This window comes from Mobula hypostoma, chromosome 4 (genome assembly GCF_963921235.1).
Source record: "Mobula hypostoma chromosome 4, sMobHyp1.1, whole genome shotgun sequence".
Taxonomy (NCBI): domain Eukaryota; kingdom Metazoa; phylum Chordata; class Chondrichthyes; order Myliobatiformes; family Myliobatidae; genus Mobula; species Mobula hypostoma.
The window spans coordinates 185,932,734-186,004,822 of NC_086100.1; the positions used below are offsets into that span (position 1 = coordinate 185,932,734).

Below are 72,089 nucleotides of genomic sequence, written 5' to 3' on the forward strand. Positions count from 1 at the left end.
AGCCCTCAAAGCATCTGCCAGAAGTGCATGCGGCTCGGCGATCTGGAAGACCGTGTAAGGAATCTGGAGCAGCAGTTGGATGACCTTCGACTCATAAGGGAGAATGAGGCAGTCATAGATGAGAGCTACAGGGGGGTAGTCACACCTAGGCTGTCGGAAGCAGGTCGTTGGGTGACAGTCAGAGGGGGGAAAGTGAAGGTGAACAGACAGGTAGTGCAGAGCACATCTGTAGCCATTCCCCTGAATAATAAGTTTACCATCCTGGATACTGTTGGCGGGGACGACCAACCAGGTGTGAGCCATGGCGGCAGGGCCTCCGGCGCTGAGTCTGACCCGGTGGTGCAGAAGGGTGGGACGAAGAAGAGGAGAGCTGTCGTAATTGGAGACTCTATAGTCAGGGGAGCAGACAGGAGGTTTTGTGGATGTGAGAAGGACACCCGCATGGTTTGTTGCCTCCCGGGTGCCAGGGTCCGGGATGTCTCTGACCGGGTGCACGACATCCTGGTACGAGAGGGAAAGCAACCAGAAGTCGTGATACATGTTGGCAACAACGACATAGGCAGGAAGAGGGATGAAGTCCTGAAGTGTGAGTTTTGGGAACTAGGCAGAAGGCTGAAGAACAGGACCTCAAGGGTGGCGTTCTCAGGATTGCTGCCAGTGCTACGTGACAGTGATGTTAAGAATTGGAGGAGATGGCAGTTGAATGCGTGGCTGAGGAGTTGGTGCAGGGAGCAGGGTTTTAGATTTTTGGATCATTGGGATCTCTTCTGGGGAAGGTGGGACCTGTACAGATTGGATGGGTTGCACCTGAACTCAAGGGGGAGCAATATCCTTGCAGGTAGGTTTGCTGGCATGGTTCCGGAGGGTTTAAACCAATTTGCAAGAGGGATGGGACCCAGAGCGATAGAGCAGTGAAAGAAGTGCATGAAGTAAAGCCAGATCTAACATATAAAGAGGCTTTGAGGAAAGAGAAGCAAAATAAACGGTGTAAAGACAGTAAGGTAGAAGGGCTGAAATGTGTGTACCTCAATGCAAGAAGCATCAGGAACAAAGGTGATGAACTGAGAGCTTGGATACATACATGGAATTATGATGTAGTGGCCATTACAGAGACTTGGCTGGCAGCAGGGCAGGAATGGATTCTCAATATTCCTGGATTTCAGTGCTTTAAAAGGGATAGAGAGGGGGGAAAAGGGGAGGAGGGGTGGCATTACTGGTCAGGGATACTATTACAGCTACAGAAAGGGTGGGTAATGTAGCAGGATCCTCTTTTGAGTCAGTATGGGTGGAAGTCAGGAACAGGAAGGGAGCAGTTACTCTACTGGGGGTATTCTATAGGCCCCTTGGTAGCAGCAGAGATACAGAAGAGCAGATTGAGAGGCAGATTTTGGAAAGGTGCAAAAATAACAGGGTTGTTATCACGGGTAACTTTAACTTCCCTAATATTGATTGGCACCTGATTAGTTCCAAGGGTTTAGATGGGGCAGAGATTGTTAAGTGTGTCCAGGATGGATTTCTGTCACAGTATGTTGACAGGCCGACTAGCGGGAATGCCATACTAGATCTAGTACTAAGTAATGAACCAGGTCAGGTCACAGATCTCTCAGTGGGTGAGCATCTGGGGGACAGTGACCACCGCTCCCTGGCCTTTAGCATTATCATGGAAAAGGATAGAATCAGAGAGGACAGGAAAATTTTTAATTGGGGAAGGGCAAATTATGAGGCTATAAGGCTAGAACTTGCGGGTGTGAATTGGGATGATGTTTTTGCAGGGAAATGTACTATGGATATGTGGTCAATGTTTAGAGATCTCTTGCAGGATGTTAGGGATAAATTTGTCCCGGTGAGGAAGATAAAGACTGGTAGGGTGAAGGAACCATGGGTGACAAGTGAGGTGGAGAATCTAGTCAGGTGGAAGAAGGCAGCATACGTGAGGTTTAGGAAGCAAGGATCAGATGGGTCTATTGAGGAATATAGGGAAGCAAGAAAGGAGCTTAAGAAAGGTCTGAGAAGAGCAAGAAGGGGGCATGAGAAGTCCTTGGCGAGTTGGGTAAAGGAAAACCCCAAGGCATTCTTCAATTATGTGAAGAAAAAAAGGATGACAGGAGTGAAGGTAGGACCGATTAGAGATAAAGGTGGGAAGATGTGCCTGGAGGCTGTGGAAGTGAGCGAGGTCCTCAATGAATACTTCTCTTCGGTATTCACCAATGAGAGGGAACTTTATGATGGTGAGGACAATATGAGTGAGGTTGATGTTCTGGAGCATGTTGATATTAAGGGAGAGGAGGTGTTGGAGTTGTTAAAATACATTAGGACGGATAAGTCCCCAGGGCCTGACGGAATATTCCCCAGGCTGCTCCACAAGGTGAGGGAAGAAATTGCTGAGCCTCTAGCTAGGACCTTCATGTCCTCGTTGTCCACGGGAATGGTACTGGAGGATTGGAGGGGGGTGAATGTTGTCCCCTTGTTCAAAACAGGTAGTAGGAATAGTCCGGGTAATTATAGACCAGTGAGCCTTACGTCTGTGGTGGGACAGCTGTTGGAAAAGGTTCTTAGAGATAGGATCTATAGGCATTTAGAGAATCATGGTCTGATCAGGGACAGTCAGCATGGCTTTGTGAAGGGCAGATCATGTCTAACAAGCCTGATAGAGTTCTTTGAGGAGGTGACCAGGCATATAGATGAGGGTAGTGCAGTGGATGTGATCTATATGGATTTTAGTAAGGCATTTGACAAGGTTCCACACGGTAGGCTTATTCAGAAGGTCAGATGGCATGGGATCCAGGGAAGTTTGGCCAGGTGGATTCAGAATTGGCTTGCCTGCAGAAGGCAGAGGGTCGTGGTGGAGGGAGTACATTCAAATTGGTGGATTGTGACTAGTGGTGTCCCACAAGGATCTGTTCTGGGACCTCTACTTTTCATGATTTTTATTAACAACCTGGATGTGGGGGTAGAAGGGTGGGTTGGCAAGTTTGCAGACGACACAAAGGTTGGTGGTGTTGTAGATAGTGTAGAGGATTGCGGAAGATTGCAGAGAGACATTGATAGGATGCAGAAGTGGGCCGAGAAGTGGCAGATGGAGTTCAACCCGGAGAAGTGTGAGGTGGTACACTTTGGAAGGACAAACTCCAAGGCAGAGTGCAAAGTAAATGGCAGGATTCTTGGTAGTGTGGAGGAGCAGAGGGAGATCGGGGTACATGTCCACAGATCCCTGAAACTTGCCTCACAGGTGGATAGGGTAGTTAAGAAAGCTTATGGGGTGTTAGCTTTCATAAGTCGAGGGATAGAGTTTAAGAGTCGCGATGTAATAATGCAGCTCTATAAAACTCTGGTTAGGCCACACTTGGAGGACTGTGTCCAGTTTTGGTCGCCTTACTACAGGAAGGATATGGAAGCATTGGAAAGAGTACAGAGGAGATTTACCAGGATGCTGCCTGGTTTGGAGAGTATGCATTATAATCAGAGATTAAGGGAGCGAGGGCTTTACTCTTTGGAGAGAAGGAGGATGAGAGGAGATATGATAGAGGTGTACAAGATAATAAGAGGAATAGATAGAGTGGATAGCCAGCGCCTCTTCCCCAGGGCACCACTGCTCAATACAAGAGGACATGGCTTTAAGGTAAGGGGTGGGAAGTTGAAGGGGGATATTAGAGGAAGGTTTTTTACTCAGTACTCTGCTGTACTTTTCTATGTTCTATGTTCTATTAAAGCGGTGCCAACACTTTAACCTACTCCAAGGCTGACCTAAACCTTCTGTTTCTCCTACACCATCTTCCCTGTATTGTCTACCTTCATCTGTCATGTCCTCCAACTCTACATCTCCCTGTCCACCCACTCCCCCAGCATCCATTCTCTCTCCCACCCACTCTCCCTCTCCCTGTCACACTCTCCAACCTCTCATTCTCCCCACCTCTCTCTGTCTCCTGCATATTCCCACTGTCTCTTTCTCATTCCATTTCCTACACTAATTCCTTTCAAACTATCTCGTTGTATGAAGAAGATATGGAACATTACAGCACAGTACAGGCCCTTCAGTCCACGATATCGTGTCGATCCTTTAACATAATCGAAGGTCTATCTAACCATTCAGTCCCACAAAGTCCTGTATCTTTCTATCGTCCATGTGCCTATCTATGTGTTTGTTAATTGTCCCTAATGTATCTGCCTCTACCACCACTCCTGGCAACGGCTTCTGGATGTTAACTTTCAGTGATCCATGTACAAGGATACTCAGATTCCCGGGTGATTGGAAAGGGAAATTGTAGGAGCGCCAGTTCCCCCCGTCCCACTGCACTGCAGGTTGAATAGATACTGTTGAAGAGTCTCAGTGAGGTATTGCAGTGTATTTCGCAGATGGTCTACCTCAGTTTCAGTGAGCCAGGACAGAGGAATTCTATCTCTTGCTACCCTCACTGATCCACAATGGATCCTGGTCCTGCAACAGCTCAATGTTAAATGTCTCCTTCTTGATGTCAGATCCCGTCCTCTCTCCATAAACTACTTTCCTACAGCATCTGGAGATCACTGTAGTTCTCTGGATGTAAACTCTTACCCTGATCGGTACAGGTTTTTATAGATGCACCAAAGAAAAAGCATCCTCTCCAGGTGCTTCACAGTTTGGTATTGGCAACTGCTCTGCACGTGACCTCAATAAACGACAGAGGGAGGGGGACACAGCTCAGCAGGTCACAGAAAGTTGTACTTCCAGCTGCCTCAGTAAAGCGGTCAACATAATCAAAGACTCCCACCCACTATGGACATTCTCCTTTCTCACCCCCCCTCACCGCCCATGGGACAGAAGATACAAAAACTTGAAATTATGTACCACTAGGCTGAAGAACAGCTTATTTTAACATCCCTCATTGTGCTAGTCTGAAGGCAAGAGAAGAAAACCTCATTTTCTGCCTGGGCAGTCTGCAACACAATTTTCCAATTTTAGGTAGCACTCTCTTCCTTTTCCCCTTCCTGACCCCTCATCACTCTCTCTCCCATCCCCCTACATTTCCACACATCCATCCACCATTACCTATTTCTGTCCCCGACCCGCTCCCCCTCCCAGTTCTTTCCACAGGAGTCACCCACCGGGGCTCCCTAACCTCACCTCACTCCCCTCCCCCATTCTGTCCTGGTCCATCTGCCATTCACCTCTCCTCTAATGATTTCCATTATCAGCTCCTTTATCTATCACATTCCAGCACTGGTAGCCCTCAATGTTCCCACTTATCACCTTCCAGCATATCTCCAACTGTCACCTACACCATCTTCCTGTACTGTCTGCCTTCATCTGTTGTGTTGTCCAACTCTACCTATCACTGTCTCCCACCTCCCCCACCCCATCATTTTCTCTCCCACCATCCCTCTCCTCCTCTATCACTCTCTCCAATCTCTCATTCTCCCCCTGCTCTCTTTCTTATTCCCACTCTCTCTTTCTCATTCTCCCACTTACACTAATTACTTTCCCACCACCTCATTGTATCAAGAACAGATAGAACCTTACAGCACAGTACAGGCCCTTCAGCCCACAATGCGATTCCGACCCTTTAACCTACCCCTAGTTTTTTCTAACCCTTCTGTCCTACAAAGCCCTGTATTATTCTATCGTCCATGTGCCTATCTATGTGTCTGTTAATTGTCCCTAATGTATCTGTCTCTCCCTCCACTCTTGGCAGGGGCTTCTGGATGTTAATTTTCAGTGATCCATGTACAAGGATACTCAGATTCCCGGGTGATTGGAAAGGGAAATTGTAGGAGTTCCAGTTCCCCTGTCCCACTGCACTGCAGGTCAAATAGATACTGTTGAAGAGTCTCAGTGAGGTATTGCAGTGTATTTCGCAGATGGTCTATCCCAGTTTCAGTGAGCCAGGACAGAGGAATTCTATCTCCTGCTACCCTCACTGATCCACAATGGATCCTGGTCCTGCAACAGCTCAATGTTAAATGTCTCCTTCTTGATGTCAGATCCCGTCCTCTCTCCATAAACTACTTTCCTACAACATCTGGAGATCACTGTAGTTCTATGGATGTAAACTCTTACCCTGATCGGAACAGGTTTTTATAGATGCACCAAAGAAAAAGCATCCTCTCCAGGTGCTTCACAGTTTGGTATTGGCAACTGCTCTGCACGTGACCTCAATAAACAACAGAGGGTGAAGGACACAGCTCAGCACGTCACAGAAAGTTGTACTTCCAGCTGCCTCAGTAAAGCGGTCAGCATAATCAAAGACCCCCACCCACTATGGACATTCTCCCTTCTCCTTCTCACCCCCCCCCCATGGGACAAAAAATACAAAAGCTTGAAAGTATGTACCAGCAGGCTGAAGAACAGCCTATTTTAACATCCCTCATTGTCCCAGTCATAAGGCAAGACAAGAAAACCTCATATTCTGCCAGAGCAGTCTACAACACAATTTTCCAATCTTAGGTAGTACTCAATTCTTTTTCTCCTCCCTCATCCTCAGCACTCTCCCTACCTGTCAAACAATCCATCCACCATTACCCATTTCTGTCCCCCACCTGTCTCCCCTCTCCGTTCTTTCCACTGTAGCTTTCCCCCACCTCACTCCCCTCCCCCATTGGACCACCAAACATTTTCCTCTCCTCTAATGTTTCCCATTATCACTTCTTTTATCCATCAGATACCAGCATTGGTAGCCCTGAGTGATCCCACTTATCTCCCTCCAGCATGTCTCCACCTTCAACCTTGCTACATCTCCTCTGCACCATTTTCTTGTATTGTCTGCCTTCATTTGTCATGTCATCCAATCTGTATTCCAGCTACCTCCTTCTCTCGCTCTCTCCTATCTCTCATTCTCTAACTTTCTCATTCATTCTCTTACACTAATTATTTTCCAGGTACCTCATTGTACTGTATAAAGAACAGAAATGGTACAGGTCCTTTGGCCCATGATGCTCTGCCTCATTATTCTTTGTTTACCCTAGTAATTTTTATGTCTTACAGTGTCGTGCTGCTGCAAAGCAATACAGTTTGTGGCGTCTAAATCAGTGATAATATACCTGGTTCTTATTTTGGGTGAAGGGTTAAACTGGACAGCTTTTTACGAGGACCACTAAAATGTTTAGCACCACATGGAGTTTGTTTTCAATGCACCATTTTGCTTTTCTTTTGCTCCATGTTTTTATTTGAGTCATTCCTAGAAATCTTAGAAAAAAATTCTTAGAAATAGGGTTTGAAGGATAAAGATAAGATAAGCCTTCTTTGAAAAATTGCCATTTTTTCAAAGAATATTTACTGCTGTGTTTTAATATATAATCCCATAGGCAGCATTTCAAACGCAGAAGTGTCAACCTTGAACTTGGAATGTTTTCTGATGTTCAACTTGAACCCAAAGCCCTTGGATTCTGAACTAACAGGCTGAACAATAGTTAATTCTTCAAGCATAGTATTGTAATTTGTAAGGATTCTTTAGTATCACTCCAAAAATATATTTTATAAATTTAGAAAACATTGCTGCAATTTTGTAATAATATTTTAAAGTTAAAGCTAATGTTAGGTTCCCATTTAAAAGAGAAAGAAAATCCTTACCAAATTGGTATTTTACTAGCATATAAAATTTTATATTGTATATAAAAGTGCAACCTAATTAGAGAAGAAATTCTTCAATTAATTAGAATGATAAGAGAAAGAAATTTTTTTTGTAACATTGTCTCATTGGCTGTGTTTTGAATGCAGCTAGGTACATTGATATTTTCAGGAGCTGGGGTGAGGGAATGAGAATTTGCCTTGTGAGTGATTTGGGACTCAGTGTTGTTATCAGAAGGTTGTCAGTTTTCTACTGCATAACGACCTTCAGTTCTGGTGGTACTACCAAAGAATTTATGGTTATCATAATGAATGATATCATAGTTATCATAGTGTGGAAGCTCCCCCCTCCCTTTGTCTGTGCTCTCTCCACGAAATAAAAAAAGTATATCAAAACCGGATGTGAATAGGATGTATAGGAAATCTTAACTGCAAGACTTTTGCAAAAGAATCCAAGTTTATAAAACTAATCTCAAGTGACATTTCAAAGTCGGGAACCTTGGTTTAAAATCCCCGCTCAGCTGTTTCCCGCGGGAAAAAAGATACAAAACCGAACCCCGCATTCACAGAGCAGGGAAGTCACTAATATTTTTCACACTAATATGGGAAATTATCGAATAATAAATGCTAAAGTAACTTAAAACTCTGTAAATTAAGAGAAATGTATTATATAAAAGTTGTTATAGTAAAATCTCAGGTGGGTTGGAGGACTTATAATAACTAGAAAGATTCTAAACACCACTCTTCCCTAATGGAATAATCCAGCAGGCTTTCACGTAAGAGTCATAGCGATTGGCTAAGAGACGTGAGCGAAGAAGTCCGCGGAAAGGGCCGCCCCCATTGGGAGATTCTCGGCCAGCGGAATTGGAACAGCTTTCTGATTGGTGAAAATTCGTACACGATGCCGATTGGGGCGGGGCGTGGCGCGGTGTTGATTTTCGAAATAAAGGCGGCGGCTTGGAGCCGGGGCCTGGCTTCATGAAGCAGCAGTGTCCCGGCTGGGCAGTGAGCGCTGGGCTCAGTGTGGCCAGGCCCTTCCCCTTCCTTCCTATCTACGCCTTTGCTTTTAGTTTGGTATCCTGAGTCGATTATAATTTTGGGTCTTGAAGACGATGAGCGGAGCCGGCTCCTCTCGGCCCTTCCTGGACACGGCCAGGCCCCCCGGGCCCCGTGGCGGTGACCTCGTTCCCCGGCGACCCTGCATCTCTCTGCAGAAGGCCAGGTCGTGCAAGGCTCTGTTCACAGGCACAGGCGCCGGGATCGATTACCCCCGCGACCCATCAGTGCTCAGCCCGGTCACCACTTTAGCTCTCAATATGGACAACCTCAGAGGCCTGGGCAGGTAAATTGACCGGGAGAAAGGGAGACGTGTTGGGTGCGGGTGCGGGTGCGGGTGCGGGTGCGGGTGGGGGTGGGGGGGCAAGAAAGAGGAGAATGGGAGAGGGGGTTTGATTGCTGATGTATTGGGGTTGTGTTGAAATGTTAGTGCTTTGGAAGTATTGTGACCTTGGCTGGAGCAAAGCGTATAGGAGCTTCTCTTTAAGAAAATGTGTTCTGGTGATGGAGACGGTCCAGAGGAGGTTCACGAGAACGATTCGGGAATTAAATGATTAACCTATGAAGAGCATTTGCTGACTCTGGGCCTTCACTGTTTAGAAGAAGGAAGGGGATCTCACTGTTATCCCTCGTTTATTGAAAGGTCTAAGAGTCGACGTGGAGTGGATGTTTCCAATAATGGAGGAAGTCTAGGACCGGGGGCACAGCCTCGGGATTCAGAGTTAATTGCCACGGGCGGCTTTGTAGGTCAAGTCGCTGAGTATACTTAAAACGGAGGTTCTTGATTAGTCATCGTGTCAAAGGTTATGGGAAGAACGCAGGAAAATGGATTTGAGAGGGCTAATAAATCAACCATGATGAAATGGCAGAAGCAGCTCGCTGGGCTGAATGGCCTAATTCCGATCTTTTGTCCTATGTACAGTCGTGGTGCGGGATGGGAGAGCAATGCAGCCGGAGACCGCTGCCGGGTCCAGAGGAACTAAGTTGCGCGCATCTTTTAGGGGGCAAGTTTTTAGACTTAATCATCCTGGTACATGTACGTGTAAATTTTAATGCATAGGCGTGTGGATTAAAATCTGGGCGTGAGAATTGGGTTATTTTTGCAGTGTATCAGGAAATATGCTGTTTGTGAACCCTGCGATGTAGGTTAAAATATTTAAATAGTGAATTAAAACTATTGTGTCTTCAAATTGTAGTTGAGTATTACTTGAATGTAGCTTCTCAATTTTAATTCCTTTCAGATTCGTAATTTATTTTTTTTCATTTTTTTGTAGCAACAATGATACACCGAAGCGCCGACCAAACGGATCCCCTTTAATTAAGACTCTCTCATCTGATTCTGATGCTGGTAGGTGTACGATGTTTAGATTAATTGTTTGCTGTAGTTGCATCTGTTGTGTTAGTTTAGTAATAGCTATTTTTATCCGGAATATCGCAAGTTTTTTTTAAGGATCAAGGCAGAAGAGTGAGAAAATTGTTTCTCTTGTATTCTGATTGGTTAAGCGTCTTCCATTGAAGTGGTTTTCTTTCAAGGGCACTTCAGTTACATTTGTAGAAGGTGCTAACTGTCTGATCGGAATTCTTTTGGAGAGGGAGGGGCTTTGTTGGGGGAGGAATCCCCTTATTGAAGCACCCAAGAGGCCCCCCCCCCGGGTGGCAACAGTACTATTACTTTAAGGAACAGTACGGAAAGCATTGAGTGTGAACCTAAGAATGAAAGCGGATTGCATGGTTTATTGATTTTTTTTTGTCATGAAATTTATTTTGGTACAAAGCGCCATTTATCAAAGAAACCCAAAAATTAAAACAAGAAGTCTGATTTAATGACTGGTAGTGTTGATAAACCACATTCTGAGTGGCACTCTGTGGTTTCCTGTTCATTTGAGTTTTAACAGAAAATGAATAGTGCAGGTACTGTCCAAACCAGACCAAGGCTGAGTCATGCCATCCACCCCTCCCGGGGTGGCATCAACTGCAATCATTTTGTTTTATTTTCCCAGCGTGACACTGGAGGTAATGGAGCCTCATTCCATTAGACAGCCCCGCAGCTGTGTGTGTGATGTGCTGCTGTGAAATGCAGCCCGCCTCTGCAGATTGGAATATCGCACGCAAGTGGTTTGTTGGTGTCAGCACTGAGCCGCTCTCCACCGCATGAAATGTAGGAGACTTGCAGGACATTTCAGGGCATCAACTGATTGCATGGTGATCTTAGAGTGCATTTAAAATTTGCAGCCTGCTTTATACCCAAACTGCAGCTGGGCATTAATCTGGAAAATCATGATGTCTTAATTATCAATCTATGAAGGTTCCAGTTCGACCATAATACAAACAATATTGCATATTGGGCCAGTATGGAAGCATAGCACAATTACAGCTTGGGGCATTGGAGTTCAGTGATCAATTCCGGTACTGTCTATAAGCAGTGAGTATGACTGTGTGTTTCCTCCCAGTTTTCTGGTTTTCTCCTACATTCCAAAGGTTAGTGGCTCAATTGGTCATTGTGAATTGTCCTGCGATTTGGCTAAGATTAAACGTATGGGTTCTGCCATGTGGCTTGTTGGACCTGAAGGGCCTGTTCTTCACTATCTCTAAATAAAATGTATCACAAGCAAGAGGAAATCTGAGCAACACACAAAAAAAAAATGCTGGAGGCACTCAGCAGGCCAGGCGGCATCTAGGAAGAGTACTGTCAATGTTTCGGGATGAATAAAAATAAATGTCACCACTCAGTCCAAATCTGTTCAAGCGAAGGGAACCTGCTACCTCAAGGATCGAAAGGATAGAGGCAGAAAGAGAAGGAATCCATGTTTAAGTAGGGTCTTGAATAGAACACAAGCATCTTGTTGGCAGTTGCTTTGTGCTGTAAGCTTTACATTTGAAAGCAGCTGGATTTTTTTGAAAGAGGTGACGTGCACTGAGCTGCTGGGTGACTGATATTGTGGCTTATTCTGGAGCAGGTGGGCTTCATGCTGGCAGTTTTCTGCATGTGTGCTGTAGCTCTTGATTGTAACTGCCATTGTGCCTGATTCTGAGAAATTTCCCCAAGGGTGAGATGGCAGCTGTAGTCACAGGTGGATGTACTAGGAGCTTACGCACTGCATTTTCAGCTGTTAACTTGCTCTGGGAATATGGAGCATGAGCTGCAGTCAGTGATGCACATTGTCATGAATACTTTCTCTATTGCTGTAACTTGGCGTCTTTGTCACCCTTATTTTGACTGATTGTTAATTGTATTATATGAAGGAAGTGTTTTAAAGGAGATTAATTTAAGATGTGAATTTGTTCTTCGTTGAGTGCCCTCTCCCTCCTTTGAAAATAGGGTTGCTGCATTCCTCAGATTTCAGGTGTTCATTGTAGTTTGTCCTAATAGGGTGTATGTTGAGAGTTCTGATTCAGATATCACCTCCTAGCATTTTTCCTTATCTCATCCAAATAACATAGATTTATGCTATTTGGATTTGAGATGAGGAAAAATAGCTTTGGTGCCAGTCTTCTGGCATTCTAGAGATTAGTGGAGAAGTCTTTGTGTATTCAAGGAATTTAAGACGAAGGTGAAATTTATTAGTTCTGTGTACAGTAAAATGCCTCATTTGTGTTGGTGACCAGCAGAGTCCAAGTGTGCTGTGTTCAGCCGGCAAGAGTCTTTTATTTATTAGGATAGTGTGCGGAATCGACACTTCCAGCACTTTGACCCGTGTGGCCCAATTTAACCTATCCTAATCACAAGAGACAATTTACATTGACCAATTAACCTACTAACCAGCAGGTCTTTGTCACCACACTTCTGGCTCCAGCACGTCACGCCCATGATGCACTAACCCTTAATCAGTTCATCTATGGAATGTGGCAAGAAACCAGAATATCTGGAGGAAACTCATGCTGTGATATGAAGAACATATTAACTCCTTACAGACAGTGACGGGAATTGAATACTGATTACTGTCAACATGGCTAATAGGAATCCACTGAGTACAAAAAAGTTGGAAGGTGAATTACTGTTACTAGTGTGGGTCAGGGTCTTTTCGTAACAGTATGGAATGTACCTGGGGGTACTTGTCTAACAAACAGAAGCCAGGTCCGTGTTCTCTAAAGCTATTTCAAAACCCACCAATGAAGCTGGACTGTTTTAAGTTTTAGTTGATAAATCTGGACTACAATGGCATTGCCAGTAATGGTCATCATGAAACAATGGACTGTGAAAAGAAAGCGATAGTTCACTGTTTTCCTTTCCGGAGATCTTAACTTAGTTGCAATTCTGAATGCCTCGTGATTGATGCTTGGCTTCTGAAATGGCTGAGCAGGGTGGCCAGTGGGTTATTTTCTGTGCTTGTTTTTACATGATGGCCCTTGTTCATGTAATTAAGTGAAATTTCAGTGATTACAGTGCAAATGCTTATGTAGTTTTCTAAAACTTTAGTCTTTAGTAGCAAATGTCATTAATCAGGCTATTTTATAGGTTAGTTGTTACCAGTAGAATTTTGGTTTTCTCTATTGAGTCTGAGGCAATTGATTGCTTTTCCCTTGTTCTCTGTTCTTTTTCCTATTCTCTTAATAATTAATAAAACTTTTGAAAGCAATAATCTTTGTCTCATAAACAAGAGAAAGTCTGCAGATGCTGGAAATCCAAACAACACAAACAAAATGCTGGAGAAACTTGGCAGGGCAGCATCTGGGGCGGGGGTGGGGGGGGGGTGGTCAGAGAACAGTTGACGTTTCGGGCCGAAACCTTTCAGCAGTCCTGCCGAAGGGTTTCGGTTCAAGCCGTCGACTGTACTTTTTTTCCATAGGCGTGGTCTTGCCTGGCCTTCTGAATTCCTCCAGCATTTTGTGAGCTTCGTCTCATTCTTGATTTTGGAGGAGACTTTGCGTCGTAAAACAACCAGAATCCAGAACAAAAATAATGTGTTCTTTGTTTGTCTTGTACAGGGCTTTGTATGGATTCGCCAAGTCCAATGGATGAAAAGGAAATTGATGAAACGTGAGTCACTCATTTAAAGTTGACTGTTTTTGGTTCTTGATGTCAATGCAGTGGTTGCTTTTCGACTTGTCGTTGCTGATGTATTCCGTTTGTACACTTTGAAACTTGTATTGCACCTTGTTCGTTCGTTATGTGCCGTCATATGATGTGGGCATTCATGGTCTTCACATTGGTAAATTTTTCTACGGAAGTGGTTTGTCATTGCTGCCTTCTGGGCAGTGTACCATGGGCCCAATACGTTCAGAATGAAAATCAGAATCAAGTTTATTATCACTGACATGTCATGAAATTTATTGTTTTGGGGCAGCAGTACAGAGCAAGATGTAAAAAGAAACTGTAAATTACAATAACAAATCATCATGTGCCTTGTGGTGTGATGTTGGTGATCATGGTTTATCCATGACCATGATTGTTCTTGGTATATTTTTCTACAAAAGTTGTTTGCTATTGCTGCCTTCTGGGCAGTGTCTTTACAAGATGGTGACCCCAGCCGTTATCAGTACTGTTCAGAGGTTGTCTGCCTGTCATCAGCGGTCGCGTGACTTGGACTTGATATGCACCAGCTGCTCATACAAACATCCACCACCCGCTTCCATGACTTAAGTGACTGGGGGCTAAGCAGGTGATACAACTTGCCCAAGGGTGATCTGCAGGCTAGCAGAAGGAAGGAGCACCTTGTGCCTCCTTTGGTAGAGATCTATCTCCACCTTTTATTGCACCTAGCTACTTTATTCATGACTAGGTGCTATTGTCCACTTGCACCATTTGTAGACCACCTCTGTTCAGTCAGGGAGTAATCCTGAACTAGTTACTTGCCATTTCACCTTCTCGCTCCCATCCTGGCCTTTGTGGCCTCTTGTACAGTTACAATGAGGCCCAATGAAAGCTTGAGGTATAATACTCTTCCATCTAGATCTCCAGTAGTGGCAGCAGGTTCTGATCTGTAGAAGGGACAGGAATGATTATTCTTCCATAAGATGAGAGCCAGAGGTCACGTGTTAGATGCGGAAGGGGAAGATGAGGGGGATTTTCAGTCTGAGGTGTGGAGTGTGCTGCAACATTTAACAAGTTTGGATAAGTACATGGGTTGGAGGGGTATGGACAGCTGTGGTGCAGGTCAATGGGACTAAGGGCAACAGTTTGAGACTGGATGGGCTGAAAGTTTTATAGACAATAGCCAATAGGTGCAGGAGTAGGCCATTCGGCCCTTCGAGCCAGCACCGCCATTCACTGTGATCATGGCTGATCATCCACAATCGATATTCTGTTCCTGCCTTAGCCCCATAACTTTTGATTCCGCTATCTTTAAGAGCTCTATCCATCTCTTTCTCGAAAGCATCCAGAGACTTGGCCTCCACTGCCTTCTGGGGCAGAGCATTCCACATATCCACCTCTCTCTGGGTGAAAAAGTTTTTCCTCAACTCCGTTCTAAATGGCCTACCGCTTATTCTTAAACTGTGGCCTCTGGTTCTGGACTCACCCATCAGCAGGAACATGCTTTCTACCTCCAGCGTGTCCAATCCCTTAATAATCTTATATGTTTCAATCAGATCCCCTCTCATCCTTCTAAATTCCAGTCTATACCAGCCCAGTCGCTCCCATCTTTCAACATATGACAGTCCCGCCATCCTGGGAATTAACCTTGTGAACCTACGCTGCACTCCCTCAATAGCAAGAATGTCCTTCCTCAAATTTGGAGACCAAAACTGCACACAATACTCCAGGTGTGGTCTCACCAGGGCCCTGTACAACTGCAGAAGGACTTCTTTGCTCTTAGACTCAATTCCCCTTGTTATGAAGGCCAGCATGCCATTAGCTTTCTTCACTGCCTGCTGTACTTGCATGCTTGCTTTCAGTGACTGATGTACAAGAACACCTAGATCTCATTGTACTTCCCCTTTTGCCAACTTGACTCCATTTTAGATAATCTGCCTTCCTGTTCATACCACTAAAGTGGATAACCTCACATTTATCCACATTATCCTCATCTGCCATGCATCTGCCCACTCACCCAGCCTGTCCAAAGTCACCCTGCATTCTCATAACATCCCCTTCACATTTCACACTGCCACCCAGCTTTGTGTCATCTGCAAATTTGCTAATGTTACTTTTAATCCCTTCATCTAAATCATTAATGTATATTGTAAACAGCTGCGGTTCCAGCACTGAACCCTGTGGTACCCCACAGGTCACCGCCCGCCATTCCGAAAGGGACCTGTTAATCGCTACTCTTTGTTTCCTGTCAGCCAGCCAATTTTCAATCCATGTTATTACTCTGCCCCCAATACCATGTGCCCTAATTTTGCCCACTAATCTCCTATGTGGGACTTTATCAAAGGCTTTCTGAAAGTCCAGGTACACTACATCCACTGGCTCTCTCTTGTCCATTTTCATAGTTACATCCTCAAAAAAATTCCAGAAGATTAGTTGAGCATGATTTCCCCTTCATAAATCCATGTTGACTCGGACCTATCCTGTTACTGCTATCCAAATGTGTCGTAATTTTATCTTTTATAATTGACTCCAGCATCTTTCCCACCACTGACATCAGGCTAACAGGTCTATAATTCACTGTTTTCTCTTTCCCTCCTTTCTTGAAAAGTGGGACAACATTACCACCCTCCAATCTACAGGAACTGATCCTGAATCTATAGAACATTGGAAAATGATTACCAATGCATCCACGATTTCTAAAGCCACCTCCTTAAGTACCCTGGGATGCAGATCATCAGGTCCTGGGGACTTATCAGCCTTCAGACCCAACAGTCTATCCAACACTATTTCCTGCCTAATGTAAATTTCCTTCAGTTCATCCATTACCCTAGGTCCTTTGGCCAGTATTATATCTGGGAACAAGAGGAATTCTGCAGATGCTGGAAATTCAAGCAGCACACATCAAATTTGCTGGTGAACGCAGCAGGCCAGGCAGCATCTCTAGGAAGAGGTACAGTCGACGTTTCAGGACTGACGAAGGGTCTCGGCCTGAAACGTCGACTGTACTTCTTCCTAGAGATGCTGCCTGGCCTGCTGCGTCTACCAGCAACTTTAGTTATATCTGCGAGATTGTTTGTCTTCCCTAGTGAAGACATCCAAAGTATCTGTTCAACTTGTCTGCCGTTTCCTTGTTCCCCATAAGGAATATGCCCATTTCTGTCTTCAAAGGCCCAGTTTTGGTCTTAACTATTTTTTTCCTTTTCACATACCTGAAGAAGCTTTTACTATCCTCCTTTATATTCTTGGCTAGTTTACCTTCGTACCTCATTTTTTCTCTGCGTATTGCCTTTCTAGTTATCTTCAGTTGCTCTTTAAAAATTTCCCAGTCCTCTGGCTTCCCACTCATCTTTGCTATGTTATACTTTTTTAATTTTTATGCTGTCCTTTACTTCCCTTGTCAGCCGCGGCCTCCCTTTACTCCCCTTAGGATCTTTCTTCCTCTTTGGAATGAACTGATCCTGCACCTTCTGCATTATTCCCAGAAATACCTGCCATTGTTGTTCCACTGTCATCCGTGCTAGAGTGTTTTGTTTGTCGCAGTGCGATGGCACTCTGACTCTATTGTCAATCTAACAGTGCAAGTGTATTTGTCTTGGGAATGATGCTCAATAGCTGCTGTTCAATAAGCTGCCTAACCTTAATGTTTACTGTCAAACTGCAAATGGTGAAAATCTCAATCCATTAGTATTTGGCTCGAGACTATCAAATACCTTGAATGAAAGGCAATGTTCCAGCTCCCTGATCTCTGGCATTTTTGGAAAAACAAGAATTGTTGCTGTTTCAGTATTTAATACAATTGTAGAAGCTGTCGATAACATCCAGTATACAAGTTAATGGAATGACTACTGAGTTATTCAATTTTAGGAGTTCCCCAGCTCCTCCTTTGGTCTTATTTTTATTGCTTCACAACACACCCCCAACAGCTTTCTTTCTGTTCTCTTCTTTTCCCCCCTCCACCTACTCGCGTCACACAAGGTTCACCCCATCCATCCACAGGATGGAATTGATTTATAGTGAGGTATAGTGAATAGCTTGACTGCATCCTGCTCGTACAGATAAAATCGTTACGTAGTACACTGAGGTTGAACAAGGTAAATCAATAACACAATGCAGAATGTAGTGAAAAAAGCTGTAGAAAGTGCAGTGCTGGCAGGCAATAGGGTGCAAGAAGATAAGGTAGATTCCTGCTGCTGGTCACCTCATTCTCACCAGCTTTACTTATCAGCACTAGTAACCGATTATGTTCCTGATATTTCCCACCGGCAGTTGTCTCTCATCACCCTCCACTCCTCTTCCCCCCACATTAGACCATGAGATATAGGAGCAGAATTAGGCCATTTGGCCCATCGAGTCTGCTCCACCATTTCATTATGGCTGATCCAATTTTCCCCGCAACCTGAATCTTCTGCCTTCTCCCCATATCCTTCCATGTCCTGACCAGTCAAAAATCTATCAACCTCTGCCTTAAGCATATGTAACTCTCGCTTTGGCTAGCGGCTTAATATAGGGGGTGATGGCCCCTGGCCCGGCCAAACTTTAAAAATTCTCGTTTGGGTGGATGCTGTTACAAATCAGTACCCCGAAGTAACAAACAGTACCCAATATGCGATTAAACTATTAAGCTTTATAATTCTTCCTTTGACTATATGGTTAGTAAAGAAACAGGGTTTGGTGGGCCGGGGGGGGGTGGGGTGGGGGAGAAGGGTCCAATCTTACTAAACAGTCTGTTGTGCAATGTTGTGCAAAGACCGCAAAAATCTGTCTTCCAGCTCACAAGAAAGAACAGCATTCCAAACCTCGTTATCTCTAGTCGCAAGCCAAACATTGCTGCTACAGAGAAACCATTACCTTATCAGTGAAACCTTATAGGATGTTACACTCTTATCCCCCCTCCCCTCGCCCACCAAATTTAGTCATGACGTTGAGATAATTTGCCAAACCATCCTACAAAACACAAAGCCCAATCCAGGTGTAAAGACAGTGGCATAGCTCCCCAACACAGTAGGGGTCACACTCTGCTCCCTTGGTGCTACGTAGGCTAACCTATCAGGTGGTCTCCTAATTCTCTGAGACCTCCGCACCCCCTCATCTAGCTCTTCAGGTTTCGACACTACCGGTTTACTTGGCGAGGCCTCCCCCCCCCCCCCCCGATCTCACTCGTGCCCCCCTGCAACTCGGAGCCCTCTGTTCCGTGATCAAAAACCAAGTCCCGCTGCAACCCAGGCTGCCCGCAGGTAGCTCCTCCTCCTCCCCACCCCACTTCATAGGGAGAAGGGCTGGGAGTCTCTCGCTCAATCACTGGGGAGTTAGCGAAAGGCAGCATATACCATACATCCACGTCATCATCCTCCGAATCAGTATCCCTCTCGGGTGGGGGCCAGCCTAACCTTGCCTGTTGGCCCAATAGTCCCCCCGTGTTTCCGAAGAGTCCTCTTACTAGGTGTAGGCTCCAAGCTGGGCTCTGGGTCTACCTGCACCTCCTGACTCAGGGCAACAGCTGGTTCCGATGGAGAATCTTGACAGGCCCCTTCCCATCCTCTGGTTTCACCCGGAAAACTGGTAGGTTTGGCATCTGACTCCACCACATGGGGAGTAGCCGCCCAGCGGTCAGCTAACTTATGCTTTCCAGGTAGCCCCAAATTCCTTATGAGGACTCTGCCTCCCAGCAGGAGTTGGGAGAACCTCACCTTTTGATCATACATTCTCTTATTCCCTTGATTCTGCTGGGCAGCTGTGACCCCAGCTAATTCATAAGCCCTTTTCAACTCTTCTCATGTCAGACACATACTTCAGATAAGTCTTCGGTGGTAAGTCAGCCTCGTCAGTCCCAAAACAAAGGTCAATGGGCAACTTTGCCTCGCGCCCAAACGTCAGATATGGCGAGTACCCAATAGCTTCATTTCGCGTACAATTGTAACTGAACCAGATGCCCAATATACTGACTCCCTACAGCATGTTACACGTACATAAAGACTTGGCCTCCAGGTGCCTGTGGCAAAGAATGCCACAGATTCACCACCCTCTGGCCATAGAACTCCTCGTCTGTTCTAAAAGGACACCCCTCTTTTCTGGGGCTGTCCTCGGGTCTTGGACTCTCCCACCATAGGAAGTATCCTCTTCACACTCACTCGATCAAGCCATTTCACTATTTGATATGTTTCAATGAGGTTGCCCCTCTTCTGAATATTAGTGAATACAGGCCCAGAGCCATCAGCCATTCAACTTTAGTGAACCTCCTTTGAACTCAGTCCAGTTTCAACACATTCTTTCTAAGAAAAGTGTTCCAAACTTGCTCAGTACTCACAATGAGGTCTTGCCAGTGCTTTATAAAATCTCAACATTACGTCCTTGCTTTTATTATTCTAGTCCTTATAAAATGAATGCTAACATTGCATTTGCCCTCATCACTGACTCAACCTGCAAATTAGTCTTCAGGGAATCCTGCACAAGGACTCCCAAGTCCCCTTGTGTCTCATTTTTTTTGTATTTTCTCTCCCTTTAGAAAATAGTCAACCCTTTCACTTCTTCTGCCAAAGTGCATGACCATACACTTCCTGACATTGTATTCTGTTGGCCACTTTGCCCATTCTCCCAATCTGTTTTGTCTTTCTGAAGCTGCTCTACTTCCTCTAAACTACCTTCCCCTCACCTATCTTCATATCATCTGCAGACTTTGCAATAAAGATGTCAATTATATCCAAATCATTAACATATAATGTAAATAAAATTGGTCCAAACACAGACTGTGTGGAACACCTCTATTCACCAGCTCCCTTTATTCCCACTCTGCTTCCTGCAAATTAGCTGCTGCTTTGTCCATGCTAGAATCTTTCTTGTCATACCATGGCATGTAGCTTGTTATGCAGTCTTGTGTGGCACATTGTCAAAGGCCTTGTGAAAACCTTGCTCCAACTGTTTCCTTTTTGGTTGTCTCCATCTGTCATTCACTTGCCACTGTCTTAGAATAAGAATTGGTTGGGTGGCTTATGTCATGAAATTTGTTGTTTTGTGGTGCAGTACATTGTAATAGATTAACCTATACGTTACAATAAGAAATATTTAAATTAGTTGATAAACAAGAAATAAGTGAGGCAGTGTTCATGGGTTTATTGTCCATTTGGAAATCTTATGGTGGAAAGGAAGAAGCTGTTCATGAAACGTTTGTCTTCTGGCTTGTGGATGGTAGAATTGAGAGGAGGGCATCTCCTGGGTGATGGGTTGGGGGGGGGGGTTTCCTTGATGGCTGCTGCCTTTTTGAGGCATCGCATGTTGAAGGTTCCCTCTGTGATGGAGTTGGCTGAGATTAAACTTCCTGCAGTTTTTTCCTTTTCCGTACTGTGGTCCCTCCACACCAAACTGATGCAGCCATTTGGATACTCTTTATGGTCCCTTTTTAGAAATTTCTGATAGTCTTTGGTGGCATACCAAATCTCCTCAAATTCCTTAGAGATATAGCCACTGTCGTGACTTTGTAATTTCATCAATATGCTGACCCTATGTTAGATCTTCAGATGCTGACACCCAGGAACTTTCAACTGCTTAACCACTCCACTGCTGGTCCCTCAATAAGTACTAGTGTGTGCTCCCTTGACTTTCCCTTTCCTGAGGTTCACAATTAATACCTTGGTCTCATTGGCATTGAGTACTGAGTTGTTGTGGCACCATTCAGCTGATAAATCTCGTTCCTGCATGCCACCTTGCCTCCATCTGAAACTCTGACTACAATAGTTCTGTCATTGGCAAATTTGTAGATGCCATTTGAGCTAGCATCACAGTTATGGGTGTAGTGAGTAGAGCAGTGGGCTATATGCACATCCTTTGAAGTGCTTCTGTGATTTCAGCGAAGGGATGTTACTTCTGATCCACACTGACTGTTCTCCCTGAGGAAGCCAAGGTGGATACAGAGGTCCAGGGGCTAGTTGATTAGAACTGAGGGTATCATTGTGTTGAGTGGTGAGCCTGATGCAGGTAGATTTGAGTGCAACTGGGTGATAACCATTGAGCCAGTTCATCTTGCTCTTGGGATCTTGATTGAAGATGTCCTTAAACACTCCCAATTTGTTGTCATAGGTTTTCAGTCCCCAACCAGGTACACCATCAGGGTCTGATGCCTTGGGAGTGTTCACCCTCTTGAAAGATGTTCTGACGTCAGCCAGATGATGTATCACAGGGTCACCAGCTGCTGAAATGCCTCAGGGATCCTTGTAGCTGTAGTTTTATTCTCCCTTTAAAAGCATTCATAAAAGGCTTTGCTTTGTAGGAAGTAATGGCTTGCAAACCCTACCAGAGCTGATGCGCATCTGATTCGGTCTCAATAGACAATAGGTGCAGGAGTAGGCCATTCAGCCCTTTGAGCCAGCACCACCATTCACTGTGATCATGGCTGATCATCCACAATCAGTACCCTTTTCCTGCCTTCTCCCCATATCCCTTCACTCTGCTATCTTTAAGAGCTCTATCTAACTCTTTATGAAAGAATCCAGAGAATTGGCCTCTGCTGCCTTCTGAGGTGGAGCATTCCACAGAACCACAACCCTCTGTGTGAAAAAAGTTTTTCCTTAACTCCGTTCTAAATTGTCTACCCCTTGTTCTTAAACTGTGGCCTCTGGTTCTGGACTCCCTCAACATCAGGAACATTTGTCTCGTCAGAATTTTCTTCTGTTAACATAGCCTTCTGTAGGCCATACTTGGTTGTCTAGCTCTAGATCACCGGTCTTGAATGCCACAAATCTAGCCCTCAGCAGACTATGAATGTCCCTGTTCATCTCTGGTTTCTGGTTTGGATATATGCAATATGTTCTCGAAGGCAGGGAGGTGAGTATGCCTATTATACTATACCCCTCCGCAGTGCACCATTCTCGGAATCATTTCTCACCACTATTGGCCATCTCTCTGCTGTCTGCCCTGATGTCAGGTTCCGATCTGAAGTGTTGGTTCTCCTCCCCACCCCAAGCTGCTGAATTCCTCCATGCTTGTTAACCAACACACTCAAAATCCTGGAGGAACTCAGCAGGTCAGAACAGAAGAATGTGCAGTTGATGTTTGGGCTGAGACCCTTCATCAGGACTGGAAAGGGGCAGTTTGAATTTTTAGTGGTCTTGTAAGGTATAGCACAAATGTCTTGGAATCTAGGCTATGTTCTGGCAGATGTTTCAAGTTAACAGCTTGTGCTCTATTTCCTTGATGTCTCTGCTTTTGAAGCAAAACATGTTTAGAATTTACATGTTACTGAACCACTGAACTTTTTACGAAATGTCAGAATTCTTCCAGTTAATGGAGTAAACTTCTAAGACCTCCAGTTAATTGTGGGGTGGCTGCTATGCCATCTGCTCATTCATGGGCCAACCTGCTGGATAGAGAAGGTCGCATGTGATGTGAGGGACGAGCCTGCCCTTTCTGCTTGACCGATTCTGTTGTGCCTCTGCTTTGTTCCGCCACGCTTGCGTCTTCCTGAGTGTGGCATTGATGAAATGGTGACAGCTGTGGGGGTCGCGGTATGGCATATGGTGACGGGGACCATTCTCGAAGGCAGACAAAGCAGCTTATTTGCATACAGGTGGTAGGCAGCGAGTCTGAAATCCATCACTATGGAAATGGTAATGGCAATTTTGAATCCTTTTTGAGCTGCGAACGCTTGGAATCCTTTTATCATTCTCTGTGCAAACTGCATTCATTGCAGTACTTCAGGGCTCACATGCTGTTCAGGAACAGATGTGATATCCCTGCTGAAGGTAATCAGAGTGTATTCCAGCCAACAGTAGTGATATGGGCTATTAAAACTATCATCCTGGAAAGGAGTAACAGTGGATGCTTCAGGTTGATACCCTTCACCAGGAATGTGAGCAGTCCTGATGGAGTCTGTGCCCGAAACATTGATTGAGACACTACCTGACCTGTTGACTCCCATCAGTGTTTTTTTAAAGTGTTAATTGGATTTCCAGCATCTGAAGAATCTCTTGTGCTTGTGTTCAAGCTTGTGAATCGTTCCTGAGGCCTAGATGGTGGATGTGGAGAGGATGTTTCCTTTTTTTTTCTCCTTATCAAATTTTTAATAATTTTTTATTTTTATTTGGATAAGGAATTCAGAAGTATCATGAACTTTTTTCACATGTATAACCTTTTCCATTTTTTAATATATGTATAAATCTAATTATACATTCCTAAGTACACATTGAGATGATGAAAAAAGAAATTAGACACTTAAATAGATAATTATGTGCAGTTGAAATTCTACTCTATTAGGCTAAGTAATGATATTAGTTAAGAAAAATAGTAATAATAGTGGATTAATAATAATTTCCATATCTCTCTGGACCATTTCTTTCTGGTCCAAAATATTGTATGTAAGCCTATGTAACTACCATTGTAGGGGAGAGGATGTTTCCTATAGTGGATGAGTCCAGTACCAGAGGGCACAGCCTCACAGTAGAAGAATGTCCCTTTAAAACAGATGGGGAATTTCTTTAGCCAGAAGGTGATGAATCTGTGGAATTCATTACCATGGACTGCTGGGCCAAGTCATTGTGTATATTTAAAATTATTCAGTGGGCTGAATGGCCTAATTCTGTTCCTATGTGTTTCAGATTAGTCTATTATCTTAAAACCCTGACCTCCAAATCAACACCTGCAAGGCTATTGTGCAGTATGATAGTTAAACCACAGAACTCAATGTCTTTAGGTCTTCCTGTAATCTGCAAACCTGAGATTCGTATTGTGTATTTGTACATAATGCCTGCCTACCCTTTAGTCATATTTGTTTTTACTTTTTCAGTTGCTCTTGTCATCAAATTAAGTTTGATTTCTTATTCTCTTACAGATTTGAAAAAGCAATATTAGAATCTGGAAAAGTGCTTGTCAAGTAAGTTTGTCCCTGTCACGTGACATAGCTGGTTTTGCTCTGCATGTACACTTCAATTAACACATCATTAAATATAGCCAGCTGTCTGCTCAAGTTCTACTTGTTCAGACTGATTATTTTGATAAATTATTTTAAACATGGAAACATAGAAAACCTACAGCACAATACAGGCCCTTCGACCATGTCCCTACCTTAGAAATTACTAGGGTTACCCATAGCCCTCTATGTTTCTAAGCTCCATGTACCTATCCAAAAGTCTTTTAAAAGACCCTATCGTATCCGCCTCCACCACCGTTGCCGGCAGCCCATTCCACACAATCACCATTCTGAGATTTAAAAAAAAAAACTAACCTCTGACATCTCCTCTGTACCCACTCCCAAGCACCTTAACCCTGTGTCTTCTTGTGGCAGTCATTTCAGCCCTGGGACAAAGCCTCTGACTATCCACACGATCAATGCCTCTCCATCTTTTTGATCTCTATCAGGTCACCTCTCATCCTCCGTTGCTCCAAGAAGAAAAGGCCAAGTTCACTCAACCTGTTTTCATAAGGCATGCTCCCCAACCCAGGCAACATCCTTGTAAATCTCCTCTGCACCCTTTCTATGGTTTCCACATCCTTCCTGAAGTGAGGTGACCAGAACTGAGCACAGTACTCCAAGTGGGGTCTGACCAGGGTCCTATATAGCTGCAACATTACCTCTCGGCTCCTAAATTCAATTCCACGATTGAAGGCAATACACCGTATGCCGCCTTAACCACAGCGTAAACCAGCACAGCTGCTTTGGGCGTCCTCTGTACTCGGACCCCAAGATCCCTCTGATCCTCCACACTGCCAAGAGTCTTGCTATTTTCTGCCATCATATTTGACCTAAACCTACCAAAGTGAACCACTTCATACTTATCTGGCTTGAACTCCATCTGCCACTTCTCAGCCCAGTTTTGCATCCTATCAATGTCCCCCTGTAACCTCTGACAGCCCTCCACACTATCCACAACACCCTCAACCTTTCTGTCATCAGCAAACTTACTAACCCATCCCTGCACTTCCTCATCCAGGTCATTTATACAAATCATGAGTAGGGAGATCCCTGAGGCACACCACTGATGACCGGCCTCCATGCAGAATATGACCCATCTACAACCACTTTTTGCCTTCTGTGGGCAAGCCAGTTCTGGATCCACAAAGCAATGTCCCCTTGGATCCCATGCCTCCTTACTTTCTCAATAAGCCTTGCATGGGGTACCTTATCAAATGCCTTGTTGCAACCCATATACGCTAAATCTATAGTTCTACCTTCATCAATGTGTTTAGTCACGTCCTCAAAAAATTCAGTCAGGCTCATCAGGCACGACCTGCCTTTGACAAAGCCATGCTGAGTATTCCTAATCATATTATGCCTTTCCAAATGTTCATAAATCCTGCCTCTCAAGATCTTCTCTATCAACTTAGCAACCACTGAGGTAAGACTCACTGGTCTATAATTTCCTTGGTTATCTCTACTCCCTTTCTTGAATAAAGGAACGACATCTGCAACCCTCCAATCCTCGAACCTATCCTGTCCCCATTGATGGTGCAAAGATCATTGCCAGAGGCTCAGCAATCTCCCCCCTCGCCTCCCACAGTAGCCTGGGGTACATTAAAATAAAAATTAAGCTAAAACTTGCCTGGTAGTTCAGCATCGATTGTGACTAATCCTACTCCCCCACCCGTCCCTTCTTTCCAGTTACTCATTTACATTTTATATTCTCATTTTAAACCGGATGAATTTAGTAAAACTAAGAACTGGTAAGTGTGTCCTCCTAATTACTACATAATATCTGAAATACTTGTGGTGCTGAGGTAACAATTGAAGCACCAGCAACCCAGGTTCAATCCACAACTGTCTGAGGAGTTTGTACTTTCTTGCTATCACTGCATGAGTTTCCTTTGGGTACCATGTTGCAAAGATGTATGGGTCAGTAGGTTAATTGGTCACATGGGTGTAATTTTGTGGTGCTGGCTCTTTAGACTAAAAGGACTTGTTATTGTGCTGTATATTAGTAATAAGTAGTAATTAAAGTAAGAGTACAGGCCCTGCCCAGGTTACGATAGGTTTCCATGTCCCTACTGAAATTGAATGTGAATTTTCCCTGTCAGTGCACGTTTTGTGATCCTCCAGTTGAGCATGAGCCTCTTGGGGCCAGTGGTTACAGTGTCCAATCCATTAGAAGTCAGAACAGTGGCAATGACCCAAGTTTCCCCACAGCTGAAGATGCCTGCACCAGCTGGCAAATATATCTTACTGATCTCCCAAGTGCTTGTTCATGTTTCGGCTCTATGGCATTTGGTGTTCATAAGCCACCGAGGGACTGAATACTGGAAATGTTCCACAGATCAAGCAGCATCTGTGGAAAGAATTTTTCTAGTCACTCTAGACCTCTCTCTGGTGATTGAATCTAAGATGTTAACTGTTTCTTCACATGGATGCTGCCTGACCTGCTGAGTGTTTCTAGTGTAGTTTTTTAGTTTTGAAATTGGTTGCTTTTCTGTGTTTCCCGTAAAGTTTTAAAGATGGGCTTTATTTGCCACATCTGAATTTGCAGTGAAATGCATCGCTTCAAATTCAAATCAGTAAGGGTGTTGCTGAGCAACCCACACGTGTTGCCCTGCTTCCTGTGCCAGCCCAGGACTTGCTGACCCCAGCCTGTATGTTTCTGGAACTGGGGAGGAAACTGGAGTGCCCAGATGAAACCCACGTGGTTGCACAGAAAATGTACACACTCCTGACAGACAGCAGTAGAAATTAAACCCCGATCTTACAACTGGCGCTGTAGAGCATTGTGTTAACTCCTATGGTACAATGCTACCCAGTTAGCTGTTAGTCTTCAAATTTACAGAAGTGAATACAGCCTCTGGCATAAGCTATTCTGCACATGAGTCTTCCATTCAGGGAGATGCAGTTTTGTTTAATATTGGGGAATATAAAAGGTTTTTTTTTTGTGGCTTTGCATGGCATCTAATCCCACCAGTTATGTGAAATTTTCTCATCAAAGATGTAATTAAAATTGACTAATCCTGTAGAACTGTAGCTGAACATGAAACCCATGGGACTGGTGGTTACAATGTTCAGTAAAACTAAATTGCATTCTGGAAAACTAAATGACATGTGAGCAGAAGTATGCCATTCGTCCCATCAAGTCTGCTCCAGCATTGTCATGGCTGATTTTGTTATTGCTCTCATCTGCATTTTCCTTCTGTCTGTGACCTTTGACACTCTTATTAATCAAGAACCAAAACTTCTGCTTTCAGTATACCCAATGACTTGGCCTCCACAGCCATCTGTGGATATGAATTCCAGATTCTCTACTCTCTGGCTAAAGAAATTCCTCCTCATCTCTGTTCCAGAGGGATGTTCATCTATCCTGAGGCTATGCCCTCTGGTGCTAGAGTCTACCCCACCCTCCCATGTCAGTGCTATAGATTTTTTTTAAAGTGTATTTTACTTCAGATCTTAAAGCACATGATCAAGAATTGAATATTGTTAATTTTGCAGTAAGTGGCAAGGAACTAAATATATTGGTCTGTTATTTTGAACATGGTAGTATGGTAGCATAGAGATTTATGTAGTGCTCTTAGAGCACCAGTGACCTGGCTTCTATTCCCGAGGCCATCTATATGGATTGCATACTTTCTCCCCATGACCACACGTGTTTCTTCTGGATGCTTCTGTTTCCTACCACAGTCCAAAGATGTGCTGGTTAGTAGTTTAATTGGTTATATGGATATATTGGGTAGTGAGGTCTCATTGGCCCTGAAGGGCTAGTTAGTACGCTCTATCTCTAAGTTAAAAATATGTAAATGAATTAACACTAACAGCTCTTCATTTCTTATTTTTAGAAAATTCCCCATAAGAAGAATGAACTCCCTTCCGGTGAGTCACCTTGTCAGTTTTGTCTGGGTGTGCTGGCTTACGTTTCAAAAAATTTTGCAGAACTGAAAACTTTTGGACTGTACAATTGCCCATGGAAATTGGGGCTTTCATTTGGAGCTTGCCTTGCAGGTTGGGGTTATCACTGGCTGGCAGAGCTCTCACTCATGATCCTGCCAGATCATCCAATATGCCTTAATTTTATCTGCCAAGGTATCTTCCATGTATCCAAGCTTCCATTCTTGTTTCAACCCATGTTTCTTAATTGCTAAAATATTACCTCCCCCCTTGGTTTTCTTATACTTGTTATGCCAGTATCATCAACTGGCTCCTGACAATTTTCCAGCCTTTCTCTACACTTCTGTGCAAACTTGGGTATTTCCGTTTTCTATTTCTAGCTCAATATCTCTGTTCTGTATTTTCTTCTTGCCAGCTCTTTTAAGCTACCTCTCACCACCACCCCCCAACCCACCAAGCATTGACAAATTGCCTAATGACCTGCTACATCTGAGTGTGATTGAATTAAGCAAATATATCAAGTACAAAACCTTTTTTCCCATCATGGGTTCACTGTTATAACCTCTGGCTGTTTCATATGTCTTCTGGATGGTCATAGCTGGGAACAATAGGCAACATGAATCCCAAAGTTTTCCAGTTGGGAATTTCCTTGTCTTTCCTCACTTTGTTCCTGTTTAGTTGGCAGATTTTAGTTACCTAGTAAATAAAAATCATGCTGAATACACGTTTATCTGTCCCCAACACCAACTGCTCCACCATTCGACCATGACTATTTTTTTTTAGATCCCTCTCCAGCCCATTCTCCTGCCTTTTCACTGTAATCTTTGACACTTATTTCAGATGCTTAACATACTTTTGTGAATTTGTTATCTTACTCTAAAGAGTTCTTCCTGAAACCTTTATTCTGGGTGTAGTGAGGTTCTGGGTTGCTGAGTAGTGGTTTAGATTTAGTAAGCTGTGGGCTGTGTTGCTGCATTGGCAAACGCACACAGACGAGCTCACCACTACACCACTGAGCTTGAAAGATCAGTTGTGACCCAGTCAACCAGCAGCTGCTCTCACTGCTCTTCGGTAAGATGCACAGCTGCTTGTCAGTTTTAAAGGAAGCCAAAATAGATGGCTGCATGCACGCATCGACTAGTTTACTGAACAAGTTTTACTGAATTAGTGGCTCTCGGAGGTGCTTGCATTGCAAGAACTCCTCACTAAATGAATCAATGTGGTTGAGTTTGGGTGAATGTACTAAACTGGAATCAGTAACTATTTTACAATGGGGAAAAGTCTGTTGTCCCTCTAGTATTAGACACGTGTGATCTTTTGTCCTGACTCTTGGCATTAGTTGTGTCTTGACGAGTGATTTTTTTTTTGCTTTGTTTAATATAGCTCACATTTCTTGGAGCAAGTCCTGCACTAAAGTCAATCCATTGCGACGCTCCGGGTTCTGAGGTGCCTTGCCCAGCAGCTAGTGGCATTCACTCTAGTGAAGGAAACAAAGAAAATAAAGAAAATGTAAGTTCCTCGTATATCTAAGAAATTGGGGTGCAGTTTGTAAAATTTGATTTTTTTTGTTTTGTTTTGTTTTGCTGGCTGCTACATGTATCTGTTGGGGCATTTGGGTCTTTCCAAATTCAGCCATGGTATTTTGATCACTCTTGGGAACTACTTCTGATTTTGACCAACCTGTGTGCATTTTGGCCTTGACGTCAGTGGTGGGGTTTAGTGCTAAAAGAGATGATGGAATGATACTGTTAGAATACAATGCCAAGCCACTTTTCAATACACATTTTGAACAGGGATAGAGATCAACACAGACAAAATGCCGGAGGAACTCAGCAGGCCAGACAGCATCTATTTGAGCTGGGGAGATTACTCATGAGTTAGGGATTGTGGCCCTGGAGTCGGTCAGATTTCTGATGGAAACTGCTCAGAAGGACATTAGTAGAATATTTTTTCCCCCTCACCAGAAAACTGAGACCCAAAGTGGCTAAGGATCATAAATTTAGACTGCAATTCAAAGCTATTTCTGTTCTGAGTTGGTAGCTGAAGAGAGTCATGGTGGTATACTGAGGTCAGAGATAATCCATTTTCAATTCATAAATGTTCCTGGTATACAGTATAGAAGTTGGTTGGAAAACAGATTAACAACTACACTCGGGTGCCTCTTCTACCTAATGAAGTGCCTACTGAGTGTACACATGTGGCCTTCTGCTGTAGCCCATCCACTTAAATGTTCGATGTGTTGTACGTTCAGAGATGTTCTTCTGCACATCACTGTAATGGGTGGTGGTTTGAGTTACTTCCTGTCAGCTTGAACCTGTCTGGCCATTGTCCTCTGACCTAATTTTTAAAAAGGCATTTTCGCCCACAGCTGCCACTCACAGGATGTTTTTAGTTGCATCATTCTTTGCAAACTAGTGAATCCCAGTCTGAGATGCTCACCCCACATTATTTGCCACCAATAGTCATTCCATAGTCAGTCACTTGGATCACAAATTTTTCCCCATTCTGAAGTCTGGTCTGAACAACAGTTAACCCTGAACTCTTAACCATGTCTGCTTGCTTTTATCTATTGAGTCGCTACCATGTGGTTATTGTTCCTGTCCGCACCTTGTGGCGCTTCGGGTGGCAACCTTGCTGTTTCTTTAGTATTTTTTTTATGTAGCTGAGTTGCAGGTTCTACACTCGACCCAGCATGAATGGAAAGCATTCAAGTCCACTCACTGCAACGCCATAATTGATTAGATATTTGTGTTAACACACCTAATAAAGTGGGCGGTATGCAACTAAAACATTATTACAGCCTGTCTTGGAGCTGCTGTCTCATGTCTCCAGCAAACAGTTCATTTCTGACTGCGGTCTGTGTGGAGTTCATATGTTCTTGTGGTGTTGCTTTCCCTTGGGTGCTCTCGTTTCTCTCCACATCTCAAATATCCGGGCTGGTGGGTTAAATTGGCTATTGGAAATTGCCTTTTGTGTATAGTTGAATGGTACTGTTGGATATTGATATGAAATAAGATTAATGTTACATTAATGTAATGGGCTCTTGCAGGTTGGTACAAACATGGTATGATTCTGACTCCAAATCTATGGTTCTTCCCCCTTGAAATTGTCCTTCCCCTAATGACCATTTTCACCTTGGGTGGTCAATATCTTTTATCACGGCTGTTTTAAAAAAGATTGATCTTTCTCTATTTGCCCACTGAAACCTTCCTTGGCCTGTTAATTTTCCAGTTGCAATTGCAAGCCCAGGAATACCACCTTACTTGGGTCAGCAATGTACTGATGAGGAGCATAGTTTGGAGTACACTTCAGAAACCCCTGACTGTTGGAAATCTTGAGTATTTTCCTGCAAATATGATCATTCTTCCCTTTGGACAGGCATGTACCTATCTGAACTTAAAGGATGGACATGTATTATTGTGCAAAAGTCTTGGGCATTCATAGCTAGGGAGCCCAAGACTTTTGCGCAGTACTGTAACTTTCCAGTTACTAAACACTTAAAACTGAGCTATGTGCCTAGATTTTTGCACAGTACTATACAGCAGTGACTTGTTAGCCAGAAGTCCAACTGCAGACCATCTCACTTTTTGCTTTTTTTTTTGCCTCTTCACAGGAAGTATTCAAAAAGCCTGTCCGACCAGTTTCTAGAAACCGCCTCTTTAGCTTCTACGGTGATGGCCGACAAGAGCAGCGACCCAGTTCTGCACCTGCATTAATGGCAAGTAATGTAGTGCCTTGTGGCTGAAAAGATGTCACTGTTATTTTCCACGTTGAACCGAGTTTCTCCCCACCCTGCATTCTGTAAGGACTCATCCAGACTGCCTTTTGCTGTAAGTGGGATGCCTAGCAGGTCACCTATGTGGGATCGTTGCAGCCTTCCAGTTGCTGAATTTGACACCCTGGGATCACTTTCTTTGTATTTGGACTGACTAATATTAGCTCTAGTTCTCTCTCCATTAGCTCGCCCTGTCCTGGGTACGTCCTACAGTTCCGTTTCACAATTGGCATCCCTTTGTTCTTGCCTTCCACCTCCTCCCGTGTCTTTACTAGCTTGATGCCTTTTTTAACAACTGATGCTCATGTGCTTTTACTGGAGATAATTTCTTGTGTCCTAGCCATCCCTTCTTATTTACTTGGCAACTTAGAACCAATGCCTTTTCAAGGATCTGAATTGACTGTTTGCTGAGATGCTGTTTGAATGTTTCCACATTTTATTTTTATTTCAGATAATCAACATCGGCAATTTATTGCTTTCATTAGCAATTTTCCCAGTTCCCTTCCTGACTTGCAGTTTGTGGGTTCAAAGTAAATTTATTATCAAAGTATTACACTCAGTTACCATATACTACACTGAGAATCAGTTCCTTGCAGATGTTGAACGTGAGTCCGTAGCTAATGGATTCATCTCAGAGTTGAGGTGAGTGAAGTTAGCCACGCAGGTTCAGGAGCCTGATGGTTGTAGGGTAATAACTGTTCCTGAACCTGGTGGTGTGGGACCAAAGGCCCCTGAACCTCCTGCCTGATAGTAGTAGTGAAGAGAGGCTGGCCTGGATGATGGCAAATTTTGGAGCACTGCCACAAGAAAGCAGCATCCATGAAAATGTAGAAGGCTTTGTCCGGGATGGGATAGGCTGTATCCATTACTTGAGACTCTTCCATCCCTGGGCAATAGTGTTTCCATACTAGGCCACGATATAGCAGGATGGGATGCTCTCCATGGTGCATCTGTGGAAGTTTGTCCGAATTCTTGGTTTTAAGGGGAATAAGTGTAATGGCAGGATTCGGTATTTGGAAGTGTGGTTACTAATTTTGATTGGAAAGTGAGGAATTGATGATCAGTTTGAAGAAGCTTTGCCCTTGTTTACATCTAGGTGTGAGGTTCACATGGCTGCTTTAAGCAGTGCGAATTAAGGATCCCGTTCATGCAAGTTTCTGAAACTTGCACCTTCTCCAGCCCAGTTGATTATTCTAAAAGTATCACAGACGTCTTGTGTATAACTTTAGTAGCGTCCATAAATTTACACACATGGTGGAAAAAATAGGTTGTAGATCTGTAGTTCTACTGAGTGGTGTCATAAATAGATATTTGCATTCATGTTCCATCTCCACTAATTCCAACAGCCTGTTCTATTTGAATGATTGTATATTCACGCTTCATATTCTCGTGCAGCATTGGATTTCTTTGCCACATTTGGATGCTTTCATGTGAGATTTGTCCATTTCTACTCATTCTGAATTTTGGGGTTAAGTCTGGCTCTGGAGTGACTGATTGCCAGTGGGACTAATCCTGCCTGTAGAACTATGTTGTTAAGTCTGTCCCATTTCTTTTGAATATAGCTCTCGTCTGGTGTGGGCAATGACTCAATGGATGTCGCCAGTCCAGTATCTCTGCACCGGTCTTCGCTGACCTGTTCTGCTGATGATGAAGATGATGGATTTTTGGAGCTGCTTGATGAAGATGTTGAGGTAAAGCTCTGAGCCGTTCAAACCATTTGAATGTGGTGAATTGTTTTTAAGATGGAAACAGCAACCTACTTGCACAATCTAGTTATTTCTGTAGTACCATTAATCTACACAATGCATTCTTCAGTGCATGATTTATCCTTGATCACAATGGAGTGTATGGCAATCTAGTACCACATCATGCAACAATGTAGTTACAGGCTGATAAATTGTACTTGGTCTTTACACCGAGCTAGGTTTACACATGTTTTTCAGTTTAATACATACTTTTGTGTCACCGTATACCGCCTTAAGATTTATTTTCTTGTGGGCATACACAGTAGATACAAAGAAATACAATGGAAACAGTGATAAAATTATGCACAGACAAGTAATCAATGTGTAAAAGAAAAACTGCAAATGCCAAAAAGCAAGTAATAAGAACACGGAAATTGAGTCCTTGACAGTGAGTCTATAATTCGTGGAATCAGTTCTGACTTGAAGCGAGTGAAGTCATCCATGCTGGTTGAGAAGGTTGAAGGGTAGTAGCTGTTACTGAACCTGGTGGTGTACGATCTAAGATTCCTTCCAAATGGCGACAGAGAGAAGAGTGTGGCTTGGATGGTGGGGTACATTGATGACAGATGCTGTTTTCTTACGGCAGTGCTCCTTGTAAATGTGCTCAATGGTGTGGAGGGGTTTTCCTGAAATTGACTGAGCTGTTTATTTTAGTAACTTGACCAGGTTGCAAGACTGATACTTGCCACCATACTATGACCTCTGCCTTTTTTTGGAAAGGAAGGTTTGAGTGTATTTTTACCATTTCTAATTTTATTATTAAACACTAAATTGGCCCTTTTCTGTGACAGAATGAAACTGATGTACCTTCTGGCATGGCAAGTTTGCTGAATGCTCCAATTGTGACTAGAAAGGAATTGCCAGAGACTCTGAATGATGTAAGTTTGTGGTTGTGTTCAAATATTTTAATGCATCAAACAATGCAACTGCAGTTTGAAAAAAATATATAATCTTTTTAAATCATAAGGGGACTCCTGGTAAGTTATCCTGTGACATCAGCTCCAAGTCACCAGGATCGTCATTTGAAATAAGACCTATCCTAAAGCGACAGGATCGCCCCAAAGATGAAGAGACGCCTGTGAAGAATAAGCGGAGGAGAAGTCTTGCCGGCTCCACTGTGGCGGAGGCAGGAGATGAGAAATTGGTAAGGAGGAATAACTGGGGAACCAGATTATCGCAGAGACGTGAATGAGTGTCTGGTGTCCGTAGTTAAAGCTTGTGTGTTTGAAGGTGTTCAGATATTACTGTGAGTAGATCCAGTTTGAGTTGGTAGTTTTGATCTTACTGTAGGATGGGATTGAACTAAGCCGAGCACAGAACTAGACATCGGCCCACCCAAACTGCAGTGATCCTCAATCACCTATCTTAGTCTCATTCCCATCAGCTCCCTGCTTGCCTACACTCTGGGTCAATGGTGGGTCAAAGTTTACCCACCACCTAGCACCTTGCATTATGGAGACAATCCAACGCGCCAGAGAAAACCTATGTAGTTAACGGGGAAATTTGCCTCCACATACAGCACCACAACTTGGGATTGAACCCCGGTTGCTGGAACTGAGGCAGCAACTCAATGAGCTGGATATGTACGAGGGAAGAGTTAGATTGATCTTACAGTGGGTTAAAAGGTCAGCACAGCATCATGGGCTAAAGTGCTTGTATTGTGCTGTAATTTTCAATTTTCTAACTGTTTCACTCAACAATCCTTCAGATCAGTAGTAAACTAAGTTGTGTTTGACCCTGTCTGTCTCTGCATTGATCCCCAGAGTCCTTGTGGCTGCATTGGGGTAAATAAACTTGCAATCCAGTGTCTCTCCCCCCCCCCCCCACCTTTTCGCTTCAAATTAGCGAACATGATGTCTATTTTTTCCAATGTAGTCAGATCAGGTTTAAAGCTCGCTCGCTCTTTGACATATTGATGTTTGGATTATCTGTCAAATGTACAATTCCTGCTTGTAAAGTGCCATAACAATGGTAGCTTCACAGTTAAGTTTGTATAATCACACTGACAATTCTTGAATTAACCTAACTCTACCCATTCTAGAATCAGCACACACTATTGCGGTCCAAATCTTTCTGTGATGCCAAAATTGAAAGAGTACTGGCAATTGATGATGGCAGACGAATGATTGGAGATTTCTCAAAGGTACCAAACTTTCTCTAGTATTTGATTCTTAAAGTGAGTGCAGTAGCCAATGACTAATGCCCATTAATATGGACAGGCATCTGACATTCACTGACCAGATCTGACGTGTGCCTTCTCTGAATGCTGTTGGTCTTTAATGTACTTGCCTTAACATTGACCAAATTTGTTTTGTGGTGTGTTCTTAAAGCTACTTTGCCACTTATTTATTTTTGATGTTGTAGAACTTTTCTAATCACTTCAGTCATACAAGGACAAATGATCCTGTGTCTCAGTACCCATAACACCAATACAGTACCTACCAGGTTGTCTTCCAGGGAAAGTATTTTGCATGCTAGAGACTCCAGTCCCACCTGTGTAGTTGTGGCATTCATAAGGCCATAAATTTTCCCAGGTATCTAGATCTTTTCTAGTCCAAATATAATGTATTCACATTAATTATTCAGAGTACGTGGGGTAAATTACTAATGAACTGCCAGTAGTCTCAGAACTGTTTGTGTGGGGGTGGGGGGAGGAGCTCAAGTTAACATTGTTCCACTGCTATCTAGTTAAAAAGATAGAACTTAAATTAGATGGGCTTCACTTTTTAACCTGTGCATCAAAACATACGGAGCAATGTGTCGTTTACAACAGTGACCTATGCAGTCTGAGAATGTGCTTGGGGGCAGTCCAGCAAGTGTCACCATGCTTCTGGCACCCACAGCTTATCAACCCTTGCTAACTGGTGCATGTTGGAGTGCGGGAGGAAACCGGAGCACCCGGAAGGGAAACACGGTACAGGGAGGACGTACCAACTCCTCATAGACAGCAGTGGGATTTGAACCCTGATTGCTGACACTGTGAAGCATTATGCTAGTTGCTGCACTACCAGCTGCCTGATGCAGTGCCAAGTGAGGTTGCTGAGACCTTGATCCAGCTGATGTAGTTATTTTGTCTGTGTTAAACCAGTAATATCTACAAAGAGCACACATGGAAGTTAATGTTAATATCATTTATTGCCCTCAGTTGTCTTGAGTTGGCACACATTTAAAGCATCCATTAGTCTTGCGAGACCATGGATCTGCGCCTGGAAAGTCTTCACACTCCAGGGCACAGACCTCGACAAGGTTGTATGGAAGACTGGCAGTTGCCCATGCTGCAAGTCTCCCCTCTCCACGACACCGGTGTTGTCCAAGGGAAGGGCATTAGGATCCATACAGCTTGGCACCGGTGTCGTTGCAGAGCAATGTGTGGTTAAGTGCCTTGCTCAAGGACACAACACGCTGCCTCGACTGGGGCTCGAACTAGCGAACTTCAGGTCGCTAGTCGAAAGCCTTAACCACTTGGCCACGTGCCCCCATGGCACACATTTAGATCAGCCATATTGATATATCTGTCACTAGCCTGACTGGGTAAGCCTGGCAGGTTTTCTTCCTGAAATAAAATAACTATTAGTCAACCAGTTTTAAAGTGATTGTTGGGTGATTATTTTTTAAAGTCAATTAATTATGTTACTGGCTTAAATTCTAGAATGGCAGCTGGAATTTAATCTTTCTCTGAATTTGAACCAGTACTCAATTTCCCTTTAGCTTAATGCTACGTTCTGTCTCGGCATACAAACGCTCTTTGGTAGAACATTCAGAGCTTTAGAAAATGAGAGCAGGTCATTTAGTTCTTCCTCTCAAGGTCAAAGTTGATCTTCTGCCACAACCTCAGTTATATTCTGATGAAATTTCCAGAAATCCATGTCTGTTTTGAACTTTGCCATTTCTCCTGGTCTTGTTCCAAATGTTGTATCCCATATTCAGAGACCGATCTCTCAATCAGTTAGCCTAGGAGACCATCCTCCCTGCAACCAGACCTGTTAAACCCAACGACGGCAAGTTTCAATGATTGCTTATTCTAAACTATTGAGAATAGTCCCATTTTACTGGAATGTTGCTCTGTTCCATTCAGGGATCAGCCAGAATCTTCGTACTCAAACTCCTGTAATAATGGCTTATGTTTGCCTTCCTAATTTGTTACTCCTGCATGGGAGGACACTTGGGTCTTTGGAAAGTTATCGCCTATTACCTAAGGTTTATCTTTATTTAAAACAATCTGAATTTGTTTTGTTCAGAGTGGTTGACATGCATGCAAGTTAGTCGTGCATAAATGTGATTAGTTCACTTTTTTAGTTTGTTACTTGTGGTTCACATGCCATCCTGTTAAATTGAACGAGCCTGTATTTGTGATTAGACTGTGAATGTCAGCGAGTTTGTATGACAGCATTTGGCATTTCAGAATACCATAAATGGTTAGTCTATATGCAAGTTTCAAACCACCAGATTTAGTATTGCATCACATTTTCCCTTTAGGCCTGCTGAGTATTAATGCCAAAACCAAACTGTTGATGATAGCAGCATATCCTGTATACTAACTGATTTGACAAGGATTTGAACAAGTTTTTAATCATTTCCTTGGGCTTTAATGTTGCTGAGTATATGTCCATTACAATTATAGTTTGGTGATCACCTTAAGGAAGTTAGCAAAATATACATTTGGAATGACAGTATGAGAGAACTTCAACTGATCTTTTTTTCCCCAAATTTCAAAGTAAATTTATTAAGTATATATGACAACATGTACACTCCTGGGATTCATTTTCTTGCAGGCATACTCAAAAAATCCATAATAGAATAATAACTATAATAAAATCAATGAAAGGCATCACCACTTGGGTGTTCAATCAGTTTGCAAAAAACAGCAAACTGCAAATACAAAAAAATAAGCAATAAATATTGAACTGGAGATGAAGATTCCTTGAAAGTCAGCTTTTAGGCACAGCTCTGTTGGGGATGAGTGAAGTTAACCCCTCTAGATCGAGAGCCTGGTGGTTGAGAGGTAACAACAGTTCCTGAACCTGGTGGTCTTGTGGCTGCTGTACCACCTTCCTGATGGTACCGGAGAGAAGAGAGCATGACTGGTGGAGAGGGGGGCAGACCTGATGGATGCTGCTTTCTGGTGAAGTGTAGATGCTCTTGATGGTGGGGAGAGCTTTACCTGTGATGGACTGGGCCATATCCACCACTTTTTGTAGGATTTTCCATTCTTGTAAAGTAAAATCAGGGTGACAACGGGGCTTTACATCTCGATGAGCTCATGCCTCTGTTTTGCTTTGCTGTCAAAGCATGAAGGAACCATCACGCATCCCACAACCCCTGATGATTCTGTGATTTAAATCGGAGGCTGATGTGCGAGCAGCCTTCAGGAGGGTGCACCCACAAAAAGCATTTGGCCTGGATGGGGGTACCTGGCCAGGTAATAAAGACCAGTGCTAAGGTCACTAACTCCTGCTTCGGTAGGTCTGAGGTACCCACCTGCTTTACGTTGCTTCACTTATACTGGTGCTTAAGAAGAATGTGGTAACCTGCCTTAATGACTATCATTCATATCCGCTGAAGTGCTTTGAGAGGGTGGTGATGAAATATATCAGCTTCTCCCTGAAAAGTGACTTGGACCTGCTACAATTTATCTATTGGAACAGCAGGTCCACAGTAGATGCCATCTCATTGGCTCTTTACTCAACACGGAAAGATCTTTGTCCTCAACTCCAGCTTGTGCAATTGAATCCTAGATTTCCTCACTTGAAGACCCCAGTCAGTCAGATTGGCGACATTGCCACAACCTCCATCAGCACAGGTGTACCACCAGGATGTATGTTTAGCCCCCTACTTGACTTGCTTTGCCCTTGACTGTGGCCAAGCACAGCTCCAATGCCATATTCAAGTTTGCTAAAAGCCAAATCAAACGTGATGACGAATGAAAATCTGGCTGAGTGGTACCGCAAGATCCTTTTTTCAATGTCAGTAAGACCAAGGAGCTGTTTGGCTTCAGAAGTAGGAAGCTGGACGTCCATGAGCCAGTCCTTGTCAGAGGTGGAGAGGGTCAGTAACTTTAAATTCCTTGGTATAATTTTGGAGGACCTATCCGGGCCCAACACCAGTGCCACTAAGAAGAAAGCACGCCAGTGCTGCTACTTGGGGGGGGGGGGGGGTCTGTGAAGATTCGGTATGACATCTAAAACTTTGATGAACTTCTATAGTTGTATGGTGGAGAGTGCATTGACTGGCTTATCACAGCCCAGAGGTTGATTGGTTATGTTAACTGCAGTGATCTAACTTTTAATTTTGGCTCTGTTGCCTAGGCTTCTGTCTAGAGCTGCCGGTTGATCTGATTTCAAAAGCCAGTCCAGTTGCTTGATGTGTGTTGCTTGAATTTCCAACATCTGCAGAATTCCTCCAGTTGCTTGTGTTCAGTTTTGTGTGATTATGTAAATTTGGCCACCCGGGTTTCTAGTAACCACATTAAAGGATCATTGGTTATTACTTTGCCTTTGATGCAAATTGTTAAGTAAGTTATTAAGTGGCAAACCTCCATTTTCAGTCCTAGATGCCACAGCACACAGATAACTAAAGTCTCCTGTCACCCAGACTTGAAAATGTATTTCTGGTTCTCTGACCCTGGTTACTCAACAGTGCTGGGAGCATTATCATCTGAACTGAAGTGGCAGCTACTTATACTTTATACTTTAGCTACTTGAGTTCATTTCAGGACAGACAAGGATCTTGCCTATGATGTCTGTCCTTTGAATTTGCAAAATACAGTTTGTAATTAGCACATTTTGAAATTTGAATGTTATGTTGATTGTTTGGATTTACATGTTTACGCAGAAAGTTGTCGATAATCCTTCGACATCCCCACAATAGCTGCAGTTATACTTTGTACAGAAGATCTACATTGTATCTCAATGCATGTCTGTTCTCTTTACAGCCGTATATATTGCCCACAGTAGAAGGAAGGCACCAAGAGTTGCAATATATAACACCAGAAATGGTAAGTTGAAATTGCCTTTTGACTTGTTCTATGAGGTAAAGGACGTTTCCTTGTTATAACAAGCTTTGTTTAGCTGCATGCCTTGCTGATATTAAGCAGTTTTTTTTTGAGTTTATAAAAGTGAGATGTATATTTTTTTCCCCTCCGTGATCCTTGTTAAATTTTTGCATTATTTATGCTGTGAAGAATTGCACTTAGGAATTGCAGTTTCTGGGTCTTCCAATCTCCCCTGAAAGATCTTTTCCTAATCCTCCTAGCTCCTTTCCCACTGGATCTCCTGGAACATAGTCAATTGCAGATGTGCCTGTGCATGTGAGAGGCAGGAATACTGACCAATGCCTTGTTAAGTTGTGTTTTAGAGGTGACTGAATATTTGGGTTTGACTTCATGCCAGTGTGCTGGAGCTCTGCCTGAGGGGTGATGGTAACTACTTTCTTGCTGCATTTCAGGTGATTCAGTTAGTAAATGGAAAGTTTGATGGACTTGTTGAGCGGTTCTTGCTCTTCGACTGCCGGTACCCATACGAATATGAAGGCGGACATATTAAGGTAGGTTCAGCAAGCATGCACCATAAGACATAGGAGCAGAATTAGGCAATTTCATGTTCATTGCTAATTTGTTATCCTCTCAACCCCCTCACCTGCCTTTGCCCTGTAACCTTTGGTGCCCTTATTAATCAATAAGCTATCATCCTTCATTTTAAATATACATAGTGACTTGGCCTCCACTGCCATCTACGGGAATAAATTCCACGGATTCATCACCCTTTGCCTAAAGAAATTCCATCTTGTTTGTTTTTAAGAGATGTCCTTTATTCTGAGGCTGTGCTGTCTGGTTCTTCACTCTCCCACTGGGATGCAACCTTCATATCCACTCTATTGAGGCCTTTCAATAGTTGATTAGGTTTCAATCAGATCCCCGCTGTTCTAAACTCCAGTGAATACAGGCCCAGAGACAAGCACGCCTTGTACATTAATCCTTTCATCCCTGAAAACATTCTCAGGAAACTCTTCTGGGCCATCTCCAACACTCGAACTTCTGGTTGAATTAGCAAGATTTCATGACTACACCAATTTCTTCCTGAGGGGTGTTAACTGCTTGACCTTGCAATGTGTGTTGCTACACCGAGCTGCAAACTGATTCAGTTGGAATTCTGATCCTCTGTCCCTCTGAACCAAAGCTTGTTCATAAGAACAATATAAATAGGAGCGGGAGTAGGCCATCTGGCCCATCGAGCCTGCTCCGCCATTTAATAAAGTCATGGCTGATCTAGCCATGGACTCATCTTCACCTGCCTGCCTTTTCCCCATAACCCCTAATTCCCTTACTGTGCAAATTTCTATCCATCTAAGTAATGGCTTGAAATTGGCACTGATTTCTGAACTGAACCAGAAATGTCTCCGTTGGCCTGTGCAGGAGATAATCAATTTAAACTTGCTAGATGGAATAATTGTATTTCTGCCTTAATTTGTGTTTGCTTGTTGGGAGCTTTGGCTGATCCTGCTTGGGTAGAAATTGGGTAACCATGACTTGTAAAGGATCAGCATCCACAGATTCTCTCCAACTGTTGTTCTGTTTTTGGTTTTGTTTATCTACTACTGTGGGCAATACTTTTAAATAACCCAGAAGCACCTCAACATCGTGTTTTGAGGTGTCAGCAGGAAACTTTTGAGGATGGACATTAAATAGAAATACAAGAGATTCTGCAGATGCTGGAAATCCTGAGCAAAACACAATGCTGGATGAACTCGGCAAGTTGCATTATATGGGTGGGCGGGATTAAGTAGTCAATGTCTCCGGCAGAAACTGAGATGGCACAGCGGTTCGTTTCCCATTGCTGCCTGTAAGGTGTTTGTACGTTTTCCCCCGTAACAATAGGCTTCCTCTTGGTGCTCTGGTTTCTTATCCCATTCAGGTGATCGACAGGTAGGATAATAAGTCACATGGTGTAACTGGCTGGTGCAGGTTCCTTGGTCTGAGGGGCCAGTTACTGTGCTGTATCTCTGAATAAATAAAATAAAATACTGCCTGACTTGCTGAATTCCTCCAATCTTTTGTGTGTTGATCAATGAATATGATGTGTATTATCATGCCGTAGAAGGGGGAAAAAAATCGCGTGCATCCACTGCACAGTTGAAAATTTAAATATTTTGTTTCCTGACATTAAGGGTGCCCTTAATTTGCACATGGAGGATGAGGTAGAGGACCTTCTGAAGAAACCCATTGTCCCTGTCGATAAGGCAAAGCGAGTGATTATTATTTTCCACTGCGAGTTCTCGTCTGAGCGAGGCCCCAGAATGTAAGTGACAAACTCATCGTGGCAAAGTGGCTTCTAATGTTGCATTAAATGTGAATGTTAAAGGGTGTACCAAAATCTGCTATTTTATATAAAAGCTGGTGTGTTAATGGTTATGAACTTCACTATTTTCTGATGGTTTTTTGCAGTTTTTCGATGTCAGTAAGAAGTAAATGTTTGCACACTTAAACTAGCTGGAGATGAACTGAGGTTGGCTGACCTGCCTTGTGGTATTTGCGAATGTATGTTTGTGGGTTCTGTTAAAGTGCTGTTGTAGCAGTTTGTAGAGTGATTGGGTGTTGCCTTTGAAAGGACAAAGGCACACTTCACATTTACAGAGTTCTGGTTTCTGTGTGGTGAGTTAATCGGCAGAAAGATCCATGACAAAGCACATTGACCTTTTTGTTCTGGTTTCCAAGAAGAAACCAGAATTCTTCAAACATGAGGGTGCAACTGCAGTAACTATCTTGCTAATGTAAAAATACATGGATGAATGATAGCAGAAATTGTCCCTGTTGATGAGGCAAAGCGGGTGATTATTATTTTCCACTGCCGAGTTCTCATCTGAGCGAGGCCCCAGAATGTCAGTGACAAACTCATCGTGGCAAAGTGGCTTCTAATGTTGCATTAAGTGTGAATTAAATGTGACATTTCTAAATTACAAGACAATGATTAAGTTGGTCTATCAAAAATATGCAGCGACAGTCACTAGTAAACTTGGCAACTTATTACAAAAGTTGAGAGATGGTGTTGCAGTTAAGAAAGCTGACATATTGGGTGGCATAACATAAAAACTGTTAAGGATTTATTACTTTTGCAAATTGTCAGACTTGGGTAAAAGGAAAAATGCAATCTCAGCTGACAAAAACACAAAAGCAATCCCTGGCTTTTCCATCTGCACAATCTCCTAGTTATGGACATCGACTGTTTTCATTCTTGGATCCATTTGTGTCAGAACTGAACATATGTTATCATACCAGCAAAGGGACAGATAATACACGCTGGTAATGTTTGTTTACTGGTGTTGATTTTAAGGGATCTTGTTTTCAAGATGCATAAATGGGCTACAATCAGAAGGCATATAAGTGGTGGCTGACAGACTGGATCTTAAAACTTGATTTCTTTACTGATTTTGATATTTGGTTGAGGGTGGCTGGACAAAGCTTTTCTTTTTAAAAAAAAACACTCACAACTCATCTAATATGAAGAGCAGCAGATGGATTTGTTACTAGAACCTGTGTCCAGTGCTACATGTAATAATTCATAGGTATAGAAAATGCATGTGGTGCAGTGAGGATGAAATCTTTAGACTGAATGTAGTTGCTGCCCAACCGACCATATTACAAATGCAACTGCAGGGGTGAGGAATAAAAGCTGGAAACAGCCAATTGGCCCTGTGCCTGCTATGCAATTCAATAAGATTATGGCTGATCTTTGACCCTCCCGGATTACCATCATATCCCTTGAGACCTTAATTTCCCTCGAATATACTTGGAAGCCACAGTTTCCTGGAATAGTGAACTTCAGGTTCACTTGCATTTAGGTGGTTTGGGGCTGAAACGTAGGGGGCGTGTACAATAAGTGAAGAGAGTTGTGTGAAGGAATAGGCAAAAAAAAACACATCCATCACCCAGGACAACCTCTCCTCATATTACCATCAGAGGATTCTCTGGATTCTTTCAAGAAAGAGTTAGATAGAGCTCTTAAAGGTAGCGGAGTGAAGGGATATGGGGAGAAGGCAGGAAAAGGGTACTGATTGTGGATGATCAGCTACGATCACAGTGAATGGTGGTGCTGGCTCAAGGGGCTGAATGGCCTACTGTGATATAGGAGCCCGAAGACACAACATTTCAGGAACATCTCCCCACCCCCATCAGATTTCTGAATAGACACTGAACCAACCCATGCTCACTGCCTCACTTTTTGTGCACTCTTTTGTTGTAATTTAATTTTTTATTATTGAATTTTCTAGTATTTAAAAAAAATTGCATTGTACTGTCACAAAACAAATTTCATGTCAGTGAAATTAAACTTGATTCTGGATTCTGATTTGGTGTTTTGAGGTGATTTCCACTGATCCTTAAATGTAAAAACATTGGTTATAAAAGCCAACATTCCTTGATTTAGATTATCAGAGCAGAGGTTGTGGTAGCAAAATACAACACTAGTTCACAGCTTGAATAAGCACACAGTTCTGGTTATCTCATTAAATATGTGAATATATTGAAGAGGTTATAGAGGGAGATTTACAAGTGACTAGGAGATTGTGCAGATGGAAAGGCCAGGGATTGCTTTCTTTGTGATAGTGGTTTGATCCTGCATTCTTGTCAATGGTTTTTACTTCCTGAAATGACACTTTTTGTCCTGGTGGGAGGCAGAATCACCTCCTTGAATAGGTCATTTATTCCATAATGCTTGTAATTGTGCACTAGTGGGTATTTTTTCCAGTGCATATTAGTCTTGTTGATCATGTTAAATAGAACAGACAGTTCGCTGTGCTTATTCAAGCTGTGGACCAGTTCAGTGTTGTATTCATTCCAATATGGGGCAAGAACATTCAGAGGTTAATTGGAACAAAAACATGACTACCTACCTAGTGTTCAAGGGCAAATGAAAGTTGTGTTATGAAGACGATGTAAACCTTTGTGGTCAGAATGTAGGCTTTAATAATGCTCTTGGTACTGAGGAAAACTGGCCAAGATTTGCTATTTGTTACCTCATATTAGGGCTGATTTAAAGTTATTAATTTTATTTATCACATGTATATTGAAACATGTATATCAGTGACCAACACAGTCTGGTGATTGTGTTGGGGGCAAGTATCACTGTGCTGTCAGTTGCCAAGATGGCATGACCACAATTTACTGAGACATCCAGTTGCTTATGAAGCAATTGAAAATATGTACTGAATGGTGGAACTTGCTGGATTGGGGTGTCAAATTGTTATTTTTCTTTAACTTCCCTGTGCTTGCAAAGGCATCAGGAACCAACAAAGTCAAGGTGTCCATATGATCATTCCTACAGCCTGTGTGCAAAGAGTAAAATATCTTGGCCAACATTGTAGTCTCAAAGCTGTCCTGTTACCAATTATGTGTTATCAGTCCAGTTTCCTCTACTGAGGGGATGAGAAAACAATTGTGGATCTGCCTTTAACCAAGCCTGTTTTTCAGGTGTCGTTTTCTGCGGGAGAAAGACCGTGAGGTGAATGGTACAGACTACCCAAAACTGCACTACCCAGAGCTCTACGTCCTGAAAGGGGGCTACCGGGAATTCTTTCCAAAGTTTAAAGTAAGTATCAGCACACTCATTGCCAGTAATAACTGATCATTTAGGACTGAACTCTGTAGGCCATTTTTCAAATAAGGAGTTGAAGCTTAGAGCAGGAGGTAATATTTTGCTTTTGATATGGTTGGGTTTGCATTGTAGAAAATTCCCCCACAAAACTGACACGCAAATTAATGGGATGGAAAATTTTGTGCTCAGTGTGAATTTGTTCCTGAACAGTAAAGCTAGTATTATATTTGAGGGGAAAAAAATTAGATTAGCTTTATTTGTCACATGTATTCGGCGCCATGGTAACGTAGCAGTTAGCACAGCAGTTGCCACTCGGGCCTTTTCGGAGTTCCATTCTGGCAGTATCTGTAAGGAGTTTGTATGTTTCTCTCCCCCCCCCCCCCCCCCATGGGCAATGTGTGTTTCCTCACAGTGCTCCAGTTTTCTCCCACACTCTAAAGATCGGTTCATAGGTTGGTGATTGTGAATTGCCCTGTTATTGGGCTAGTATTAAATAGGTGGGCTGCTGGACACTGCCGCTTGATGGGCCAGAAGGGCTTGTTCTGCATCTTTAAATAATATATTGAAGCATATACAGTGTGTGTTGTTTGCATCAAACCAAATAGCAAGGATTGTGTGCCAGCCATGCTTCCAGCATCAACACTGCAAGCCCACAACCTGAATCTTGGAAATGTGGGAAGAATTCCATGCAGTTGTGAGGATTTGTATAATTTTGCCCAAACACTTTCCTCTTTGCAGCCTTGTTCTTAAACTAGACTGATCAGCTGTTCCCTTATTTCTCTTCCCATGTGGTTAAGTACAAAAATGAAGTTGATTCAGTGAACGTAACTGTCTTCACATCTATAAATGTAACTCTATTTCAGGTGTACTGCGAGCCTCAGGGCTATCGCCCGATGAATCATGAAGACTTCAAAGATGACCTTCGGAAATTCCGCTTAAAGAGCAGGACCTGGGCCGGTGAACGAAGCAAGAGGGACATGTATAGCCGTCTTAAGAAGCTGTGAAGTGTCTTATGATTCTTCACGTTGAACTTTTGGACTACTTCCTTGTATGTACGTTATGCCTGACCATTGGTCAGCACCAGATACTTCTGTTGGGATGCGGCGCCAAGTTTCAACGGTGTTCAATACACATTCTGCACACTGAATTAGTGACGTGGGCAAGGACCACATGATTTCAAACAAGTCCTATGCTTGGTGTGAGGCTGATTATCTCAACAACCATGTTGGCATAAAACCCACGTTAACTGTAATTGTGTAAGCTTATCTGAAGGCATCATGATGGGTTTGTAGTTGGCTGCTTCGCAGTCAGCTTGCACTGGTGACGTGTGCATTTAGTTCTGTCATCCATTTAATGCTGGAGGCTTGTGGGGTATTACCTGAATGATAGAAAAAAAAATGTAAAAGAGATGGTCTGTGGCAACCAGTGTGATCTTTGATCACGAAAAACTGCCTAGCGAAGCCTCTGCAACAAATATTGGACCTGTAAACTTAAAACAAAAAAAAAGTAAATATTTTGAGATCCCTCATTTGCAATTGTAATTCCTTCAGAATAAGGAATGACAACTTTTATCCTTGTGAATAGGTTGAAGTAATCAGACTAGCTTTGGGGCTTCTGATTTTTATTTTGCAAGTTTCCCGTCTTAAATTTGTGTCTGGCACGCAAGGTTTAACATTTTCTCATCTGCCAAATATATTTTAAAGTTGCTCTTTATTTGTCATGCATTTTAACAGCACTTAAAACTGTACCTCATCCTGATATATTAATCTATCAGACATGTGATCAGAAATCTTTTAAGTGCCAAAAACCCAGTGGAACCATTTCTAAAGCGTCTTACATTGTGCCTGACAACTCTTCGAAATTTTATTTTTAGTTCAATCAGGTAAATATGGTGAGGTTTTACGTGCCCAGTTCCTGGCTTTGTACTGGGTGTACGGCAAGTTTTTTTAAAAAATGATCAACCTTGCTGTTTCAATACCAGGATAAACCATGGATTCATTATGGGATTTTACTGTTCTTGGACAATTGAAAATTATACTTCCTAAATTTCCATTTGCATACCTTTTGATATTTTAAATTTGTTTTCTTATTCCACAATGAAGGAAAATCAGTGATACTAGAAAACTGACTTGACAGTAAGGAAGCCTTGATTTGGTTATCTTTTCTATGCAGGATGAGTGACTGTTCCAGAGCTTTTTTAGTTATGGCTCTGTGACCACTGAATTCTTCATTAATACAAGTTTTTTTTTAAAAAAGTTTTCATACACCGAATGATGAAGAACCACCTGACTGCTGCACCCTTTATAAATGAACCTGTCTCGTTCCTGTGAAATTCTGGAAAACTGAGTTCATTGAAACTTGTGCTGCTAAAGGGCCTATATTTCAAAAATGGGAGTGCTTGTTTCCCCACAATGGCCTGATTTTTAATCACCAGTAACTTTAGTCCCAGTGGTTGAGTTAATTGTTAACCTTCCACTGCTGTTCGTTGCAACACTCCTGATTTAACTCTATGGGACATCTTGCATTCAGACACTTTAAGCACACCAGTTCGTCTATGGGCTGACTTATTCTGCTTGCAATGTGCATTAAGTCCAGTACTGGATTCCAGACTCGTGCCTTTGAGAGCTACAGTTGTATACTACCATGTAAAGTTGTAGATTCTTTTATACTGCCTAAATGACCTTTGTTCAGTGATCTGACAGCCTGTGGCAACACCTCTGTGCACTGGTCATTACTGCCTTGAAAGTTAACAATGCAAACTGTGTGGTGCAAGGGATGGGAATTGGTGTGATTTTACATGCGGCTGTAATAAGTGGTTTAATTGTATATTGTGCAAAGATGTACCTATTTCAGCCAAGCTGTCTGAGTGCAGAGAAATAAATGGCTCCAGATAAATGTGTTTCTTGCCCATCAATGACTTGACGGTGGTATTTTGTACGAATGTTGACCTTGATTTGAATGCGAGATTCTGCACCACAGTAGCCCAACAAGATGTTTAAGGAACTTATCAGATCAGGCAGCATCTATGGAAAGGAGTGAATGTTTTGGGCTGAGAGACGTTGAAGGTCTTAGCCTGAAATATTGACTGTTTATTCCTCTCCATAGATGCTGTCTGACCTGCTGAGTTTCTCCAGCATTTTGCAAGCAACTCTGATTAGCTTTTGGGATTTGTGCTACAATTTTCCATTTTAAGCAATTGCAAGCATCCTGTTCAGATTGAAACTTGTTGCCTGTTATGTCACTGGCATTTAAGGCAGCAATGAAAGTCCTCCATCTGGCCACTCAATTGAAGGAGCATTCTTCGTTGCAGTTTCCATAAGTTTTAGCCCTGAGCTGAACCCCTGAACCTGGACGACTGGTGGGCTGACCTGTTTGACAAGGGTGCTTTTCCAAGAGCCAAAATATAGGGCCCTGACTCCAGACAACATAGCTCTCTGGGTCATAGAGGCATTAGATTAGATTAGATTATGAGGACACGCAGTCCTCTTTGATTGTCATTTAGTAATGCATGCATTAAGAAATGATACAATGTTCCTCCAGATTGATATCACAGAAAACAAGACAAACCAAGACTAAAAACCTGACAAACACCACATAATTATAACATATAGTTAGAACAGTGCAAAGCAATACCGTAATTTGATAAGAGCAGACCATGGGCATGCAAGCATCCAAACCACAACAATGTTGGAGGGTATAGATTGAAGCTGAGATGTTACTAATTTCCACCCTTTGCATGGTCCCAAAAAACATGAGAAGGAAGGTAAGTGACTGGAAACTTCTGCATGTTTAACTTTCCTCCCTCTGCTGGCTGCACTTGCCAAGACCCTTCATCAGGCCCTGTTGAGAATATAGCGCAGAATAGACCTGCTGAGCAACCCACTGATTTAACTCTAGTCTGATCGCAGGATAATTTACAATGACCAATTAACCTACTAATTGGTGCATATTTGGACTGGGAGTAACATGAGTTCTTGGTAGAAAGCCATGTACAGACAGGAAGAACATGTCACATTTGAGGAAGTCAGACCTGAACTCAGAACTCAATGCCCTAAGCTCTAATGTGTCTCGTTCTTCCCCCAACTACAACGAAGGCTCTTAATGACAATTCAATGAATGTGTTTGGGGGTCAGCAAAATTCCTATAGGCCCTGTGATTTACAATGTTTATAGATGTTCTTGTTTACCTGAATGTCTGTTCAAAACATTGTTTTGCAATGTCCCACTCACTTAGTGATTCTAATTGCCTCACAATAATCCGTCTTGCTGTTCTTCATCTATGTATTTCTGATTGCAGTCATCGGCAAATGAATTTTGCAAGCATTATTAATGTAAAAATGACCTTTGTCCAAGCCGAACATGTTAGGATGATTCTTCACTTGCCTGACGTGATCTCAATACATCTTCATTTTGCCTTTTAATTTTGGACAGTCCAACCTGATACCTGCTTAAGTTTAGAAGGACAGTTTAATGTAAGGTCCTAAGGCAGGGGTTCCCAACCTTTTTAAGCCGTGGACCCCTACCACTAACCAGAATCTGTGGACCCCAGATACAGATCCCCTATCCTTAGGGTCTTAGCAGATGCATGTGAAGATGTTGCTTGTGCAGAAAGCATCTGGGAGTAAATATTGCTAATACAATTTTACTTAGATACAATTTCACTGATACAATTTTATTTAGAGTTACAGTAACAGGCCCTCCTAGACCATCAAGCCCATGCTGCCTAATCACACCCATGTAACCAATTAACTTACTAACCTGTGTGTCTTTGAAACATGGGAGGAAACCAGAGCACCCAGAAGAAACCAATACAGTCATGGGGAGAACATACAAACTCCCTACCCCTACAGCAGTGGGTATTGAATCCAGGCCACTGACACTTTAAGTTATGCTAACTGTGATGCTACTGTGCTCCTGGAAAGAAAGGACTGGCAACTCTTACGGGAATCATCTAGCAATGATGTAAGGGAAAAGGCATTACAATATTACTAATAGAATCCATGTACCATTGTATTATCAATTTTGTCCTCAAAAGGCTCCTCAAATAAGGCTAACATAGGTGGAGATGAGAGATAGAGGGATTGATCACTTTGAGGTATTTGCAGTAGGCCTCCTTATAATGTGAGACAGAGGCAGACATGCAGGCAAATTACAGAAGGGCAAGAGTAGTGGGGTTACTGTTGTAAGTGATTTCACTTTCTCCAATGTTAAGTAGGATGACTCGTAAGTGTAAAAGGCTGTAAGATGGAAGGGTAGAATTATTGAAGTGCTTCCAGGACATCTTTTTGAGCCAGTGTTAGACAAGTCATGGTATTGGACCTAACCTGTAGCTGGGCAAGAGGCTGAAGTGTCAGCAGGAGTGTTTTTGGAATTGGTAATCAGAATTGTGAGTTTGAAGATAGTTACAGAAATGGATAAGGTAGGAGGAACGACCAATTTTGGTCCAGAAACTGCTAGTGCTCTGGGAGCAGTTTCTTGCATATCTGACAAGAGAAGTTTAATCAAAACTGAAATAATGAGTGTTTTGGACCAACGTTTACAAAAGGATGAGAGTTAAAGGAGACATGTCCAAGGAACCCTGAGTGTAAAGAGTATAAATCCAAAAATATAAGCAAATGGCAGGTAAACAGAACTGAAGTTGGAAAGGCCTTTCCAAAGAAATTTATTAAGCTTGTCCACCAGTTGTATTTTATGAACCAGCTCTGCCTTCCTAATTTAAGTATTTTCCCCACCTAGATGGGGAAAATACTTAAATTAGGAAGGCAGAGCTGGTTCATAAAATACAACTGGTGGACAAGGGTTCCTTGGACATGTATAATTATTCCTTCCAAAGTGGATGATCTCGCATTTACCAACATTGTATTCCATCTGCCAGGCCTTGGCCCACTCACTTAACCTATCTATATCCCGCTGCAGACTCTCTACATCCTCTGTACAATTTGCTTTTCCACTCAGTTTAGTGTCATCTGCAAATTTTGCTATGCTACACTCAGTCCCCTCTTCCAAATCATCAATGTAAATGGTAAACAGCTGCTGGCCCAGAACCGACTCCTGCATCACCCTACTCACCACCGACTGCCAAGCAGGGAAATACCCATTTATACCAACTCTCGGCCTTCTATTGGTTAACCAATCCACTATCCATGCCAATACACTTCCTCCGACTCCATGTATCGTAACTAATTTATAAGTGTCTTGTACGGCACCTTATCGAACGCCTTCTGGAAATCCAAGTACCTGTTCCCCCTCTATCCACTGCACTCATGTCCTCAAAGAACTCCTGTAAGTTTGTCAAACAGGACCTGCCCTTTCTGAATCCATGCTGTGTCTAATGGAACCACCCCTTTCTAAATGTTTCACTCTTTCTTCCTTAATGACAGCCTCAAGCATTTTCCTGACTACAGATGTTAAGCTAACTGGCCTGTAGTTGCACATCTTTTGCCTACATCCTTTTTTAAAAAGTGGTGTGACATTTGCTGTCTTCCAATCCGCCGGGACCTGCCCAGACTCTGGAGAATTTTGGTAAATGATTACCGATGCATCTACTATAACCTCCGCCAATTCCCTCAGCACCCTGGGATGCATCCCATCAGGACCAGGAGACTTATCTCCCTTCAGGCCCTCTAGTTTGCTCATCACTATCTCTTTAGTGACAGTGATTTTATCGAGGTCCTCACCTCCCATTTCATCCATAACATCATTCTTTGGCATATTAGATGTGTCCTCCATCGTGAAGACCAACACAAAATAGTCGTTCAATGCCTCAGCCATTTCCTTATCAGCCAATATCAATTTCCCCTTCTCATCTTCCAAGGGACCTATGTTGACTTTAACCACCCTCTTCTGCTTTATATATTTATAAAAACTTCTGCTACCTGTTTTTATATTCTGCTAATTTACTTTCATACTCTATCTTCCCTTTCCTTATTTCTTGTTTAGTTGTTCTTTGTTGCTTTTTAAAGTTTTCCCAATCCTCCAGTCTCCCATTACTCTTTGTGACTTTGTACACATGAGTTTTTAATTTGATACTATCATTTATTTTCTTAGTTATCCAAGGCTGGCTCTCCCCTCACCTACTGTCTTTACTTTTGGCTGGAATATACTTTTGTTGAGCACTGAAAAATCTCTTTGAAATTATTCCACATTCCTCAACTGTCTGACCAAATCGCCTGTGCTCCCAATCCACATTAGCCAACTTCTCCCTCATCCTGTTGTAGTCTCCCTTGTTCAAGCATAATACACTAGTTTTCATCCTCCATCAGTATGCGAAATTCAATCATACTATGATCACTCTTTCCAAGAGGATCCCTGACTACAAGATCATTAATCTTACCTGTCTCATTGCACAGGACTAGATCTAAGATTGCATTTTCCCTTGTAGGTTCACTAACATGCTGCTCAAGATAGCCATCACAGATGCATTCTATGAAGTCCTCAGGACTTCCTTGACCAACCTGATTCACCCAATCTAAGTTGAACCCCTGCTTTACACCCTGGATTCCTTGAACTTGCCTTCCTAAGGTCTCACCTATTTGCCAGTGTTAGCCATAAACTCTCACTATTTCAAGAGCCATCACTTGTTGGATGACCTCACTTTAAGGACTCTTTATCTTGTTATGTTATTGATATTTATTGCTATCTATTTATTTTGCATTTGCACAGTTTATTTGCTGCACTCTAGTCGATCTTTCATTGATTCTGGTATAGTTAGTATTCTATAGATTTGCTAAGGATGCCTGCAGGAAAATGAATCACACGGTTGTATATGGTGACATGTATGTATTTTGATAATAAAATTTACTCTGAAATTTGGCTTTGCAAGAACTTGTGTGGGACCAGTAGAGATGATTGTGATCTTTAATAAATACTCTTCAGTTGTATTCACAAGGAGAAGGACATTGGGCGGTATGGTAGTGTAGCAGTTAGTGTGATGTAATTACAGCGCTAGCTATCCAGATTCAATTCCACCACCACCTGAAAGGAGTTTATACATTCTCCCACGACCATGATGGTTTTTTTCTGGTCCACATTTCAAAGATGTATGGGCTAATAATTAGTCACGTGGAAGTAATTGGATGGACACAAATGCTTGTTAGGCTACAAGGGCTTGTTACCATGCTGCATCCCGAAATAAATTAATAAGTAAAAATTAGTCTTGAAGATTTCAGGGAAGGTGACAGTGAAATTCCAGTATTTGTTATTTAAAAAGGATTAGATAAAGGATTAGATATTGTAGTGGTTTTAGAGCAGATTAATCCTTGGAGCCTGGTAAGATGAATCCCAGGCAGTTTGAGACATAATGGAAGAGATTGCTACGGCTCTGATAAAGATTTTTAAATCTCCATTGGCTCCCTGTGAGGTGCCAGATGACAGGAGGAGAGCAAATGCAATGCCTTTACTCAGTAAAGACAACAGGGTTAAGTCAGATAATTAGAGACCAGGGACTCTAATATCAATGGTAGAGAAATTATTGCAAAATAAGAATGAGGGGTAGGATAAAATTCACATTTAGAAAGGCAAAATTTAACCATAGAATGAAAGTATGAGAAACTGGTCCAAAAGGTTAGAGCCTCTGGGATTCAAGAAAAATATAGGAAGTAGGATACAGAGTTAGCGTGATAATAGGCAGACAGTTTAATTTTGTGCTTGGAAGCCTGTGAATAGCATGTACTAATTTCAACAACTGGATTAAGGGAAACACAAATCTCCAGAAATGTGTAATTGGCAAAATGACCAAGGCAAGGGTCAGCATTAGAGTGAGGAAAGCAAATTCTAATAGAGTCCTACAAACAGATCATGCTCTTCTCCTAATCAGTACGTTGTTTTGTCAAAGGGCCCGAGTAGAAGACAAGGAAGTAGGAGCAGCAGTGTAGGTTGCCTAGTTCCTCAAGTTTGCTCCAGCATTCAGTATGATCATGGAAAACCTAAACCAGTTTTCAACTCTTCCTCCGTGCCAGATCACTGTGGCTCTCAATTCCCAGATTTATCAACTCCGACATTAATTACATCCAATAATTTTACCCCACTGCTCTCCAAGGAGAAGTATTCCAGAGAATCACTACCTTGTGAGAATTCCCACTTGCCTCATTTTCAATGATTTGTCCCCTTAACTTGAAACTATGTTGCTTGTTTGAGAATCTCCCACTTGTGAAATTATCTTAATATCTCACCCCACAACCTTATTCTGGCTTTATTCCCCCTTCCTTTCCAGTCCTGGTGATGTACCCCACCCATTTCTCCGTGGATGCTGTCTGACCTGCTGTGTTTCTCTAGTATTTTGTGTGTGTTGCTTTGGATTTCCAGCATCTACAGAATCTCTTGTGCTCTCAGTATCTCTGTTTTATGCTTCCTTAGGACCCTATAAGTTCCAATAAGACCACTTACTTTCCTAAATTCCAAAAACTACAGACCCAACCTGTTAAGCCTCTCTTTGTAGATGAGACGTTCCATCCCAGGAATTAGCTTGTTGAATCTCTTTTGGACTAACTTTGTGCTGCTATATCCTTTCTCTGGTAGGGAGACAAAAACTGGTTCCTTAAAGTTATTATAGCTGGGGTGGTAATGGGGACAAGCTCCTACTACCTATTAAATGCTCCCAATGGCGTGCATCTCAAATAGCCTCTGAGAACCATCTCCCGGGCTTCACAAGTCACAGTCATAGTCATACTTTATTGATCCCGGGGGAAATTGGTTTTTGTTACAGTTGCATCATAAATAATAAATAGTAAAATAGTAATAGAACCATAATAGCTAAATAGTAATATGTAAATTATGCCAGTAAATATGAAATAAGTCCAGGACCAGCCTATTGGCTCAGGGTGTCAGACCCTCCAAGGGAGGAGTTGTAAAGTTTGATGGCCACAGGCAGGAATGACTTCCTATAACGCTCTGTGCTGCATCTCGGTGGAATGAGTCTCTGGCTGAATGCACTCCTGTGCCCACCCAGTACATTATGTAGTGGATGGGAGACATTGACCAAGATGGCATGCAACTTAGACAACATCCTCTTTTCAGACACCACCGTGAGAGAGTCCAGTTCCATCACAACACCACTGGCCTTACAGATGAGTTTGTTGATTCTGTTGGTGTCTGCTACCCTCAGCCTGCTGCCCCAGCACACAACAGCAAACATGATAGCACTGGCCACCACAGACTCGTAGAACATCCTCAGCATCGCCTGGCAGATGTTAAAGGACCTCAGTCTCCTCAGGAAATAGAGACGGCTCTGACCCTTCTTGTAGACAGCCTCAATGTTCTTGAACCAGTCCAGTTTATTGTCAATTCGTATCCCCAGGTATTTGTAATGTCCACACTGACCCCCTGGATGGAAACAGGGGTCACCGGTACCTTAGCTCTCCTCAGGTCTACCACCAACTCCTTAGTGCCTTAGTTACTAAACCTGGCAGAACCATTTTTACTGTCAGGAAAATGGACATGGTTGGGTTACCAGCACCTTAAAACCAGGCACTTCGGGCAGACGGAGCTCATCAGCCATGGCAGCTCATCGAGGAGAAGGAAAACTCTGATCTCAAAACTCTTGCTGCCTTGCAGCTGTACCCACTCATGGGGAAGGCATCGGGAGTAAACCTCGAGGGGAAAAATCTGGAGCTGGAGTCCCTAAGACAGTTCTACATTGAGTTCAATGCAGACTGGCAACTCCTGTGACATTTCTGGTACCAAGCTGTATTGGTCTCTGCTGTTCCTTTGGGTTCATCAGATGTGTGGAGAGGGGGAGTTTGCTACATGGGCAAGGTGGATTGCCCCATTACCACCCCCAGCTATAACAACTTGAAGGAACCAGTTCTTGTCTTCTTACCAGAGAAATTATAGAGCAGCACAGAGTTTGTCCAAAAGAGATTCAGCAAGCTAATTCCTGGGATGAAACGTCTGGTCTATACAGAGAGGTTTAACCACTTGGGACTGTAGTTTTTGCAATTTAGAAAAATGGCAATCTTATTGGAACTTTTTGGATCCTAGGAGGCATAAAACAGAGGAGATGTTGAGAACACAAGAGATTCTGCAAATCCAGATCAACACACACAAAGTGCTGGAGGAACTCAGCAGGTCAGGCGGTATTCGTGGAGACATGGAGACTACAGGTTTCCATTACCGTACTGGCCAGATTTGCTTACCTAGACAGCTTGGATGCAACATCTATGGTCGACTGTGACTGACGGAGGTCTCACTCACTCACTCAGATACAGACTGTGAGAGGGTATTCCAGATATGCCCTTATGACCAACATCCCCATACCATTGTAACAGAACTTCACTTTGTAAAACTCCAAACCCTTTGCAACAAGAACTCTAACCAATTCCCTCAATCCGGGCATTTGGAGGCACAAGGGACTGCAGATGCTGGAACTGGTAGCAACAAACAAGAAGCTGGAGGAACCCGATGAGTGACATGGCATCTGTGGAAGGAAACTGCCAGTTGGTGTTTTGGTTCAAGATTCCTCATCTGAGTATTTGTATCTATTGGCCCATGTTACTGTCCGTATGAGGGTCTGTAAGGATGTCTGCATCATCAGTGTCACTTGCTGCTCCACAGACTGTATTCTACTCCAGTTTGTCACCTCCATAAGGCCTGCCCTGAAGGGGACTGAAATAGAATTGCCTTCAGAAAGGGGTCAGTGCACATGCTCCTGTCTACGTCAAGTTGGTCTGAGTTCCTGGTTGGACCGGAAAATGCTACTCACAACCATGTTGATGTCACAACAAAGAGAATCTCCAACACCTCTACTTCCTCAAGAGGCTAAAAATGTTGACACGTCCGGCTTGTCTCTTGCTATTTTTTTTTTTACTGATGCACCATAGAAAGCTTTTTTCTGGATATATAATGGTTTGGTGCGGCAACTGCTCTGTACGTGACTACTAAAGACAGCAGCGAGTCAGCACAGAGACCAGCCTTCTCTCTACAGGCTGTCTATATTTCTCCTTGCCTCAGTAAAGCAGCCAGCATAATCAAGGACCACCCATCCTTCTCCCCTCTCCCACTGGGCAGAAGATACAAAAGCTTGAAAGCAAGTACCACCAGGCTCAAGAACAAAACCAGAATCAGGTTTAGATCACTGACACATGTCGTGAAAATTGGTGTTTTGTGATGCAGTACATAAAGCAACTACAAGAATAAATAAGAAATATATACAAATGTTATTTTTATAAATTTCAGTGGAATAGAAGACAGCTGTTTCCCCACTCCTGAACATACCACTTGTATGATAAGATGGATTTTTGGCCTTACAATCTACCTCATTATGATCTTGCACTTTATCATTTATCTGTACTGCACTCTGTTGTTAGCTTTCACATTGATTCTGCTTGGTTATTGTTTTACCCTATTCTATCTCCTCCATCCTGATCAAAAAGGCACAACAGCGCCTTTATTTCCTGCGGAGCATGAAGAAAGCTCACCTCTGTCCCAGGATACTGACGGACTTTTGCCGCTGTACCATTGAGAGCATACTCACCAACTGCATCTCAGTGTGGTATGGCAATCGTCCCGTATCGGACCGCAAAGTACTCCAGCGTGTGGTGAAAACTGCCCAGCGGATTATCGGCACCCAATTACCCACCATTGAGAACATCTACCATAAACGCTGCCTGGGCAGGGCAAAAAGCATTATCAAGGATGCATCTCACCCTAACCATGGAGTTTTTACTCTCCTCCCATCCGGTAGGCGCTACAGGAGCCTCTGCTCCCGCACCAGTAGGCACAGGAAGAGCTTCTTCCCTGAGGCTGTGACCCTGCTGAACCTCACATCACAGCGCTAAGCAGTATTGTACCCGTATTGTACTGTCTCAGTACTTTTATATTTGTGTGCTGTAGCACTTTTTTTATTCGCAGTTATTTTGTAAATAACACTATTCTTTGCATTTCTGGTCAGATGCTAAATGCATTTCATCAGCTTTGTATCTGTACTCGGCACTATGACAATAAAGTTGAATCTAATCTAATCTACCCCAAAGTACTGTGTAATGATTTGGTCTGTATGAACAATACACAAGGCAAGTTTTTCACTATATGTTCATACATATGACAGTACCATTACTAAGAAGGTAATGGAGAGGACACTTTTGGGAAGGTACAAAACAACTCAATTCTGTCTGATGTGGAGGCCCTGAGAATGCAGCCTGGACAGAAATCTATCCAGCACCACCTGTCCAACCTATCCACCTGTACATCCCCTACAGTATGGGAGCAGAAGCAAGTCATCCTTAGCACATAAGTAAAGAAAAAGAAAGTGAAAAGTAACACACACAAAATGCTGGAGGAACCAGGTAGTTCAGTCTGGTGTCCTGATGAAGAATGTCCACGATTATTTCCCTCCATAGATGGTGCCTGGCCTGCTGAGCTCCTCCAGCATTTTGTGTGTGTTGCTTGGATTACCAGCAGCTGCAGGTTTTCTCCTGTTTGTGACTACATTTCCTGGAAGTCTGGCGTTAAGATAAGAACAGATATCCTTCTGAAAAATCACTAGTTTAAAATTTGATACTTACTTCACTTAAAAAAATCAAAACAGACAACAAAAAAATTTGATATTGAATCTGTAAAGCAGCACTCCAAAAACTGCCTAACCATAGGTACATGCTGTACGCCCATATGGCTGAAGTGGGGATCGAACCCTCAAAGCAAAGGTGGGTGGTGACGACCCCCCCCCACAAGTGTCTTCAACGCCAGGAGGAGCCGCACCCGCGCAGCACTCTGGGTAATGTAGTCCTGAATGCAAGAGATTCTGCAGATGCTGTAAATTTTGAGCATCACACAGAAAATTCTGGAGGGCCCCATTAGTCAGGCAGTGTCTATGGACGGGAATAAACAGTCCTGGTGAAAGGATCTCTACCAGCTTGTTTTTTCACTCCACCATAGATTCTGTCTGACCTGCTGAGTTCCTTCGGCGCTCTCACTGACGTCACCCCCCCTGTTCTCGCGAGAGGCGATACCCACCTACTGCGGTTGCCATGGTGCGGGGCTTCGTGCTGCTAACGCTCGGCCGCGGACGGACCCGGCTGCTCTACTCGCGGCTGTTCGGGCCCAAGGGACCGCCTGTCGAGCTCCCGGTTCCAGCCTCCAGTCGGGAAGCCGAGCTCGGGGCTCCAGTTTCCGACCAGGCCAGTCATGGCCTGCAGCGTGATAGGCTACGGGCGAAGGAACAGCTGATGGCCGTCGCCAGGTCAGGGACAGGCAGGGGTCGACGGGTGATTAGCGGAGGCGGGTGGGGGGTGCGGTGGAGAAGCGGGGTGGTGCAGGGGTGGGTCTGTGATGGTGGTGGTGGTTACGGCGTGAGGTAGAAGAAGGCGTTGGATTGGATGGAGGTGGGTGAGGGTGTTGGGATGGGTGAAGGGATTGGGGTGGGTGGAGGCGTTGGGAGAGATGGGTGATGAGGATTGCGGTGGGTGGAGGAGGTTGGGAGTGCGGACTAGTGAAGTGAGGCGAGCTGGTGGGGTTGGGGAGAGCTTGAGTACTTGGAGCAAGGTTTGAGGAGGGATTGAGGGGTGCCAATAGTGGACAAGTGGCAGAGTTCCGAGACAGTGACAGAGCTGCTTTGTAAAACAGAGAGGCACAAGTGGAGGAGAATGGTGGTGGAGAGTGATGATAGCAGAGGTGAGTGACAAGTGGCATGATACAGGGGATGAGTAATATTTGGGGTGAATATCTGAAGTGTTGGTAGACTGAGGGGGTAGGAGGGTCAGGACTGAGCGGTAAGGAGCAGGTGTAGCAGAGCAAGGGCTGGGGTCGACTACAGTTTGAGTTCTGGAGGAATGGATTGGGGGGACGAGGCAGAGGTGGGAGGAGGCAAAGATACAATGAGTGTGAACATTTGAGAAGTTAGGGAAAGGGACTACTAGTCCAGAATTTGAGGAAGAAGTGATATGAGCAGGCATCAATCAGAATGTGGCGCTTGACCTCCATAGCTGCAGGTACATGGGCCAGTGAAACTTAGACTGTGTATGCAGTAGAATAAAGTCACTGTGCCTTTTGATTTCAGGCAAGTGTCTTCCTCCTGTATTTTGGCTCGGCAGGTGGCAGATAAACCACTCCCTGACTCGGGGGCTGCACTGGGTGAGGAATCCATTGGGTTCCAGGAGCCGGATTTGGGTGTGTTCCGGCTCCCTGCTGGCGATATCTTCGCTGAAGAAACAACAGTTGTATGGATAGGAGTCCACCTCCTGGGCTTTGCCCTAATCTGTGATACCTACGAGAACCTTATGTTAGCGGAGAACACCCTGCGCCTGTTGGTTAGGTACTTTAAAGAGCATTTGAGACTGTTCAACCACAGTAATGACATTGTGCTGAAGACAGATCGAATTGAGGCAATCCTCAACACATTTCTACCTCATGGTCAACTGATGTTTCTTAACTGTTGCTTTATTCAGAGTTTGGAGAAGGAGCTCAATGCTTCCATGTTGAAGTAAGACTTAAGCAGAAGTCACTTAAGATGCTCAGCAGCAGCTCAGAGAGAACCAGTGTTCAAAGTTATGCCTACATTCATTCTGAACCTGAAAAAGATATATGGCCCAGGGCAACACATCTGATTCCAACCACATCCTGTTCCAGTTCAATAATTGCACATTCTAACTGCAATCATCGTGTCGTGATAGGGGCCCTATCTAGAGCACAAAAACATTCTGGTGTAGTGGTTTTGTCTGAGAGATGAAGCAGCTGATGTTTTGCCGTGGATGCTCAGTGCAACAATTCAGGCTTCTTGTCTTTTAGTTAAAATATTAGGCTGAGGTCGTATCCACTCCAGGTGAAGGACCCCAAAATAGCGACTGTCCATTTCCCTCCACATGTGCTGCCTGACTGCTGAATTCCTCCAGCATCATCTTTGCTGCTCACATCTCTCATATTCCATAAGTGTAAAACATCCCATGATATTTTAATGAAACAAAGGGGAGGGGGTGACTTTGATTTTCTCTTAATTTGAATTTGAAATTCTGATCGTCTGTTCAAATTGGCTACTGCCCTTCTTGGAGCAATGAAGACATCCTTTATTGGTTGTAAAACTTTGGGACATTCTGAGGCTGTGACTGGTGCCACAGAAATGCAAGTCTTCTCTGTTTTGTCAGTGAAAAATGCAAAAAGATGTTCATATTTTAATGGCAAATTTCATATTGTATCTGTGCAGTCAGATAACAGTAAAATAAACAACTTTGTTTATTCAATTTTGAAAGCTCATGACTATATCAATGCAAAATCAAATAAAGGAAATGGAAGAATTATGGATTATTTAATGGATGCCTTTTATAAACAAAACTTTGATTACACAGTAAGTGGTAGGGCCCTGGAGAGTGTGTGGAACAGAGAGGCCTAGGGGTACAGTTACATAGTTTCCTGAAACTGATGACATGGGTAGACAGAGTGGAGTGGTGAAGAAGGCAGTTATCAGTCAGGATATTGACTACAAGGGTTGGGATGTCATATTGCATCTGTATACAGTATGTCGTATTGGAATATTGTGTGGAGTTCTGTTGTCTGTCTATAGCAGGGGTTCCCAAACTTTTTTATGCCATGGACCAATAGGATTAAGCAAAGGGTCCGTGGGCCCCAGGTTAGGAATCCCTGGTCTATAGTAAGGATATTATTAAGCTGTAAGGATTTGAGAAAAGATTCACAAGGCTGGTACTGGGACTGAAGAGTAAGAGTTATAAGAAGAGGCTGGACAGAATTGGGACTTTTTTCTTTGGGGCACAGGAGACCTGAGGGGTGGGTGACCTTATAAAGGTATATAAAATCATTCAGGGCATAGATAAGGTGAATGGTTACTATCTTTTTTCCTGGAGTAGGGAGTCTAAAACTAGAAGGCATAGATTTAAAGTGAGAGGGGAAAGATTTAAAGGGGACCTGAAGGGAAACTTTTTCACAGAGAGTGATTGATGGGTATAGGGAACAAGCTGCCAGAGGTACTGTAGAAGTGCGCACAATTACAATGTTTAAGAAAATTTGGACAGATAGATGGATAAGAAATGTTTAGAGCAGTGCGGGTCAAATGAGCAAACGGGACAAGTTCGGGTAGACAACTTGGCTACCTTACATGAGTCGGGCCAAAGGGCTTGCTGCTGTGCTGTATAGCTCTGTGACTCTTAGTTGAAGCTTTGTATAGGTAAGAAATAGAGGCTATGACAGCACAATGGAGCAGGATAGTGTGTTCATGATGCTCTTGTACACCCTGGTCCACATTTGCCACGTCATTATGGATCTTAAACTCTTCTTCACTCCTCTTGCTGTGTGTCCTAAACGATGATGTGTTATTTCTTCACAAAATCAAATACATTTTAATTTCACTGTGCCGAGAGTAAAGAGTTACTTGGCTTTAATTCCAGCTGTTACGGATAATAAAGTAAATATTGTGTCCAAGAACTATCAGGTTTAGCACCTCAGCCCAATGTGTATTCATTCATTTTGCAGAAGACCTTTCATTTCCTCTTGCTGCATATACAATTCAGGAGGCTTAAACCACAAGGACCAATTTGGTGTAGGGAAATAAGAAATTCAGGGGATTGGGGGGTGGGGTGGTCACAGCTTGAGATGTTGGAACAAATAAAATTCGATAGAGATGGAGAGAAATTTGCTTTGACACATTTGATACCAGGAGGATGAAAATTTAGAGTCATTCATGAAATACAATGAAAGTATTGGAAATCTAGAAATCTTTTTCAAACAAAGCTGTGGCTTCCGTAGAAACTAACCACTCAGAACTGAGATCACGAGATCTGCAATTGCAATTAAGAGCAAGACTGGAAAAATTGTGGCTGAGATATTGACCAAGCACAGTGCATTTGAAGGGAGAAAAAGATTCAAGGGTTTGATGGTGATCTACCTATCCAACATCCCCTGATGAGATGTTAACCTGAAATGTTAATTCTGTTTCTAATCTGCCCCACAGATGCTGCCTCAGTTCAGGTGCACTTTCATATTTCGACTAGCGGCATTTTGACCTTGGTTAGCGGTCAGTGATTTGACAGTGGGGATTTCAGATGCTTTTTTTTACTAAGCATCCTAATCGAGTAAAATTAAAACCAGCAGGAGATACATTAAATGCTCTGCAGACCACCAACCCAAGTGGCACTGGGGAAGTTTAAATTAAATGGCCACATGATTTGAGTCTCAATGGCCTGGAAGGCATTTGGGGCTAAGCAACATACAATCTGCTGGAGGAACTTGGCTTCTGGTGGATGGGTGGGGGGTGTGGGAAGGAATTGTAAATGTTTCCAGTTGAAACCTGGCATCAGGACTAATAATGGAGTCTGAGAGGAAGAAGTTTACCCTCGTGCTGAGAGTCAACCAGGCAAAAAATAATTACAAGTTGAACCTTAAAAATTATCATCTGTTGAAACCATAGAGAGGATGTTGCCAGGGAGTGTTGCATTGAAGTTACAAAATAATTTTTTATGTTGTGCCAGGGAGTTGTGGAGGGAAACAGATCTTTTGCCTTTGAGTTATGAGGGACAGCAAGAGAAGAAAATTCCAAGAGAGTGAGTGGTAATAACATACATAATGACATGATAATTGTAGGCTAGGATGTATCATTCCAGCGATGCGCTTCAGCTATGGGCTGACTCCTGGGGAAACAGATGCAGGTTTGGCTTTTGCAGCTGTCATAACCAGCCAGTTGTTACATTGAGTCATCTACCTGCAATATTGACTTGTTTTATTTTTGAATGAATTATGAGTATTATTCTTTTGGGTGCTGGGGACAGCCTCAGAATACAAGGACATCCCTTTAGAACAGACGAGGACTTTCTTAAGTCAGAGGGTGGTGAATCTGTGAAATTCATTGCCACATTTGACTGTGGAGGCCAAGTCATTGGGTATATTTAAAGCAAAGGTTGATAGTTTCTTGATTAGTAGGGGTGTCAAAGGTTATGGGGAGAAGGTAGGAGAACGGGGTTGAGAAGGATAATAAATCTGTAATGATGAAGTGGCAGAGCAGACTTGCTGGGCTGGATGGCCTAATTCTGCTTCTATGTCTTGTGTTATGGGTCGCTAAAATGAAAATCCAACATGGGGTTCAGACCCTTTGAATGACCTCTTCCCAAAATTGTCAGCTTTGAATGTACCCAACTCTTGGAAAGCTCTGGGGTAACCAGTTCCATGTGGACTCAAATCTCTGTACACACAGTTTGACTGTTAACACAGTGTAACTCCTATTAAAATGTGTGAAATGGAACTGGTTTTGCATATGACTGGAGAAAACACACCAGCAGTCGGAGGATTGAAAGAAGTGACGCACATGAACACCAATCACAAGTGACAAAGGTCTCAGTTGTGCTGTTGGTCAAATGTTTCTCAAGAATCTTGTGATACTCCAAAGGTAGTATAGTTGGAGCAGTAGACTTATGTACTGTACATGCATTACACTGAAGCCAAGTTTGTAACTATTTTCAAAAGGAATACTAGGGGATTTATCCCTGGAAGTCCTGGTTTGAGACATCACAATACTACCTGTGGGAGCCAGTTAAGTAGAAATATACTGCTGCGTCTCCTGCATTACAACACTATCTACATTTCAGGAGGTTGATACCAAAGCAACCTGAGATATATTTTAGTTTATGAAATGTGCTATGTAACTGCAAGTTTGTCTTGGGCATATATAGTATATATTACATTGTGCAAAGAATGACAGAGCTTTTAGAAGCAGTAGCAATAAAGGTCTTCAATACAGCTACTTCAAAAGCCTTCTCATTCTTTACGTTCTGTGTCTTGGATGTACTATGGCACAAGAATCCTAAATTCTCACCGCCAACTTCCTAGGTTGGCAGAATAAACAGTGAAAGTAACTGAAGTGATGTAAGTTTAGAGACACATTTCTATTGTAACTTTTAAAAAAATCCATTAAAAGGCATTAAATGCATGGAAAATGGAGATGTTACCCCATACCAGTGACAAGTTGGTATTCAATTAAAACTGGACCACCCTCTTGAGTGAATAGATTTATATGCTGATGAGGTTATTTGGTTTGGGAGTGTGCCAATACTAATGAAAGTTGCCACCAGGGGTCAGTGTGCATCCACAAATGGCAAACGATGGAAAATTTGAAAAAATTGTTTTAATTAAAACATTCAGACCCTACTTGGTTGTAAATTCCAGTATTGAGATTGGCTATGAAACATTTAAGTTAATTAGGTTGTGGAAATATTTATGGTAAAAATGATTAAAACACACAATATTCAGCCATTAGTATTAATCTGATGATTTATTCTGGAATTCTGATTCAAACCTGATGGGATCCAGTAATGTGCATCACATTTGGTTGGATCGGGTATCAAGATAATATTACATTCTCTTTAAGAAGGATTTAGCTAGTTCTTTATAAATAAATGTACCAGGTCCTGTTAAACAGTCTGTACCTATTGCAAAATCCATCTCCCACCCCCACCCCATCCTCACCACATTCTGCAGAGGTTGTATCGAGAGCATCCTGAGCAGCTGCATCACGGCCTAGTTCAGAAATTGCACCACCTCGGATCGCAAGACCCTGCAGCGGATAGTGAGGTCAGCTGAGAAGATCATCAGGGTCTCTCTTCCCGCCATCACAGACATTTACACCACACGCTGCATCCGCAAAGCAAACAGCATTATGAAGGACCACACGCACCCCTCATACAAACCATTCTCCCTCCTGCCATCTGGAAAAAGGCACCGAAGCATTTGGGCTCTCACGACCAGGCTATGTAACAGGTTCTTCCCCCAAGCCATCAGACTCCTCAATACCCAGAGCCTGGACTGACACCAACCTACTGCCCTCTACTGTGCCTATTGTCTTGTTTATTATTTATTATTATTTATTGTAGTGCCTGCACTGTTTTGTGCACTTTATGCAGTCCTGGATAGGTCTGTAGTCTAGTGTAGTTTTTGTGTTTTTTCTTACATAGTTCAGTGTAGTTTTTGTATTGTTTCATATAGCAGCATGGTCCTGGAAAACATTGTCTCATTTTTACTATGTTCTGTAACAGCAGTTATGGCTGAAATGACAATAAAAAGTGACTTGACTTGACTTAACTTGATATGTTTCACATTAAGTGTAACTATTAAGTGTAACACTGTTAAGTGTTGGAGTTAGAATGGTAGGCTTAAGTTTTAGTTTGGAATTGGAGACTATTGGCAAGATAGCATGGAAACAGGCCCTTTGGCCTTACTGATCCCATGAAGTCATGCGTCCATGAACTGGACTGAATCCAGCAGTGTTTTTATTGTGAAATGGAATTTCATTAACAAAGAAATTCAGCTATATGTCCTTTCTTTCCTCCCTTATCTCAGTTGCTGCTGGTTAACGTGGCTGGATGGCAGATCAAAACCACAATGCTGTGTGGGCTGTTTTGAGCCGTAGGTGGCAGCAGGTTAAGGGGTTGTGATTGGGTTATTATCATCACGTGGACAGAGATGCACGTTTTTTGTTTGTGGGCCATCTGGGCAGATCACACTGTACATAAATACGTTGCAGCAGTGAAAAAAGCAGAATGTAGTGTTGCAGTTACAGGGAAAGTGCAATGTAGGTAGACAAATAAGTTGCAATAATGAAGTAAATATAAAGTTTAATAATTAATTTTATAGTTTATATGAGTTGTGTTTGAGAGTCTGATAACAGGAGGATAGAAGAGTCAGGTTGTATATGTTCTCAAACTTTTGTATCTTCTATGTGATAGGGTGGGAAAAGAGAAAAGAAGATGGGGTGGGAGGGGTCTTTGATTATATTGGTTGCTTTCCTGAGGCAGTGGGAAGTGTCAATGGAATAAATAACAGAGGGAAGGTAAGTATATATGAAAGACTGTACTGCACTCAAAACACCCTGCAATTTCTTGGGTAGAGTAGTTGCCATACCAAGCTGCAATACACCTGGAGAGGATGCTTTCTATGGTACATCTATAGAAATTGGTGCAATGACTTGGTATGCACTGTCCTCAATGACACAGCAGAGTAAATGCCACAAGTCTGCTTTTAACTATTCGCCCATCTTTCTTCATCCATGTGGAAGAACAATCTTCATTCACCGATAATTGTTCACAACCTGCTTCATTCCCCATTCAGCAGAGTCAAAATTGAGTTTAGACAAGTATATTTATGCACATGTGCAATGAAAAACTGACTAGCAGCAACATCACTGGTGCAGTGACACAGCATTCACGAGTACAACAATTTATACAAGAATGAAATTAGAGTAATAACAAAACACATTGTATTGTACTGCTAGTAGTCATAATGTTGCTGTAATGAGGTGTTAAATACGGCTTTACAGATTTATTCAAGAACAAAATGGTTGAAGGGAAATGGCTGTTCTTGACCCTGGTGTTGGGGGACCTCAGGCTGCTGTAGCAGCAACAAGATGGCATGAACCAGATGGTGGGGACTGTTGATAACAGAAGTTGCCCTCTTAAGGCAGTGCCTCATGTAGATACTACTGATGGTGGGGAGGGCTGAGTCCATTACTCTCTGCACCTTCTTGAGTTCCTGCACATTGGAATTGCTGCACCAGACCATTTGAATGAGGTTGGAGGCGATATCAGATGCATGGCAACTCTGGCAGGGATTGCAAGACATTACCTCCTACAAAGTGAAATCCAACAGTATGAATGGCAATGATGCTTCACTACCAGATGAACTCAACGCCTTCTATGCACGTTTTGAAAGGGAGAATACAACTACAGCTGTGAAGATCCCTGCTGCACCTGATGACCCTGTGATCTCTGTCTCAGAGGCTGACTGTCTTTAAAGAGAATGAACCCTCACAAGGGAGAAGGTCCTGATGAAGTACCTGGTAAGGCTCTGAAAACCTGTGCCAACCAACTAGCAGAAGTATTAAGGACATTTTCAACCTCTTACTGCTATGGGCAGAAGTTCCCACTTGCTTCAAAACGGCAACAATTATACCAGTGCCAAAGAAGAATAATATGGGCGGCCCTAACGACTATCACCCGGTAGCACTCACATCGAGAGAGATGAAATACTTTGAGAGGTTAGTTATACTGAACTCCTGCCTCAGCAAAGACCTGGACCCATTGCAATTTGCCTATCGTCACAATAGGTCAATGGCAGATGCAATCTCCATGGCTCTTCACATGGATTTAGACCACCTAGAGACAACACAAACACCTACGTCAGGATGCTGTTCATCGACTATAGCTCAGCATTTAATACCATCATTCCCACAATCTTGATTGAGAAGGTGCAGAACCTGGCCCTCTGTACCTCCGTCTGTAATTGGATCCTCAACTCCCTAACAGGAAGACCACAGTCTGTGCGGATTGGTGATAACATATCCCCTTCTCTGACGATCAACACTGGCGCACCTCAGGGGTTTGTACTTAGCCCACTGCTCTACTCTCTGTATGCACATGGCTCTGTAGCTAGGCATAACTCAAATACCACCTACAAATTTGCTGATGATACAACCATTCTTGGTAGAATCTCAGGTGGTGATGAGAGGGCATACAAGAGTGAGATATGTCAACTAGTGGAATAGTGCCGCAGCAACAGTCTGGTACTCAACATCAGTAAGACGAAAGAGCTGATTGTGGACTTCAGGAAGGGTAAGATGAAGGAACATATACAATCTTCATAGAGGGATCAGCAGCTTCAAGTTCCTGGGTGTCAAGATCTCTGAGGATCTAACCTGGTCCCAACACATCGATGTAGTTATAAAGAAGGCAAGACAGCGGCTATAGAAACATAGAAATCCTACAGCACAATACAGGCCCTTCGGTCCACAAAGTTGTGCCAAACAAGTCTCTATCTTAGAACTACCCAGGCTTTACCCATAGCCCTCTATTTTTCTAAGCTCCATGTAGCCGTCCAAGAGTCTCTTAAAAGAACCTATTGTTTCTGCTTCCACCACTGCCGCCGGCAGCCCATTCCACACACTCACCACTCTCTGCATAAAAAACTTACCCCTGACATCTCCTCTGTACCTGCTTCCAAGCACCTTAAAACTATGCCCTCTCGTGCTAGTCATTTCAGCTCTGAGAAAAAGCCTCTGACTATCCACACGATCAATGCCTCCCATCACCTTATACACCTCTATCAGGTCACCTCTCATCCTCCGTCACTCCAAGGAGAAAAGGCCGATTTCACTCAACCTATTCTCATAAGGCATGCTCCCCAATCCAGGCAACATCTTTGTAAATCTCCCCTGCACCCTTTCTATGGTTTCCACGTCCTTCCTGTAGTGAGGCAACCAGAATTGAGCACAGTACTCCAAGTGGTGTCTGACTACAGTCCTATATAGCTGCAACATTATCTCTCGGCTCTTAAACTCAATCCCACAATTGATGAAGGCCAATGTATCGTATGACTTCTTAACCACAGAGTCAAGCTGCATAGCTGCTTTGAGTGTCCTATGGACTTGGACCACAAAATCTCTCTGATCCTCCACACTGCCAAGAGTCTTACCATTGATGCTATATTCTGCCATCATATTTGACCTACCAAAATGAACCACCTCACACTTATCTGGGTTGAACTCCATCTGCCACTTCTCAGCCCAGTTTTGCATCCTATCAATGTCCCATTGTAACCTCTGACAGCCCTCCACACTATCCACAACACACCCAACCTTTGGGTCATCAGCAAATTTACTAACCCATCCCTCCACTTCCTCATCCAGGTCATTTGTAAAAAATCACAAAGAGGAGGGGTCCCAGAACAGATCCCTGAGGCACACAACTGGTCACTGGCTTCCATGCAGAATATGACTCCATGCCTTCTGTGGGCAAGCCAGTTCTGGATCCACAAAGAATTGGCCCCTTGGATCCCATGCCTCCTTACTTTCTCAATAAGCCTTGCATGGGGAACCTTAGTAAATGCCCTGCTAAAATCCATATACACTACATCTACGGCTCTACCTTCATCAGTGTGTTTAGTCACATCCTCAAAAAGTTCAATCAGGCTCAAAAGGCATGAACTACCTTTGACAAAGCCATGCTGACTATTCCTAATCATATTATGCCTCTCAATTACTTTATTAGGAGTTTGAAGCGATTTGGCATGTCAACAAATACACTCAAAAACTTCTACAGTTGTACTGTGGAGAGCATTCTGACAGGCTGCATCACTGTCTGGTATGGAGGGGCTACTGCACAGGATCGAAAAAAACTACAGTAAAACGTTGTAAATCTAGTCAGCTCCATCTTGGGCACTAGCCTCCAAAGTACCCAAGACATCTTTAGGGAGTGGTGTCTCAGAAGGGCAGCGTCCATTATTAAAGCCCTCCAGCACCCAGGGCGTGCCCTTTTCTCACTGTTACCATCAGACAGGAGGTACAGAAGCCTGAAGGCACACACTCAGCGATTCAGGAACAGCTTCTTCACCTCTGCCATCCGATTCCTGAATGGAATTTGAAGCTTTGGACACTACCTCACTTTTTTAATATACAGTATTTCTGTTTTTGCACATTTTAAAATAATCTATTCAATATATGTAATTGATTTACTTGTTTATTTATTATATTTTATTTTATTTTTTTTTCTCTCTCTCTGCTAGATTATGTATTGCATAGAACTGCTGCTGCTAAGTTAACAAATTTCAAGTCACATGCCAGTGTGACTGATTCTGATTCTGATGGAGCCAGTCGAGATACTTTTAACAAATAGTGTAAATAGTCTCACCATCACTGAATACACTGTTAGAATTACCCAGT

General features: G+C 43.0%; 2 protein-coding genes across 2 annotated transcripts; both read left to right on the top strand.

Moving 5' to 3' along the window:
- The first annotated feature begins 8,484 nt into the window (after positions 1–8,484).
- cdc25b (cell division cycle 25B) lies at positions 8,485–49,352 on the top strand. The gene is made up of 16 exons (XM_063045129.1): positions 8,485–8,882; positions 9,871–9,944; positions 13,523–13,574; positions 24,385–24,426; positions 28,305–28,338; positions 29,737–29,862; positions 31,967–32,071; positions 33,691–33,819; positions 34,665–34,751; positions 34,841–35,017; positions 35,915–36,016; positions 40,805–40,867; positions 41,317–41,415; positions 43,036–43,166; positions 46,334–46,451; positions 47,321–49,352. Exons 1-16 carry the CDS (start codon positions 8,653–8,655, stop codon positions 47,459–47,461), a joined length of 1,710 nt encoding a protein of 569 aa, XP_062901199.1. The 5' UTR covers positions 8,485–8,652; the 3' UTR covers positions 47,462–49,352.
- An 11,045-nt stretch (positions 49,353–60,397) lies between these two features.
- On the top strand, positions 60,398–63,027 carry ap5s1 (adaptor related protein complex 5 subunit sigma 1). Its single transcript, XM_063045130.1, has 2 exons — positions 60,398–60,629; positions 61,446–63,027. The coding sequence occupies exons 1-2, from the start codon at positions 60,418–60,420 to the stop codon at positions 61,870–61,872; spliced, it is 639 nt and encodes a 212-aa protein (XP_062901200.1). The 5' UTR covers positions 60,398–60,417; the 3' UTR covers positions 61,873–63,027.
- The last annotated feature ends 9,062 nt before the right edge of the window (positions 63,028–72,089 follow it).

Excerpts from the sequence above, each read along its gene's own strand:
- cdc25b (XM_063045129.1), top strand. The coding sequence starts at position 8,653 with ATGAGCGGAGCCGGCTCCTCTCGGCCCTTCCTGGACACGGCCAGGCCC. Across the intron at positions 28,339-29,736 it reads GAAGAATGAACTCCCTTCCG|CTCACATTTCTTGGAGCAAG; the intron begins GTGAGTCACCTT and ends TGTTTAATATAG. Across the intron at positions 35,018-35,914 it reads AGGCAGGAGATGAGAAATTG|AATCAGCACACACTATTGCG; the intron begins GTAAGGAGGAAT and ends TACCCATTCTAG.
- ap5s1 (XM_063045130.1), top strand. The coding sequence starts at position 60,418 with ATGGTGCGGGGCTTCGTGCTGCTAACGCTCGGCCGCGGACGGACCCGG. Across the intron at positions 60,630-61,445 it reads CAGCTGATGGCCGTCGCCAG|GCAAGTGTCTTCCTCCTGTA; the intron begins GTCAGGGACAGG and ends TTTTGATTTCAG.